Source organism: Zingiber officinale, chromosome 8A (assembly GCF_018446385.1).
Source record: "Zingiber officinale cultivar Zhangliang chromosome 8A, Zo_v1.1, whole genome shotgun sequence".
Taxonomy (NCBI): Eukaryota; Viridiplantae; Streptophyta; class Magnoliopsida; order Zingiberales; family Zingiberaceae; genus Zingiber; species Zingiber officinale.
In genome coordinates this window covers 65,180,340-65,244,243 of record NC_056000.1, presented here as the reverse complement: position 1 = coordinate 65,244,243, position 63,904 = coordinate 65,180,340, and the positions used below count along the sequence as shown (strand labels likewise).

General features: G+C 38.6%; 3 protein-coding genes and 1 long non-coding RNA gene across 7 annotated transcripts; 2 read left to right on the top strand and 2 right to left on the bottom strand.

Moving 5' to 3' along the window:
- Window positions 1–3,178: 3,178 nt before the first annotated feature.
- Window positions 3,179–13,064, bottom strand: LOC122009332. Its single transcript, XR_006119532.1, has 2 exons — window positions 12,389–13,064; window positions 3,179–3,633 (listed from the first exon to the last, which is right to left on the bottom strand). It is a non-coding gene; the product is annotated as an uncharacterized LOC122009332 (long non-coding RNA).
- Window positions 13,065–13,203: 139 nt separating this feature from the next.
- On the top strand, window positions 13,204–28,509 carry LOC122009330 (ATP-dependent helicase BRM-like). Of its 3 annotated transcripts, XM_042565447.1 has the most exons (15): window positions 13,209–13,727; window positions 14,733–14,855; window positions 14,931–16,079; window positions 16,240–17,562; window positions 17,642–17,751; window positions 17,886–17,973; window positions 18,054–18,140; window positions 18,401–18,493; window positions 18,586–18,669; window positions 21,595–21,798; window positions 23,074–23,313; window positions 23,389–24,936; window positions 25,018–25,533; window positions 26,494–26,748; window positions 27,584–28,509. In XM_042565447.1, the coding sequence occupies exons 1-15, from the start codon at window positions 13,542–13,544 to the stop codon at window positions 28,298–28,300; spliced, it is 6,723 nt and encodes a 2,240-aa protein (XP_042421381.1). In that variant the 5' UTR covers window positions 13,209–13,541; the 3' UTR covers window positions 28,301–28,509. The 3 variants fall into 3 exon arrangements, with proteins under 3 accessions (XP_042421382.1, XP_042421380.1, XP_042421381.1); XM_042565446.1 differs by having other exon boundaries at window positions 13,208–13,727; window positions 14,733–16,079; XM_042565448.1 differs by lacking the exons at window positions 26,494–26,748; window positions 27,584–28,509 and adding an exon at window positions 26,144–26,479 and having other exon boundaries at window positions 13,204–13,727; window positions 14,733–16,079.
- A 681-nt stretch (window positions 28,510–29,190) lies between these two features.
- Window positions 29,191–33,823, top strand: LOC122009329 (ethylene receptor 2-like). 2 transcript variants are annotated; one of them, XM_042565445.1, is made up of 5 exons: window positions 29,191–29,464; window positions 29,909–31,717; window positions 32,034–32,559; window positions 32,672–32,788; window positions 33,527–33,823. In XM_042565445.1, the coding sequence occupies exons 2-4, from the start codon at window positions 29,975–29,977 to the stop codon at window positions 32,740–32,742; spliced, it is 2,340 nt and encodes a 779-aa protein (XP_042421379.1). In that variant the 5' UTR covers window positions 29,191–29,464; window positions 29,909–29,974; the 3' UTR covers window positions 32,743–32,788; window positions 33,527–33,823. The 2 variants fall into 2 exon arrangements, with proteins under 2 accessions (XP_042421379.1, XP_042421378.1); XM_042565444.1 differs by having other exon boundaries at window positions 29,205–29,464; window positions 29,913–31,717.
- Window positions 33,824–37,132: 3,309 nt separating this feature from the next.
- On the bottom strand, window positions 37,133–38,247 carry LOC122011619 (RING-H2 finger protein ATL16-like). Its single transcript, XM_042568001.1, has one exon. It carries the CDS (start codon window positions 38,154–38,156, stop codon window positions 37,239–37,241), a length of 918 nt encoding a protein of 305 aa, XP_042423935.1. The 5' UTR covers window positions 38,157–38,247; the 3' UTR covers window positions 37,133–37,238.
- Between the last annotated feature and the right edge of the window lie 25,657 nt (window positions 38,248–63,904).

The following is a 63,904-nucleotide window of genomic DNA, read 5'->3' as shown; positions in this document are numbered from 1 at the left end:
AAAAGTTAAATTGATGAATGTTATGTTGATAATAAACTGTTATTGATGCCATGTCGGCTTAAGACGTAGGCCTTGGGACGCTCCAATTTGATTGGAGCCCTTAATTTATGATGTTTTAATATCAATTATATTAGATTTTTTTTATAAAAAAGTTCATTTTTAATTTGAAATTATCTTTAAAAATATTTATTTTAATTTTATTTATTGTAATTTTTTTAATCATATACTTACTTTCTAAAATCTAATTGATTTTTTCTTTTCTGCATTTATTTAAAAAATATCTGCCTTCACGACGATCGTTGATGATCTCGTGTCTTTTTTTTTTTTTTTTCTCTTTGATTGGTGTTTTGTATCCTTTTCCTCTTTTGCACAATAATTTGTCTTCTTTTTTTTTTCTTAGTTGATGATACACTCAAAGGACACAGTAACCCTTTGTATGGATCAGTGCCCCACACTTCATTTCACACATATTAGAAATCGACCGACCTATTATAACAACATTGCATGTAAGTGTCAATACATTGGATCAGTTTTAATGATTATAAAAATATGTATTGACATTTGTTGTGATTTCTAATTAAAGAAAATACAAATGAAATGAGTATAAAACTAAATTTTGTGAAAAATATATAATTAAAAAAATATTTGATGAGAATGAAATTAATAGCATAAATTTTATTTATTTATTTATTTATAAATTAATTATTGCAGTTATATTATTGATTGTGTCATTTCTCCATTTTCAAAGGTTTGAATATTTTATGATATAAAAAATAATTTTGATTTTTTTTATGATATAGAAATTTTAAATTATTTGATGATGATTTTCTAAAAAGGAATGTTTAAACTTGATTTTTTTTTAAAACATGACATATTAGCTGATATTTTTTAACAGAATTGAAGTTGTGGTGGAGATTTTTCTCCCATTTACTCAAATAATAAACTTAAATACTAAAGTATATATATATATATATATATATATATTTTCAAAACATAGATAACTTTTAAAAATACTACTTACAATACAATTTTCAAGATTAATATAGTTTCATGAAAAAAAGTTTTTAAAATTTAAACTAATAAAATCTTATTTACCCATGTTTTAAAAAATATTAAATAATTTAATAATTTTATCTATCAAAAAAATTATTATCCAAATTTGAATATAAAATTTTAATAAATAAATTTACATTTAAAAAAAATAGAAAACTAAATTTTATTAAAAAACTAAATTTATATTTTTAAAAATAAAAGTTTTAATGACTTTTTACCTAGGGTCTCGACGACATTCATGCGGTATGAATTCAAGTAAGTTCACAAACAGATGGAGTGTTTGGAAAAACTCACATAAAAGTTTTTCATTAAGCCAGCGCAACATCAGTGAATGAATTGTTACAACTTAGGGTTAGAAAGACCCTTAAGAAGTCATTCGTGAGTTATTTGGGTCTCAGTTTTAAAAAAAAAAATAATTTGAGTTCATTCAATTAAGTTAACAAGCCTGATTTCAAATTTGAAAATATTATTAAGTCGAGTTCGAATTTAATAATATTTAGTTCGTGAACTCACGAATAAATTTATATAGAAGCTCACGAACATATTTATTAAGAGGCTCATTTATTTATTTATTTATTTATAAAATTAAATATTACATAAATAATAAATATAATAATTTATTATTAATTATTATAATTAATTATCTTAAACGAGTTGAACTAAACTCATTTAATTTTTAAATAATTTCTTTTCAAATTGAATTTGAGCTATTTAATTTTTTTTTACGAGCTGAACTTAAACTTAAAAACTAAAGTTTGAATCGAGCTCGAATTTAGAGATAACGAATCGAATTCTAGCTTCTTATTGTTCGGCTCAACTCGACTTATTTACAACCGTAATAGTAAACAGTTAGATCAAACTATAAAGCTACCACTTCCACTAATTCAAGATCAACTCGGTAAAAAACAGAATTGAGCAGTTATAAAGTGTTGTTTTGTTCATTACGGCTGAAGTCCATGGAATTGGAATATTATATAGAATCAACTGTACAAATCACTTTTACAACGATAACCCTGCAAGTTAATATAATTTTATGAAAGCTAAAAAATGAAGAAAAGTAATATAATTTTGGATTTCAATTTTTTGCTATAAAAAGCAAAGTCAACTTAAGGTTTGATTCACCAAGTAGTGCTCGAGAATTACTTAATTTGAAGAGCTGTCATTTTATTGATCGTAATTCCAATCAAAGATAAATTTATTTTTCTTATGTTGAAAAAGTATATTTATCACTTACATTGAAATGTATTCAGCTTCTTTGTCTTGTCTATTTCTGGCACTGTTTATAATACTGACTACCAACTATCCTTTCTTTTGACTCCCATATGATAATATCTATTTAGATTTGACCTCGTACCCTACTCTCTTATTTTTTTTATTTTTTTTTTAATTCATGATCTTTTTCATTATTACTAATATTCAATTTTAATTATATTCCTAAGAATCCTCTCCAAATGAATGATCATTATTATAAATTTTAATTATATTCATAAGAATACTTCTTCATAAGCATCCGATCACTCTTAATATACTCCAGGCCTCCTCATAAACATTTGGTCACCCTAACTTGTTTCGGATATCTCCGAAGCATCTGATCACTTTTGACCTGATTCGAACTTTCATGCAAGTATTCAGCCACCCTGAATTATTCCGAATTTCTCCATAAACATTTAATCAATCTTGACTTGCTCCGAACCTCCCGTAAATATCTGATCACCTGACTTGCTACAAACTTCCCCTCAACATCGTTCAAAACCATCCCATATAAGATCCGATTTGCACCATGATTCTAATATCATTTATTAAAATAAAAAAATTCATATATCTCTATAATAATATAATATTATTTACTTTATACTTAAGCTCTCAATTTTATTTTTAGACACTATACAAAAATCTCATACCAACCAAAATATTTTTCTCTTTTAAAATTATGATTTTTTTATTATTTTCAATATAGAACTTTATTGTATTTCCAACCAAAACTAGAAAAAATACAAAACAAATAACATTATAAATAACAACATAATTTGTGTTATGATTTTTCTTGAGTTATTTAACCCATTATCCTCTTTGACATGCATCAAAACACAAAATACAAATAAACAAGTAGCAAACAATCAATAGATATCCAAAAGCAAAAATATTATCAGATAGATATAATCCAAAAGTGCTGGTAATCAAGTCAAATGGATCCAACAAATACAATAAAAAGAGCACAAGCATATCCAAAAATATAATTCAAAAATAGCTTGTAAGCTAAAGCTCGTCAGCTGGTGATGATGGTGGTGGTGGTGGTGGTGGTTGAGTCAAGCACAAATTTCACTGAAATCCAACAATAACCTCCTCATGAAGACTAAAAATTGAATGCTCGTTACGAGAGAAGCCTGTAGAAGAGATGATGACTCCTCTAGCCTAGTAACTCTCTCCTCTAATGGCTGGGCAATTGGAGGTGGGATAGATGCAAATATATCTGGGAAGGTGAAGTCCAGCATCTCCTTTTCGCTGCCTCAGCTGACGGGACACCCTCTCTTCAGGTCAGACACCCCCTCTTCGTCAAATTCAAACATCCACGATCTTTACCTGCCATCAAACGTCGTTGAATTCAAGCTGAGTTGAACTAATAAGAAGAAAGCAGCTACTACCGCACAAGGTTAATGCTTATGCCGAGACTAATTAGCTGAACAAAAGATATGAAACTAAGTCTTAGATCATCAAACACTTATCTTTTATCTTTCTTTCACACAATTACCATACAAAAGATCAATCAAACGATGTGTACAACTGAAATGGCTCCACTAAAAAGGGTGAATAATCTATAAGTTGAAAATTATTATTATTATTTAAATATTACATTATTAAAATTCTTATGTTTATTTTTTAAAAAATCAAATATATGAAGCTGAAGTCAAAATAAACGAATGTTACAAAAAGAATTTTAAACAAGTCAGATTTTTGATTCTACAACACATCCTACTGATTTTATAAACACTTAATAAGAATGCCCAAGAACACAAATTGTTAAACACAGATCTTTAATAAATTTTTTGAAAGAAAAATAAGAATGGACTAGCAAAAGACCTCGAGAAGCCAACAAACTCAGAGATCCTAATAGAATGCTAAAAACTTAAATTATCAATTTATTAGACCACAACAAGAGTTTCTTCCAACTCAATGGAACAAGATAAGAACATACATTTCTATAAAAACTTGTACAAGCCATATATCTAAGATAATAATTCTGTTTTAACTCTGGGGAAATCTAACAAGAGTTGTAGTTGGATTATCAACTTATTGAAACACCATCCATACAATTGACTTAGTGAAGATATCAATAATTATTTTGCAATCTATTGGCTCTTAGTAAGATCAATGTATTACAAGATGAAGCAATTTGAGTCTATATTTGATCGTAGTTAATTAGATCAATATCCTCTGGTTTGAAGCGGAGAGCTCTTTGGTGCATACAATGAGGGATCTAAGATTAATGTCCATGGCTCTTTGTCACCGGTGTCAATACATTTAAACAAAAAGATCTTTTTTTTTTTTATAGAGCCTGGGTGATCAATCCGACCCCACGAAAGTTTTCCATTGGTCATCAGGGTAAATTGGGAAGCGTTCGCAACGGGCAGCCCAAGACCCCAACATCCTTTAGTTGCGTGCCCCATTTGAAGGAAAAATTCCTACAAATTCACCATAACTGGGGCTCGAACCACAAGTACCTGGGTGACAACCTGAATACCCTGCCGCTGGACCATAGCCCCGGGGGCAACAAAAAGGAGATCTTTGAAGCATATAGTGTTGAAATTTGAAGCTTCTTCTCTACTTATTTACTTGTCCATCTTGCTAACTTTTGCTTCAAGACGCTCTGAAGACAAAGCAGGTGGCATGATCTCTAGTGTGTCGGGTGCGAGATCACTAGGGAAGAGCATGTTTAGCTCAATAACAACATATCAGCATTAACCTTGGGCAGTTGCTTTCTTTTTTCTAACATTTAATGTGTAACTAGAGATAAGGACATATGGATGCTATTGATGTCAAAGAGAAGGCTATGGAGCCTTCAGAATGTGGCAATGAGATTGCTTTTGATATTCCATATAATGGTATCGATGTAGAATTTCATGATTGCTTTCCATTTTCGATTTGATTGAATATCCTTCTTGAAGTTGAAAGCTATGGAGTTGTCGTCAAAATCTTTACGTAGAAGAAAAGTATTTCTTTTCCTTGAAGTATCCAGCAATAATACATAACATTATATAGTGATACAATGTGATATGCTAATTATAGTAAAAAATTGAATGCTGCCTATCCTACCGTAATTTAGAGATAATATTCCTAACAAGTGATAAAATACCGGCAACTAAATGATTATCTTTCCAAACTCACTCCAATACCTGCCAGACAGGGAGTGGTTCCTCCTCGGCAATCTTCCATTTGCACCGAGCAATTTGTTGTTTCTCTTGGGCAAGTAGTCATGCCCGGATAGCTCGGTTGTTTGCTTGAGTCAAAAAGTGGAATGCTCGCTTCATTTAGTTGGTCATACAACAACCACATAGTCCCTTCTAATACCGCCGTCTCCCCCTAAAAGGAAGTAGTGGGGGAGTAAAATAACGCAGATTCCATGAAGATAACATCCAGAGTAACATATATACGACGAGCCGACGGATCATAACATCGATACCCCTTCTAGTGAGTTCCATATCCCATAAAAACACAGCAGATGGCACGAGGATCAAACTTGGTCCGTTGGGTTTTAGGATGATGGACAAAGGTCACACACCCAAAAATACGAGGTGGAAGCATTAGAATGATAGGTAATGAGACTGAGGTTGCTAGAACTTGTAGAGGAGTTTAGAACCCCAAGACTTTGGAAGACATTTGATTAAAAAAGATATACGACGACACAGACGTCAGCCCAGAGGTGCGACGGGGCATGGACCCCAAGAAGGAGGGCTCGAGTAGTCTCCAGACTACGTCAATTTTACGTTCTGCAATACCATTCTGTTGGAGAGTATAGGAGCATGAGACCATGTGAACTGAAAAATTAACAGAAGGATTGATTAACATGCCCCCATTGCCAGAGCGAAGTGTCTTGATTTTAGCCTAAATTGTCTGAATACAGAGATCCTTTGGTCCAAATTTTGCGGACCAGAGGATGGTCCCTTTGCATACATTGGTGGAAATTGATGGCCCCTACCTGTAAAATATGTGGAGACCATCAATTTCCACCAATACATGTAAAACGAACCATTTGCGGACCAGAGGATCGGGCCTCGTTTGAATAAGTCTAAAAAGACTGAAATCTAATGAACACTTTCTTAATATAGCGTAGTAGGTAAACCCAAATCATGCAGGTACAATCATCAATAAAGGTTACAAACCGTCGATAACCAGACGTGGGATTTGGAGCAGGACCCCAAACATCAAAATAGACTAATGTAAAAGGAATGTCACATTTATTATGTTGTAACAGATAAGAGACTATGAAGCTTTTTGCTAACAAACAAATTTCACATTTAAAATCCATAAGACATCCAAAAATAACGCTAGAAACATATGTTGCAAATAATTGAAAGAAGGGTAGCCCAGTCGACGACGCTATAGAACCACCTGTTATGCTTGACAATCACTAGATGTGTGGTGAGCACTACCGCTGATGAAGTCATCTATGTAATAAAGTCCCCCCTCTTAGTACCATGCCCAATGATCTCCTTTGTGAGAATATCTTGAATGACACAAAACATGAGATAAATCAATACAGTGCAAGTCTTTACTAAGTTGGCCAACATATCTGTGGGACAAGGAAGGCACTAGTAGGATATTAGATAATGATAGGGTAGGGGACGATTGCACAGTCCCAACCCTCAATTACCGAAGATCTGTCGCCATTAGCATTTTGTCAATTATGATTTGCCTGGGAGGAGTGCGCTGAGTAAAATCAATCACATTAAAAGTCGTGATCCGTCGCACCAAAATCAAGTATCCAGGAATGATATGCTATCCCCTGAGTTGAACTAAGAAGAGCATTACTTGAGGAAGTAGGTAGACCATCAGATGGAAGGATGGACAGTTGCTGCTTGACAACCCAACTTGGGATATCTTGTCCAATAGTCTAACATTCTGCCTTGATATTTGGGCAACTGCTCCAGCTATTGCAACTTGGCCTGGCTTAATCATAGGGCCAGACAAATTGTCCTCCTGTCCAACATCCCGCCCGTCAACGAGTGATGCCTTGCTAAGTCCGCCTTCCTGGCTTGGCCAAAAGCCCTGTCCACTGCTATCTTTTCTCTCGTGGCCCTGGAGGTAATGCCACCAATTTAAAATTGTCCTCCTGGAGGTATCTATGAAGTTTAAAATAGTTGTCATGAGAGTGCTTAACGCTGCCACAATGCGAGCAAGGAGCGGTCTTGGCGGTAGGACTTATTCTCCCACCAGGGCGAGGTGGAAGCATCAGAATGGTAGGTAATAAGACTGAGGTCGTTAGAACTTGTAGAGGAGTTTGGAACCCCAAGACTTTGGAAGACATTTGATTAATAAGATATACGACGTCCCAGATGATATCAGCCCAGAGGTGCGATGAGGCATGAATCCCAAGTAAGAGGGCTCGAACAGTCTCTAGAATATGTTAATTTTTACATTCTGTAATGTCATTCAGTTGGGAATATGGGGGCAGGAGGTCTCATGAATGAGACCATGTGAACTGAAATATTGACAGGACTGATTAACATAGTTGCCCCCATTGTCGGAGTAAAGCATCTTGATTTTAGCCTAAACTGTGTCTGAATAAGCGTCTAAAAAGATTGAAATCTAGTGAACACTTCCTTTTTATAGCACAATAGATAAACCCAAGTTACGCGAGTACAATCATCAATAAAGGTTACAAACCATGGATAACCAGACGTCGAATTTAGAGCAGAACCCCAAACATCAGAATGGACTAATACAAAAGGAATGTCACATTTATTATGTTGTAACGAATAAGAGACTATGTGGCTTTTTGCTAACAAACAAGTTTCACATTTAAAATCCATAGGATATATACCCAAAAATAAAACTAAAAACATATGTTGCAAGTAACTGAAAGAAGGGTAGCCTAGTCGATGACGCTATAGAACCACCTGTTATGCTTGACAATCACTAGATGTGTGGTGAGCACTCCCTCCCTCCCTCTTTCTTAGTACTACGCCTAATGATCTCCTTTGTCAGAATATCCTAAATGACACAACATGGATAAATCAATACAGTGCAAGTCTTTAGTATGTTGGCAACAGATAGTAGTCTGTGGGACAAGGAAGGCACTAGTAGGATATTAGATAAGGATAGGATAGGGGACAATTGCACAGTCCCAACCCTAGTTACCAAAGATATCCAGCTGTTATCATTGACAATTGTGGTTCACCTGGGAGGAGAGTGCTAAGTAAAATCTATCCCATCAAAAGTCATGTAATCCGTCACACCAAAATCAAGTATCCAAGAATAATATGTTATCCCCTGAGTCGAACCAAGAAGAGTTTTACCCGAGGAAGTAGGTAGACGTCAGGTGGAAGGATGGGCAGCTACTGCTCGACTTGAGCTATCTTGTCCAATGGTCTGACCTAGATCAACGTTTTGCCTTGTTGGCTGCTCCTGCCACTACAACTTGGCTTGGCTTGACCATAGGGCCTGACAAATTGTCCTCCTATCCAACATCCTGCCGATTAACAAGAGATGCCTTGTTAAGTCCACCTGCTTGCTATCTTTTCTCTTGCGGGCTTGGATGTCATGCCAATAGTCAGGGTATCCACGAAGTTTAAAACAATTGTCACGGGAGTGCTTAACGCTACCACAATGCGAGAAAGGAATGATCTTGGTGGTAGGACCTATTCTCCCACCAGGACAAGGTGGAAGCATTAGAATGGTAGGTAATGAGACTGAGGCCGCTAGAATTTGTAGAGGAGTTTAGAACCCCAAGACTTTAGAGGGCATTTGATTAATAAGATATACGACGACCCAGACGACGTTAGCCGAGAGGTGCGACGGGACATGGGCCCTAAGCATGAGGGCTCGAGCAGTTTCCCGAATATGTTGATTTTTACGCTCCGCAATGCCATTCTGTTGGAGAGTATAGGGGCAGGACGTCTAATGAATGAAACCATGTGAACTGAAATATTGACAAGACTGATTAACATAGTCGCCCCCATTGTCGGAGCGAAGCATCTTGATTTTAGCCTAAATTGTGTCTGAATAAGTCTAAAAAGACTGAAATCCTGTGAACACTTAATTTTTATAGCGCAGTAAATACACCCAAGTCATGTGGGTACAATCATCAATAAATGTTACAAACCATCGGTAACTAGACGTGGGATTTGGAGCAGGACCCCAAACATTAGAATGGATTAATGCAAAAGGAATGTCACATTTATTATGTTGTAACAAATACGAGACTATGTGGCTTTTTGCTAACAAACAAGTTTCATATTTAAAATCCATAGGAGATGAACCTAAAAATAAAGCTAAAAACATATGGTGCAAATAACTGAAAGAAGGGTAGCCCAGTTGATGACGCTTTAGAAGAACCTGTTATGCTTGACAATCACTGGATGTGTGGTGAGCACTTCCTCCCTCTTAGTACTACGTCCAATGATCTCCTTTGTCAGAATGACACAAAACATGGATAAATCAGTACAGTGCAAGTCTTTAGTAAGTTGGCCAACAGATAGTAGTCTGTGCGCCAAGGAAAGCACTAGTAGGATATTAGATAAGAATAGGATAGGGGACAATTGTACAGTCCCAACCCCAGTTACCAAAGATTTGCCACTATTAACATTGGCAATTGTGGTTCGCTTGGGAGGAGAGCGCTAAGTAAAATCAGTCACATTAAAAGTCATGTGATATGTTGCACCAAAATCAAGTGTCCAGGAATGATATGCTATCCCTTGAGCCGAACCAAGAAGAGTACCTGAGGAAGTAGGTAGACCATCAGGTGGAAGGATGGACATCTGCTGCTCGACTGCCCGACTTGGACTATCTTGTCCAATGGTCTGGCCTAGATCAACGTTCTGCCCTGTTGTTTGGGCAGGTGCTCTTGCCACTGCAACTTGGCTTGGCTTGACCATCAGGCTAGACAAACGGTCCTGTCCAACATCTTGCTCGTCAACCAGAGATGCCTTGCTAAGTCTACCTGCCTGGCTTGGCCAAAAGCCCTGCCCACTGCTATCTTTTCTCTTGCCGGCTTGGAGGTCATGCCACCAGTTAGGGTATCCATAAAGTTTAAAACAGTTGTCACGGGAGTGAATAACGCTACCACAATGCGAGCAAAGAGCGGGCTTAGCGGTTGGACCTGTTCTCCCACCAGGACTCGACCGAGAACCAACGTGTGGTGGAACCCGCGAGCTTGACCGAGAACCTCAAGTTGCTAAGGTTGCTCCATGTAGATCATTCATAGGGTGGTTGGTCATTACTAATTGCCGAGTAGCCTCTCGACGAACATGGATAAAAGCTTGCTATAGTGTGGCGAGCAGCTAGAGTTATAGGATATCGCTATGCATATTATCAAGGCCATCCAAAAATAGGTAGACGCAGTCTTCTTGAACCAAGGAATTGTACCGCTGAATATCAACTGGGTAGTCCATCAGATTTAGTCGTCAGAAATCAATTTCCCGCCAAAGTCCTTGATGATCTAAATAGAACTTCTCTAGAAAACCACCGACTTGTTTAAGTCATGTCAAACGATAAAGATCGTACACTTGAGAGGTGTTGTGGCTAGGCGTCCCACACCGATTTCGCGGTTGGGAAACGAATAAAATTCAAAATAAGGAAGGCATCCATAGAGTTGATTAACTAACCTTTGACAATAACATTATTAGTATGCCATCGTCGAAAGGCCGGATCGGTCAGGGCTGGCTGAGGGAAATCTCCATTGATATATCCCAATTTATCTTTGTCCGGAATATACATTTCAACCACCTGGACTATAAAGAATAGTTGGAGCCATCCAACTTTACGCCAATCGGGGCTATAGCTATGTCAGATCCAGAGGTTGTGTGACTGCCGAGTTGATTACATTGAGTGGTTAGGTCGGTTGAAGGAATTTCAACGGCCATGATAGGGTGGTGGAAGAATTAGAATGTAGAGGTTGTAACTAGCTCTAATACCATGTCAAAACCTTTAGGTAGAAGAAAAGTATTTCTTTTCCTTGAATTATCCAACGATAATACATACATTATATAGTGATACAATGTGATATGATAATTACAGTAAAGAATTGAATGATGCCTATAACAACAACAACAACCAAGCCTTTTCCCACTAGTTGAATGCTGCTTATCCTACTGTAATTTAGAGATTATATTCCTAACAAGTGATACGCTAATTATAGTAAGAATTGAATGCTGTCAACTCAGTAATTATCATTCCTAACTCACTCCAACAGGAGTGGGAAGGAAGCTCGTCAACAACCAACGGCCGAGATCTCGAAGCATTGGAGTGTGGAATCGCTTCAACACTTCATGATGTCAATTGCCTACAAGCATCCAATCCACTACTTCACATTTTTCAATTTCAAGAACATTATTCGGCGAAACCCAAAACTAAAGGCAATCATGAAGTCCTACATAGATACCATTATACCGTGCATCAGGAGCAACCTTGCCGCTACCGTCCTAAGCTCTGCATTCTCTCAAGCATTGACATTATTTACCGCACATTTATCTATAATTACCCTAAAATATGAAGCACAAAAACAGCAGCTGCACAATATTAACGCAGAGGCCATTGCTGAGCTAAACAAGATCGTGTGTGGCGACTCAGTCCAGTTTGACGGACTCCTCAAAAGCAGAACGGTTTTAGCTTTACTGTCTTAAGCTGTTGCATACATCTGGTCTATTAAAAAGAATTACACCAATAGGAACAGCAACGAGCTAGCAATGATCCCTTAAAAGAAAATTTTCCATATTGTTAAAGTAAAATCATTTCCCGCACAAATACAGAACAAACTACGGTAAAGCTGAACAAAATAGGTAAAAGAGACAATTAGATTATGATAATCACACAAGCGGAAGGGAAAACGCCGAAAACCGAATCCTTGTCAAACTTCTCGATCGTCTCCACGGGACTACCCGTTTCGGCTGAGAGACCCATCACATGATAAAAAAAAAAACTTAGATCAACTCCCAAGCATCAGAACCAGGAGGAAGAATCAAATCCAAGAAGTAAGGAAACAACAAAAAAAGGCAAAAGCTTCAAACTACGGATAACCCTGATCTAACAACATCAGAATCATACACCACGACAAATCCGCAGTTGGTGGTGGGGAATAAGAATGCACAGACCGTTAAACGAAGATGATCTTGTTACGTACCTCAGACGGTTGCGATCGGGAAGGGATCAGGCGATCGCCTTCTGGAAGACAAGAGAATCACCGAGTGGAGGCGAGGGGGCAGGGAGGAGCTACACATGGGAGAGTGAGGAAACCCCTTGGTCACGCCGTTTCCACGTGATTAACTACCTCGAAATATCTTGTATCCTTACTGCACAGCACTTGACTCCGCTTCGAATAAATCCGCTTCTTAGTCCAAACAGCCAACACACTGTTACACAGAGCCTTTCCATATAGGACAACACAACGTGGCGCGACCATCTGGCATTGTTGCATTCGCTCACAAGAGAAGTTCCTGTCGTGATCACTTGCGAAGCCCAACAAATTACTTTATTAAAGAAGTAGGGCGCACCTAGACTCCAGCTGTAATTTACTCACATATTTTTTTTTGTAAATAATTAAATTATTTAAGGAAGAGGCTTAAGCGGGGCCCGCCCCAAAACAGCCTTTGGTCAGGCGCCGAACTGCCACGTCATAAAACCACTTGGTCAACCCGGTCAAGACTACTTTAGACAATTACTAGATTGTTATTTGACAAAATTGCCCTCATTCGGTGACTTTACAACTAAGTGAAAGTATGTCTATGAATGGAAATTCAAGTATGAAGATGGAAAAAGCGGTTTTCTTACATTTCTAAAACCTGGGGTATCCGTCGTAATTTAATAGAATGTGGGGGGCTATTAACCAAATTATTTAACCTTGGTTATGGGAGCCAACTCAGGTAGGATCCGATGGACGTCTGAAAAGAGATCGTGGAAAAATGAGCAAAAAGCGAGAATAAATGAGGAAAAAAGAACCAGATGAGGTGAGTTGTTTTAGGGTTAGGGTTTGACCGAAGCTGGCACGTAATCGAGACTTTTTTTTTCGTTTTTAAAATTCTGAGATCAATCGCCGGCGCTCCGGCGGGATCGCAGTATTCCGAGGCGAGTTTGATGGTTCACCTGCCATCTGGCGTCTTCAAAGCAGCTATTATTTTGGGTAGGTGGCCGGCAAACTGACTGGCGTGAGCGGTATACTTCAGTCCACTCGGTTGCGTCGCGATCGGAAGTGTTGGCGGTCGGCTTTGACGCGGCTGCAGTTTTGGAGGGTTTCAAATCCGTAAAGATCGATCTTTGAAGGTGGTGGCGGATTGGGCATGCAATCTGGCAGCGGCCCCAGCCCGGCGCCGGCTCATCAGCCGCCGCCGGGGCGGTCGTCACCGTCTTCCGCCGCGTCTCCGTCCTCCTCGTCCTCCGCCGTCTCCGCTCCCAACCACCTTGGTCTCGAGTCGATGCAGCAGCGGCAACAGCAGCAGCGGCAGCTGCAGCTGGCTCATAGGAAGGTCAGTAGTGGACACCCGTTATTGTTTGTCTTCGTACCCTGACATGTGTGACAGTTGCGGCCGTTGCGTGGGGATCTGAGAAAAAGATGGTCGTCAATGTTTGTTTCCATATTTCGGGAAAAGTGGGGACAGAGTGTGTTCTGTAATTCTAAATAATCGGTTTTCGGAGAATTCGCACTGGACGTAGCGGCCTAGATTCGCTGTATCCTGTGCTTTTCTCACCAGTATGCTGTGTTTTTCTAACCAGGCTCCTTGTTCGATTTTGGTCATATGTTCTTTTCGTTCAAGTGCTTTTCTCTGCCATCTATCGGCGATTAGCTGACTCCCAGGTCGGCAGGGATGAACCTCTTTCTCTCCTCTTCCTATATCTCAATCTATGACAGATTTATTCAGCTTAATCTTCCATTTATTCTCTCTATCTATCTCTAGGGCTTGCAACTTCTTCTATTTGTATTTCGTTTTTGCGGCGTCAATCGATTCAGAGCTAAAATTATCGACTTGCATCCCAATTTTTGTTGTCTCCGAGCTTGACTTCTTCCATTCATTTCTTTTACATTTATGATTTCAAATGGATTGGTTTTCTCATGTTTGAATCCGGATTTCTTTTCATTCTTTTGAAATGTCGGAACTTGACTATATTTTCAATTTTCAGTCTTTGTGAAGTCTGGCACATCGATATAATAGTTTCTATACAAGGTTTTGTTTGGTTGTATGTTTCTGCAAATGTTTTACTGGAGCACTGAGCCTTCATCAGTGGTTAGGTTCGGACATCTTCTTCCAGTTGCTTCTTTTGGATTCCCTTTTTCTGATTATTTAGATGTTCATGATCATACTACTTGCCGGACTTTCTGTCTATTTTGTTTTGCAACGCTTGGATTCGACTCCGTCTTATATAGTTCATACATCAGTCTATGTATTGGCCAGAGCTAATGATATGTACAATTGTCATAAGAAACAAAGTTTTGGTTTTTTTGTTGTACGTGACTAGTTTTGCTTGTATTTTAGGCATTACTAGCACAACAACAAAATCATCATCATCAGCAGCAGCTAAGTAAAGCTGAAACCGATCAATCTCATCTTCCCTATCAAGCTGGTGGTACATTTGGAGTCTCTGGAGCTGGATTTCTGGCAAACTCTGCCCCAAATTTGTCTCAATCGTCCAAAAAATATGGCAATATTCCTTATCAACCAAGTGTGTTGCAGCTTCGCGAAGAAAATCAAAGTAAAGGGCTTGGCACTGGACAACAACTGCAGAATCCAATTCATCAAGCTTACCTCCAATTTGCTTTGCAGTCTGCTCAGCAGAAATCTGATGGTAATTTCGCTATGCAGCAGCAAGTTAAAACCAGTATGGTTAGTCAATCTGGAAGAGATCAAGACATGATCATGAACAAATTAAAGATGCAGGAACTTATGTCACAGACTGCTAATAAGTCACAGATGCCCATGTTTAAGAGAACAGTTGAACAATTCGCAAATGCTGAGAAGCAGATGGAGCAAGGTCGGACAAATCATGATCAAAGAAATGATCTGAAGCCTTTCCCAACAGATGCTCATTTGGCTTCTGTTAACATGATAAGACCAGTGCAATCACTGCTGCCACCATCTAATGTGCAAAATTTTGCAAACAACCAATTAGAGATGGCACAGATGCAAGCAATTCAGGCATGGGCTAAGGAACATAACATTGATCTGTCTGTTCCTGCAAATTTAAATTTGATTGCCCAAATTCTGCCACTTATGCAGTCGAATGGAGTTCCTGCTGGGCAAAAGCCAACTGAAACTAGTACGATGATACATCAATCTTTACCGACTTCTAAACAGCAGGCAATGCAGTCACCAGCTGGTAGTGAAAGTTCAGCTCATGGAAATTCAACAAGTGACTTGTCCGTTGGGCAGCATATGAAGCGTCGCCAAATGCTTCCACTGTGTTCTAATAGTGCTGGAGATACCCCTAGCATCAATAATAGTATTTTGCATATGAAACAGCAGCAGTTTGCTGAGAATAGCCAGGTCGGTCAGAATGAAACGGTTATTCGACTTCCAACAGTGCGCTGCAGTGGTGCACAAGATACACATTTGGCAAATTCATCTGGTTCCATGAATCATACCCTAGAAAAATCTAATTATAATAGTACTTCAATGGTGAATAAAATGCAAACGCAAAGTTTTAGGCCCTTGCAGCAAGCGAATCAGCCCATCCCATTACTTGCAACTCCATCCAATAATATTACAGGTGCTCATAATCCAACTGATACTGGATCTTCTCAGACACCAAAACAACATTTTGGGTTCACCAAGAAACAACTTCATGTTCTCAAGGCTCAAATCCTAGCTTTCAGGCGTTTGAAGGTACTTGAAAATTTTCCTGCTTTTTTTCATTGAAAACTGTCACTTCATTTTTGTTTTCCTTGGTGCATTTGCCATGAAATTCTCTATAATTCATAAGGTGATACTGTTTTCCTTTCAAGATTTTAACTAAGACTTTTTTTTTTCGTGTCGTCCACAATAGCGTGGTGAACGAAGTCTACCACCTGAAGTTCTTCAAGCAATCTCAGATTCTGCTTCAGATTATCAACCATCTCATGGCCCCAGTCAACCTGAAAACGTAAACCATGATTCGACAAAGACTGCTATCACCAGCAACAACGAGCATAGGAGAATCATAGAATCTAATAGCCAGACTGAACAATCTACCTTTGCGACCAAAAGGCATACTCAGATGAAGGAGGAGCCTTTTTATGGAGAGGAGAAAATTGCATTTGCCAGTCAAATGCAAGTTTCTGTTGATTTAGAAAAGGAGCCTGCGCACATGGGTTCTATTGGTAAGTTGGAAGAAAGTAGCTCCAATGTCAAATCCGAGCAAGAGAGTGAAAAGGGAAGTCAAAACTCATCCTCCAAAGGCGATTGTCATGTTGTCAAGGAAAAAGTTAGTCCTGCAGATGGTGGCAGTATGGTTCCTGGATGTGTGAAAATGCCTGCACCAACAAATACCACAGAATCTTCAAGAGATGGTGTTTTGAAAAAGTACCATGGCCCAATTTTTGATTTCTCATCATTTACTAGGAGACCTGACACCTTGGCATCAACGGCTACCAATTACTCCAGTAATCTAACTTTGGCTTATGATGTCAAAGATTTGCTGTATGAGGAAGCTAAATCTGTGCTTACCAAGAATAGAACAGAGAACTTAAAGAAGATTAGTTGGTTACTTGCATTTAATCTCGAAAGGAAAATAATTAAGCCAGATCTTGTGGTACAGTTGCAAATTGAAGAGAAAAAACTCAAACTATTCAATCTTCAGGCACGTTTAAGGGATGAAATTGAACATCAACAAGAGGAGATAATGGCAATGTCTGACAGGCAATACCGCAAATTTGTTAGACAATGTGAACAACAACGCGTTGAGCTAGCAAGGCAAGTTCAACAGCTGCAAAGGGCATCGAGAGAGAAGTTACTGAAATCCGTATTTCAGTGGCGTAAGAAACTCTTAGAGTCACATTGGGCCATTCGCGATGCTCGGACTACACGAAATAGAGGAATTGCTAAATATCATGAGAGGATGTTGAGAGAGTTTTCTAAGAGGGAGGATGAAGACAGAAATAAAAGAATGGAGGCATTGAAGAATAATGATGTAGATAGGTACCGTGAAATGTTACTGGAGCAGCAGACAAGCATCCAAGGAGATGCTGCTCAGCGTTATGCTGTTCTTTCTTCCTTTTTAACCCAGACAGAGGAGTATCTTCTCAGGCTTGGGGGGAAAATCACAGATGCAAAGGGTAATCAAGAGGTTGAAGAAGCAGCAAATGCTGCAGCTTCTGCTGCACGTGCACAGGTTTAATAATACTGAATGATTTTTGCTCTTCTATCTCTTTTCCACTGCTTAATTATAGTACTATCATTACTGCTGACAGGGTCTTTCATCAGAAGAAATCAGAGCTGCAGCAGCATGCGCAGGGGAGGAAGTAATGATACGAAACCGGTTCTCTGAAATGAATGCCCCAAAGGACAGTTCTGTTAACAAGTAAGCTTGTCTTAATTTTTTGGCTATATATTTGATTGAAATGTTATCCTCTTCCTTGGAACGATATCTCCATCTCTCCTTTATTGTTTCTTATCTCACCTTTATTGTCTCATTGTCTCTATATTTTGTGTTAGGTATTATAATTTGGCTCATGCTGTGACAGAAAGAGTCACGAGGCAACCTTCGATGTTGCGGGCTGGAACCTTGAGAGACTATCAACTTGTAGGTTCAATTTCATAAATTTTTTTTGCATATGACTATAGGTTTGTAGATGAAGTGATTTTATTTAGTTATATTTCCAGGTTGGATTGCAGTGGATGCTTTCCTTGTACAATAACAAGTTGAATGGAATTTTGGCAGATGAGATGGGTCTCGGCAAGACTGTGCAGGTTGCTAATTTCTAAATCTTCATGCTATTTAATATTGCTGATACCCACTTATATTTTCCCTTCTGGATAACAAATTATACTACATTAGTATATTATGTGCAATTATGTTTATTTTTGGACTCTGGACTTGTTCTTTAATATTTGCTTCTTTGGAACATTTTTTGTCGATTTCAACTGAGTGCTTGTAACATGAATGTTTGTAACATGAATGTTTGACATATTAAATTGATGAAGCATCATTTGATTTGTGAGCTCTACAGGTAATGGCACTGATTGCTTACCTGATGGAGTTCAAAGGAAATTATGGCCCACATTTGATCATCGTCCCTAATGCTGTTTTAGTAAATTGGAAGGTAATGCCTTTGGTTCAGTGTTATTCTTCAATATGCTCATGTTCTTGAAAAAAGAATTTGGAGAATGGGCTGACACTGCAAAATGTATTCAGAGTGAGCTGCTAAATTGGCTGCCATCTATATCATGCATTTTTTATGTTGGTAGCAAGGAAGAAAGGTCAAAGCTTTTCTCTCAGGTTGGTTGGTGTATACCTGTTTCTTTTATGATAATGTGATTTTCCACTTTTCTACTTTATGCACACGCCACTGATACATGAATTTCTCTACAAGTTCATGTTACAAACAATGAAAATCTGACAGGTGTCTACATTTAGTGGGCTATTTATTTACACGTAATTTTGCATGGTTATTGATGGATATCAACATGCTGAATGATTTGAGTGGTGCACATAAACTGTGACAATGTAACTGCCCATGCATGGATGATAACTTCTGTAGAAATCATAAGGAAACACCTAGAGCGCTAATATGAGAGTTTAGAGGAGTGGTGTAATTGAATTATACCAGGCCCACCTTTTATGCTCCAGTCCAACACAACATAAGACAAGCAAATATGCAATGTGAGACTGAAAAGACTAGTTATTTTGATAGCACTTCACTAAGAGGGTTGGTGTATATTTCAATAATATATTCATGAAAAGAGTCGTGTAGCTATGCTATGCTGATTCTTTGGACATAATAGTTTCTCATCATTAACAATCAAATGTAATGTGTTTAGTCTAATTATCACAATGCATGTAGTTCAAAGCTTGTGAAGCCAAGATGTTAGTGTTAGGTCACATCATCTCAAAATCTATGTTTGTAGCACAAAAGCAAGCTACAATAGTCTGGTTCTTTCTACCCAAAACAACATCTAACATAAGTGCATATTCTAATGTAGAGTTGCTGTTGATAGAAAGCACACATTATTTTGCTTATGAGAATGTTTCAATACTCAGTTGTACATGCTTCGTACAATTAAACTTTTCTTCTTGGATGCTCTTTTACACTATGTAGACCATTCAACACTTCTATCCTATGGCAATGACACACTTCAGATTTTTGTTTGCATGAATTGACTTGCTGCACCAATAACGAAAGAGATCAGGTCTTTTAACTGCACAGTACATAATGTTTTCCCACAAGTCTCCAATATCATAGGCAGTCTTCGAAATCTTTGCCTGGTATTATTTGGAACAGTTGGAGTGTATACTGATTTGCATCCAAGGGTCTCACATAGATCCGTAGAACATATCCTCTGAGACAAGACTCTTTCCGCACTGTTAGCAAGCTCAAACTCCAAAGCTTTACTTTCACTGATTTGTGTCAAATTCTTTCTTCAAATACTTTATACACTCTATGACACCATGCATTTCACTGTGACTTGTGAGTCAGTCGTGACATTGCAACCAAAATAAACTGCCAAGAGTGCTATGCGCATGACTTTGTTTCAACTTAAAAAAATGCATGGTCAACTGCACTTTAGACTTTAAAGGTGAGAGGGGTTGTGAAGAAAGGTGTAACTGAATTGATTTGGGTAGTACAATACTACAATTTCATCTCATTTTCAAGTTTCAAATAAAATATTGTATAAGCAATGTGGGACTGAAAACTATATATTCTAACACTCAAGTAATTTGTTTCTATGAAACTTCACTTTGACCTTACATATGAAATTTTACAACTGAAAGTTCTCATTCCTATGTCACTTTAACCTTTACAACTTGAACACATGTTTCAGCAACTTTGAGTATCAAGATTTTAATACTTTTTTATGATGTCTACCTAAGATTTTTGTCGGATCATTATGTATGGCACTTTGGCATAAGATTTTTGTTGGATTATTATGTATGACACGTTGACATGGTTGAAATACCATTGCAAAAATGCTAAAGTTATTTGATTGTCATCTGTCATGGTGGAAGTGGCATATTGATCAATTAGAGTGTTAATCAATTTCTTGGAAGCACATGTAATGCCTTTGTTGATATTTGGTACTTTATTGGGTTTTTTCTTTCTGAATTTATGAAAGCAAAATACATGAATTTTAGTAGTGTACTTTTTTTAACCTAACTCATTAGTATATATTACTAGAGAGTAGAGATCCAAAACCAACCAGACCTAATTTAACGTTATTTGACTCAAATGGTCCAATTCACTCAACTAATAATGCAAACATAGCATGAGGGTTCATTTACTATCACAAGGTTGAGTGCCTTGTGCACCTGGAAATTTTAGGTTAGATCGGGAGCAAAGCTGGACTTGACCCAATATACACTAATGGTAAGGAATGGAAAGGTGTGATCAACTTACCATGATAATATGTCAAGCCTCTCAATCCATGACTGACATTTTTGTTCTTGCTGAAGCTAATGTTTCTGTCATATCCTCATATCCTTTCTTTCTCCACATCCTTATTTTATATCCTTATTACTACTAAAATACATTTCATAAGAGCACAGTATCAAGATAATAGTTGCTATGCTAGATGAGTGTTAACTTATAATTTATCTACAGTTCTTTTTGAAAGAAATGCTTTATCTTTCTTGTTTTCTAAGTGGAGTATCTGTTCTTATCAGTTTAATATCAATCTTGTTTTCTTTACAGTGGTTTATGATTTGTGATTCACTTTAAATTATAACAATTGCTGACCACAGAATAGATATTATTTCATGCCCCATTTTAATCTACAAACTGATAGATTTTTGTTCTGTAGAATATAAATGATGGTTAATGTTGATGTAATTTTAGGGAAAAGTCCATAAAGTAAATGACATAAATATAATGACCCTTAGAAAAATAAGTTCCATAAGGCAAATGAGTTAAATACTCCTTTTTGCTCAAAAATAAAGTCCCTCAGAAGCCTTGTGTTAACAGAAACAAAATAAACGACCAACTATACCAACATATAATCCACCCTTAAAAGCTGCATTAAGTTTTTTTCTTTTATGATATTTACAAGAATAGAAGGTCTAATCGGTTAGCTGAGGATGCATGAAATTTTTGGTTAAATTGATGATTGAAACTTTTTGGTTAATTAAGACTTCTAATGAATTGGAAGTTGGCATGTACTTCAACACCATATTGCATCCGTGCTCAGTTTCTTCTTTGTTTCTTTGCAGGAAGTATGTGCTGTTAAATTTAATGTGCTGGTAACAACTTATGAATTCATTATGTACGATCGCTCTAAGCTATCAAAAATTGATTGGAAGTACATCGTCATTGATGAAGCTCAAAGAATGAAAGATAGAGAATCTGTTTTGGCACGTGACCTTGATAGATACCGTTGCCAAAGGCGATTGCTACTCACTGGAACCCCTTTGCAGGTTTGATCTATCTACCTTTTATATTGGTAAACAACTAGAAGTGCTTGTGACATATTTATGCCACATAAATGTTTTGCAGTATGATAGTTTTAAATATTTTTTTTTCACAAAGTTCTATGCTTAGCTTGTTTGGTTGCATGCTTTATTATGGTTTCAAAAAGTGTAAGCAGGTGGTATGTGATTGACTCGCTTCATAGTGCATATGCAACTTACATAGCCATATGTTGGAACATATGCAGTCAAGTATTACAGTATTTAAAAAAATATTTTTTTTGATATCTAAAGTATTTATCACTTCCAAAAGTGTTTAAGCTAACACTTACTAGTCACAAACTACTAAGGTAATTCAAAATTTCAAGTAAAATTTGGTCGAGCTTAACATGGTTCAAATGAACCAAGATAAATTTTTTAACTGCATGTGCCAATTTAAAGATCTGTCTAGATGACTTCATATGAGGCCCAAGTGGTGGCTTTTAGAAACCATGTTTTATAAACCAAAATATCATAAGATATTACATGGTTTATGTTTTTTTTTAATTAGTCTTTAAAAATCTTACATCTAATAAAATTTTGGTTTATGAAACATGGTTTTTAATATTAACATGATGTGTGAGGATGAAACATAGTTTGCTTCCCTTCCATGTCTTCAACACATAATCGTCACTTGTGACGAAGTTACATCCCTCCCATGAAAGGTTTGGGGTTTTTCTTGATAACAATATACTTCATGCATCATTTTTCACAGGCGATCTTTCCTGTATGTAGTAGCCAATACCAGGTTCATCCTAGGTCATCTTATAGTCTTTAGAGGCTCGAGTGGGGCCCGTGTCAACTCAGATCTCATCTTTATCATTTTCTCTTTAATGACAAGAAAGCTATAAAAAAAATTGTGTATTAATTCTGTTGGTGAGTATGGTTTTCTTGTAAATTTGATTCTGCTTGGCATTTATCAAGATGTAGGGAACTAGGGATGAGTTGGTAGAAACCAAAATTTTAAGCTTCAGTTGATAAGATGATTAGTCTAGATTAATTTCAATTTGGAACTCAGACGTAGCCTCTTTTGGTGTCACGCCTTTGTATGTTAACATTATTTCCTTTCTTATAAATTAGATTTTTTTCTACATGGATTTAACTAATGATGTGGGTTTAAATAGAGCTAGTGAATTGAATTTTCCCAGCTTATAGGGTATGGGGATGATAGTTAGATCATATTTAGACAAGGTAACTCCGATTTCAGATATGTGTTAAATATGTTGGTTGAAAATCTATTTGCAGAATGACCTCAAGGAGCTGTGGTCCCTCTTAAATCTACTTCTTCCAGAAGTTTTCGATAATTGCAAGGCATTTCATGATTGGTTTTCGAAGCCCTTTCAGAAAGATGGTCCTCATAATGAAGAGGATGAGTGGCTTGAGACTGAAAAAAAGGTGATCATAATCCACAGACTGCACCAGATTCTGGAGCCTTTCATGCTGCGAAGACGTCTTGAGGATGTTGAAGGTTCACTTCCTCGGAAGGTAATTGTAGTGTGAACCAAAATGCAAATTATACGAGAGTTTCCATGAAGCTTTTTTGTTACTTTATTTTTGCAGATTCCAATTGTGGTTAGGTGTAGAATGTCAGCTATCCAAGGTGCCATTTATGACTGGATTAAACCTACTGGTACTATTAGGGTTGATCCTGAAGATGAGATCCGCCGTGTGCAAAAGAATCCACTGTACCAGGTTAAAACATATAAGAATCTTAACAATAAATGTATGGAGTTGAGGAAAGTTTGTAATCATCCTTTGCTTAACTATCCTTACTTGAGTAACTATTCGAAGGATTTCATTGTTAGATCGTGTGGGAAGCTTTGGGTTCTTGACAGAATTCTCATAAAACTTCACAGAGCTGGTCATCGAGTTCTCCTCTTTAGTACAATGACTAAACTTCTTGATATTTTAGAGGAGTACTTGCAGTGGCGAAGACTTGTCTATAGACGTATAGATGGTTCAACGTGCTTGGAGGATCGGGAATTGGCAATTGTAGATTTCAACAACCCTGATTCTGAGTGTTTTATCTTTTTGCTTAGCATTCGTGCTGCTGGAAGAGGTTTAAATCTCCAGACAGCAGATACAGTTGTTATATATGATCCTGATCCAAATCCCCAAAATGAAGAGCAAGCAGTTGCAAGGGCTCATCGGATTGGACAGAAACGAGAGGTGAAAGTCATATACATGGAAGCTGTTGTTGACAAAATCTCAAGCTATCTGAAAGAAGATGAGTTAAGGAGTGGAATAGCTGGGGATTCAGATGATGATCTTGCTGGCAGAGATAGGTACATGGGGTCAATTGAGAGCCTTATTAGAAGCAACATACAACAATATAAGCTAGATATGGCTGATGAAGTAATTAATGCTGGTCGTTTTGATCAAAGAACAACTCATGAGGAAAGACGAATGACGCTGGAGATGCTGCTGCATGATGAAGAGAGATATCAGGAAAATGTACATGACGTTCCTTCTATGCAAGAAGTAAATCGCATGATTGCTCGTAGTGAGGAGGAGGTTGTACTATTTGATCAAATGGATGAGGATCTAGATTGGACTGCTGACATGATTAAACACAGTGAAGTCCCTAAGTGGCTTCGAGTTAGTTCTAGTGAGCTAGATGCCGTTACTGCTAGTTTATCCAAGAAACCTTTAAAAAACATATTGTCTGGCAATGTTGTAACTGAACCCAATGCACTTATGTGTGATCCTTCCTCTAGTAAAATGGAAAGGAGACGGGGCCGCCCTAGAAAAAATTATCAAGTTTATCTGGAATTGGATGATGAATATGGTGAAGATTCAGATATTGATTCAGAGGAGAGGAATGCTTCTGAAGAAGAGGTGGAAGTTGGGGGTTTCAATGATGAAGGGTTCAATGATGAAGAATTCATTGATGATGATGTTTTACGCAGCCATAAGATTCAAGTAACTCAGGGGATGGGTCATGATAAAAGGGGCCATGTGTCCTCTCAAACAATGGTTCGACGTTCTACAAACACATCTTCTGGAAGTGGTAGACTGTCACAACCTCAAACTCCTGTGTTGTCCTCACAAAAGTTTGGATCTCTTTCTTTATTAGAAGCCAGGCCTGGTCTTCCTTTGAAAAAGATGGTTGGTTAAACCATATCGTACCTTTTTATGTTCTTTTCTATTTGATACTCGATTGACTTTAGTTATCTATTGATTTTTCAGTCTGAGGAACTAGAGGAAGGTGAAATTGCAGTCTCTGGTGATTCTCACTTGGATCTGCAACAATCAGGTAGCCAGCTTCATGACCATGAGGATGGAGAGGAAGATCAACAGGTTTTGCAACCAAAAATAAAGAGAAAGAGGAGTATAAGGATTCACCCAAGATATAATGTAGAAAAAGATGATAAACAATCAGATATTGCAAAAATTGCTGCACGTAGTTCAAAACTGCTAAAGGTTGGTAACGAATATGATAGTCCGTCAAGGACTGGAAAACTTGAGTCATTTTCTGATGCTGGTTTAGGGAAGCATGGCACAACTAATTCGTTGTTGAAGCACAAGCATAACACACCAGCAAAAAAGATTTCACCTATGCCAATCTCTGACAGAATAAGTTACTTTTCTGGTACAACCGAAGATGGTAATGGACATTCTAGAGAAAGTTGGAATAACAAGGCCAACAATTCTGGTGGGTCTACGCACATGGGTGAAAAAATGTCTGACATTACACAAAGAAAGGTAAGCCCCATTGTCTTTTAGCTGTTTTAGAATTATACCATTTTTGGCAGTGAAGAATTTTTTTGTTCAGCATTTGCAATATTGGGGGGCACAAAACAGAAGAATCGAATTACAACCAGTTAGCACAATTATTTTAGGAGAATGAATTGGGGTGGGGTGGCAAGAGTTGCAAAGGTGGGAATATTGAGATGGATGTGCAGGATAATTATGAGATTACCACAAAAAAATGTAATTGTTGTGTTGGCATGATCATGATAAAGTGAGAAAAATAAAAGACACGGAAGCATCTTCAAAAATAACCAATAGATTCTATAATTAAACAATCAACACGGTGTGTCTGGATGAAGTTCAAAGAAAGATCCAAATGATTTGGTTTACTGAAAATATGACTTCTCTTGGAGTTCAATTATGCACAGTATGATGACATTTAAACAGACTATCGTAGATATTGTTTACTGATCATGTTAACAACTTATGTTTTTTGTTCACATTTCTATTTGATGTTTTGTATTTTATCTTCATGTCTAGCGAACTATTCAGGGCTTTTAGCTTCGACAGCTGACAAATAGAATGGAGTTAATAGTTATTTGTTTATTGTTCTTTTACTAAGGGTTAAATGCGAAGGGGAAGCTTGGTGCAACGGTAAAGTTGCTGCCATGTGACTTAAAGGACATGGGCTCAAGTCTCGGAAACTGTCTCTTGCAAAGCAAGGTAAGACTACGTATAGATCCTTCCCTAGAACTCCGCATTGGTGGGAGTTTCGTGTATCTGGCTGCCTTTTTTACCAAGGGTTAAATGCAGTTTAGCATTTGAGTTTCACGTGTCTTAATAGTCCTTAGTGCTTATTACTCATCTTGCTGTCATCGAAAGTGATCTAAACAACACGGCGTTGTTTTAAGTTCCTGATATGCGCTATCACCGTGCTGTTGAATTCAAGATTACTTACTTTCATACTTGTAGTGCAAGAATGTCATTAGCAAGCTGCAGATGAGAATACATAAAGATGGTAATCAAATTGTGCCAATTTTTTATGATTGGTGGAGGAGAAAAGAGAAACCAACATTTGCTATTAGTGCTGCAAGTGGCAATGTCCTGGATCTTCAGAGAATCGAACAGCGCGTGGACAATTTGGAGTACAGTGGTGTAACAGACTTCATAGCAGATGTGCAATCGATGCTAAAAAGTATAGTTCAGCATTGCAACTATACATACGAGGTATAGTCTGCTTCCTTCGTTTCCAAGTTAAAGTACTTTAGAGTAGCAACCGATAAATCTGTTGTGCAAAATTATTGCATAATTTGTTTTCCATTTACTCTTCTTTTTCTTATGATGCATGATTTGTTACAAGTGCTGATCTTGCCAATGGCTGCATGATACTTCTTTGTTAACACAGTCGATCTATACAGCAAAGTGCTTTCTTCTCTATGTTGCTGTGTGAGTATAATTATTTGGAAAACCAAGGAAAACTGAACCAACCTGAGTCTGAATTGGGTTTCTAGTCGTGAAACACGCTCTAGTTTGGTCAGGTTTACAGTTTTTTTTTAATATATATATCTAAAACCTAAAACATCCAACCTGAACTGATTGGATACATAGGAATATGAAATTATACACAATCTAATAATTATTGGAAAAGTAGCATAAAAGTTCAAAACAATAATAAATGCCCAAATGTTGATTGTATTCCGCTCACAAAAAACTTGAAAGAACCCAAAATTCAAAAAAAAAAAAAAAAAAAAAGAAGCAAGACTGCTCTCTTGTTACTTTTCTCTGCAGTTAATTTGTTCTACTGTGACATTCAACAAAATATTTTTTATGATTGATCATCGTGTGATAAATTTTTTGTAATATCTGATTAGTGCGTAACTTTTCATATTCAGTTTGGTTAACCTTTCTATATGTAATTTTGTGAGCCTTCCCTCTTCCCCACTAATACCTTCCATCCAAGTAATGGCCATTTGCTTGTGAACATTATAAACTTTCAAGAATGTTTGGTATTACGAACCATTATGGGTTATATTATCCTGATCGTGTTCCTCTTTTATTGCAGGTGAAGTGCGAAGCCGACAAGCTCCAAGCTTTGTTCTTTAATATAATGAAGATTGCATTTCCAGATTCAGATTTCCGGCAAGCTAGGAATGCAGTTACATTTTCTAACCCTAGGAAGCCTGCAACAACGCCAGCTGGTTCATCGCATAAACTAATCGCCAACAAAATCAAGCGGCACACACTCATTAACAAGTTGGAGAAATCCTCGCCTCCACCAAGAACCTCACCTCATATGGCCACTCCTATGGACGATGAATCCAGGACCAAGTTGACATCTTCCAAGCAGCCAAAAGATTCGAGGCCGGTTTCCGGGAGCTGGACAGAGAAGGCACTTGAACCTTCACAATACCCGCCGCACCCCGGTGATCTTGTCATCTGCAAGAAGAAGAGGAAAGAAAGGGACAAATCCTCTATCAAGCAAAGAATTGGTCCTGCATCACCATTGAACCCCAGTCGCTTCGGACCCCTCTCCCCAACCAGTTCAGGAGGCATGAGCTCCGGGCCATCTTCCTCAATCAACCGAAACTCCACCCTTTCAATTCCAAGAAATTCCAATTCATCTCTCCAGGCAAAGCACACATCCAGCTTGCCACATCGCGAGATGCAACGGCCCAATGATCGCAACAGGGTTTCGTGCAGTATAGCAGATATACAATGGGCCAAACCTGTAAAAAGGATGAGAACAGATAGCGGTAAAAGGAGGCCGAGCCAGATGTGAGTCGAAATTCGATGTATATATATTCCTGTATTATTGTATCCTTTCGATATGGTAGTAGCCATTCTACAAGAGAAAGTCGCTTTTGTTCCTTTTTGATTCCCCATCTCTCCTTTGAACACTCATAGGCAAGGTAGTGGTGGTGGTAATGGTTGTAAGATCTCAAGACCACATTGATGAATGAGAATTAACCTCCACAAAATTTATTCGTACCCCCCGGCCGCGACTCTTTTCAGTGGTCGATTGCTTTCTGATATCTTGCAGTGTGAAGCCATCAAGTGTAGGTATCTTCAAGAAGATACATTGTTGTTAAATTGGTGGATTTGTGAATTGAATATGGATTCATAGTTTGTTTCATGTTTTGTTGATCATGGAAAATGACGGTGGGTAAGTTTGTAAATGATGTTTTTCTTTTACATTTTCATCTTTTATCCGTCTAACTTTTGCGTGCACTTTTATATTTATCAAAAGATATATTTATTTTTTTAAATACTTTTTTCTTAAAAAATAAAATAATAAAAATGATTAGTAGGTGCAACTTGGACATTTTTTATTACTTTATTTTTTCAATGGGAAGATATTTTGAAAAATAAATGCATCTTTTGGTTAATAAAAAAACATAAATTGGAAAACATTGGGCGCGCTTTTAGGAAATTTTGAAAATGAAGTGTGCTCTGTGATAAATTATCGTCAATTTGTTTTGGAAATTTGCAGATCTGTAAAACCAAGAAAACGCTCCTCGTGGTTGGAAAAAATCGATAATAGTAGAATAATTGGTCTGTTATGGAAAAAAGGGCAGGGACTTTAGATGTAATTTCCCAAAATTTATGTGGTGCCTTCTGATTAAAGCATAGAAGCTCAATATTTTGGTGATTAAATATATCGATGGAGAAGCGCGAGCGAGGAGGCGAGCTTCGGGCCTTCGGCGTCTGGCGAATGGGATTTTTAAATCCCCCAATGCTTCTGCATCCTCCGATTGGCAATCGACGGGCGAGGCAATCCTTGCCTGGAACGCAGCGGAGTCCACGTTCAGTGTCTCCCCCGATTAGGCATCGGAGACAATGCGGCGTGACGCGATGTGATGTGGGCATGGATTCCTAGAACTCCACGAGAGTAGCGACCGCGCACTCCCGTTCCCGGTGACCGAGTGCTCTGATTTAGTACAAGGTAGAGTCAGAAGTTTCAGATTTTGGAGGATCGAGCGTGGGAGCGTGCGAAAGTTAGGCTTTTGAAGGGATTTGTTTTCTCGGCGATGCTTTTTTTCCTCCTTCACCGTTCTAACGGTGGTTCTGTGCGGGTGATGGTTCTTGATTCTTCTGTTTCTCGTGGCTCTACTTAGATTTGTCGCTTAGCTACAGGCAAAAAACTGCATTTTTGGTTTTGATCGGCTTAATCAACTTCGCTAAAAGGGGTTCGAGCTAGTTCATGCTTCCATTCTTTAAAAAAGGCATTTTGAACAATGATAGCCAGTAGATAATTCTTGAAGAATATCTCCTCTCAAAGTCAGATTGCTGGTTTATATTCTGCCAAAAACTCTACCAATCTTCATTCTTTTCCTTTTTTTTTTTTGTTTTCTTTTTGAAGAATTTGTTAAGTATTTACGTTCTTCAGGCAGGCAACGAGCTGAAGCAATTCCATCCAAGTTTCTGAATGGTCATTTTTTAGTATGTTGATGCGATGAAGTTTCTTATCCAAACATCAAGAGCATTCTACCATGGGCTGTTGCTTCTGCCTTTACTCTCATTTGGTTCTGCTACAGAGCTTGAGTTTCCCCTCTGTGATTGCGATGGTGACAGACTGTGGAGCATTGAGGGAATCCGAAACTGCCAGAAAGCGAGCGACTTGTTGATTGCAGCTGCATATTTCTCCATTCCACTTGAACTATTGTACTTTGTTACATGCTCAAAGCTGTTCCCCTTCAAATGGATCCTTTTTCAGTTCAGCGCATTCATAGTTCTTTGCGGAATGACCCACTTGCTCAATGTGTTCACATACAAGCCCCATTCCTTCCTCTTAGTGTTGGCTCTCACCATTTCCAAATTCCTCACAGCACTTGTCTCCTTCTTGACTGCAATAACCCTCTTGACTTTGATCCCTCAGCTTCTAAAAGTCAAATTGAGGGAGAATTTTCTGAGGCTAAAAGCTCATGAACTGGACCAGAAAGTAGGGCTGATGAAAAGGCAGGAAGAAGTGAGCTGGCACGTGCGAATGCTTACTCAAGAAATCCGAAAATCACTAGATAGGCACACCATTTTGTACACTACCCTGGTTGAACTCTCAAAGACTCTACAGCTGCAAAATTGTGCTGTGTGGATGCCAAATGAGAGTAAGTTGGAGATGGTTCTTACTCACGAGCTGAATAGGAGCTCTTCTGACTTTTGTATATGTTCGATTCCTATGCACGATCCAGATGTGTTTGAAGTCGAGAAGTATGATGGAGTCAAGATACTGAAGCCTGATTCTACACTAGGTTCTGCAAGCAGCGGCGCAGCTGGTGAATCAGGGGTTGTTGCTGCAATTAGGATGCCTATGTTGAAAGTTTCTAATTTTGAAGGTGGAACACCTGAGGTTTTTCAAGCACACTATGCTATATTGGTTTTGGTTCTCCCTAAGAATGATACTAGAATTTGGAGCCACCATGAGCTAGAGCTGATTGAAGTTGTTTCTGATCAGGTTGCTGTTGCCCTGTCCCATGCTGCAGTTTTAGAGGAATCACATGTGATCAGAGACAAATTGGTAGAGCAAAACAAGGCTTTGTTACAGGCAAAGCAAAATGTAATGATGGCAAGCCAGGCATGGAACTTATTCCAGAAGGTCATGAGCCAAGGAATCAGGAGGCCTATCCATTCGATCGTGGGTCTCCTGTCACTCATGCAACAAGCAAATTTGTCTCTTGAACAGAGGCTGACAGTGAATGCTATGGCAAAAACGGGTAATGTGGTTTCCACTTTGATCAATGATGTCATGGTGATTAACAGGGAACACTTTACATTGGAAATGAAGCCATTCCAGCTACAGTCACTGATCAAGGAAACTGCTTGTGTTGCTAGGTGTCTTTGTGATAGTAGGGGATTTGGTTTTGAATTTCTGGCTGAGAATATGGTGCTTGGTCAGGCTATTGGTGACGAGAGGCGGATTCTTCATGTTTTGTTGCATATAATTGATGGTTTGCTGAATGAATTCAATGGTGGATGTTTGACTTTTTGTGTAAGGAGTGATTCAGAACTAGCAGATTGGGAAGATGCAAGAGGGATTTGGAAATCAAGAGTACCAAATGTGTATACCTTCCTGAAGTTTGAGATTACAATCACACAATCATTTGGCCTGTATTCAAACACATTAGTTCAGTTCAACAGAAAGCCTTGCAGGGAGGGGTTTAACACGGGTTTCAGCTTCAGCATGTGTAAAAAAATTGTGCAGGTAAATCAACTTAAATCCAACTATATGATGTGCTCATGGATAATTTTTCAAAATGACAGATTGATACAGACTTTCTGATATCGTATAAGCTCTTTCAAGACCTCTACTTCTTTATGTAATTTCTTTATCTTGGTGTTTTTTTACTCAACTCTTGTTTTTGTGATCTTCATTTTTGTCGTATTGACTTCATATGACTTGAAACATCAATTTGTTTAAACCTAGAATCCAAATTTGCTGCTACTGAAGTTAAGCTTCTTCCAAATAAGATGACATTCTGTAGCTTCTCATAATATTTGTTCGTGTGCATCTGCTGCAGCTGATGCAAGGAGAAATCTTCATAGTTCCGAGTTCGGATGGGCTACAGGAATGTGTAACATTGATTCTCCGCTTACAGAAGCAACTTTCCATGCTAATTTCTGAATCAGGAGGTTCTTCAGAGAGTCATCATTCATATTCCTCTCTTTTAGAAGGCCTCAAAGTTTTAATTGTTGATGACAGTGCTATCAATAGAGTTGTAACGCAAAAGCTTCTGAAGAAGCTTGGCTGCTGTGCCTTTTCTGTATCATCTGGTACTGAATGCCTGATCTATCTCGATTCCTTTGACCAACAATTGCAGCTGGTTATTTTGGACCTCAGCATGCCAAATATGAATGGTTATGAAGTTGCCATGAAAATTCGGAGTTCAAGAGATGGGTGTTGGCCTTTGATTATTGCTTTCACAGCAAGTACTGATGATCATGTTTGGACGAAATGCATGCAGTCAGGGATGAACGGTCTGATCCGGAAACCTGTTCTTCTACCAGAACTAGAGAAGGAGATCCTGAGAGTGTTTGAAATAAACTGTCAGTTTCATTCACAATAAATTTTTGTTGAAGGCAGCAGCATGTTGACATTACAACTATTTTGATTAATCGATTCTATATGATATATGTCTTATCAAAGGATACTTCTCAGTGCCAGGTATTTCAGCAATTTATTTTATCAGCCTCACTTCTTGTCCACTAACTGAGGTTTATCCAAGATGATGCTTCAATCATTCGACAAAACTTACATCACCCTGGCTCATTATAGGTAGGTACATGATCTTCTTTCTTTAATACTCTTAAATTTGATTACCCTAAGATTCTTCACTTTCAAACTTTAGAACACATACCAAAATAGTTTTAGTACATCTTCTTAACTTTCTTAGTTCGAAAATTTTTCACAGCTTAAAATGCTGCAAATCTAGCAGAGTTTTTTTTTTTTTTTTTTTTTTTTTTTATTTTTTTTTTTGCTTTAAGTAACATCTTTGTTGCGATAGCTTTTTCAAAACTTATGGTTGTGTAATTTTTTTATTAGCTGATGGAAGACTTCCATATTAAGACTATAATCACTATGAACTTAGTCATTAAACTATTAGATAATGTTTGATCACATGCATTGTGTATCTAGAACTTGATGCAGTGTATGCACTTTGTATCTGTTTTGGACTTTGTGAATTAAATACTCATTCAACATGATCTGTTGTGATTATGATGGCAGTCTTTAACACAAATCTCAAATATTTTAAGTGCCATTTAGAGTCAACTCAATTACACAACTCCTCACTTCGAGGCATAGCACACCAAACTAGAGATTTGTAATCTTCTTGTTCCTGCAAACCTTTTGTTATTTGGCCATATTGTTCTTATCCTTTTCTTCTAATACTAAGTTTTATATGCTTTAATCAATAATCTATGATATTCTTATTTTCTTTCAAACTTTGAATGATTTTATCGATATTCCCCCAATCTTGTTTTTGTCAAGTTATCGATGATAATATTGTTGTAGGTGGGAAAAAAACTGAGAAGCAAACTCGATCGATTGAGAGTGGGGCAAAGAACGGCATGGATTCTTCATCGAAAAATGAAAGATTTTGTCAAGCTTTAACATGTGGTGCTGTCTAAAGGTAATGTAGTTTGTAGAGAAAATTGCTAGTATTCGTTGACTAATAAACCAATTCCTTTTATAGGGGAATCAACACATATAGATCCAAAGGGGTGGTAGTAAAAAACCTCTCTTGGTGTCAAAAAATTTGGAAAGTCCTTTTCTATACTATTTCTTAAAGAGTAATTTTGGTTGTTAAAATTTGTTGCTTTATCGTTCCCCTGCAAGATGGATGAGGTATCAACAACCTTAGTTTTGGGATGATGTTCTTCATGTTGTCCATGACTAAGAGGCCTAGTGCGAGAGTTACAAGAGAGTGAATACTAATGATGATGTGCTTCATGTGTTGTTGATGACCTAGCGAGAGTCATAAGAGAGCGGATACTAATTCACAGTATTATAACATCATGAATTCAAAAACCCTCTTCTTTACAAAGTCTCATAGTTTCTCATAGACTTTACACACTCTCTATGGCATTTTCTAGGCATTGAAACACTCCACCTGTGACCTGTGGGATTTCACATCCTTAACTATTACCACACGAAACTATACCGAAAACTATCTAAAATAGAATTTCTTTGGCACTTCGGCCATAACTAAGTATGTTGCTGAACCCAACGTAAGCTGGGATCAAGTCTATCCGTAAGTTTGAATTCTCAATCTTGAAATTCTTTCATTAAGTAGGTGAATACTTCTATCACTTGCACATCATTTGTTTTCAATCTTAGCACATCAAATTTATCTTCGCTTATTTTGGATCGTGTCTCTCTTGCAAGATCAGTTTAGTTTTCTCCCATTTGGTTTCGGAAGTTGTTCATTCGCTTCTCCAGTTATACTTACATGAACATGCTTCGTGAATGAGTGTGATGTAAGAACATCGACTTTGAAGTGTGCTAGAGAAGACCGAAGATGTATGCATAATGCCTTAACCTATCAATTAGTCGTGCTTTATCGTCACTTTGAAAGAAGAGTATAGGATTTCTTCGAATCATATTTGCATGCATGGGCATTATGTTTCTTTATTCTTAACTCTCTTTGTCTACATTACTTATCATTTCTCACATTATATTTTTCTTAACCAATATCACTTGACTTCATGGAAAATAGGATCAATAGGATTAAGATATGTGCCCATTAGTTTACATGATTTTCGATATTAGTTGTACAAGCTTAATGTACTCTTTTTTCAATTTTTTTGCTTCTTGTCTAGGAATGAAATTGACAATTTTATGTACAACTTTGCGATCATGAAGCTCTTAACTATCCGCGTGCCATCAATCTACGAAAAATGCAACGAATGAAGCTACTATTACCATACGGCTCCGTTCGATGTTTCCACACATAGACGATTCAATTTTTCCCTAACTATCAACATGCCACTTAATTAGTCCTTCACAAAGACATAAAACTAAGTTATTGAAACCCTCCCTAATGTCCATTGAAGCATAATAATTCACAATCATAGCAAAGCTAAATTGTTAGTTTAATTCAAAATGGCATTCAAATAATTTATAAATACAAGAAATATATTTAATACTCTCAAACATGAACACAGAGAAACAAAAAAAAACAACAAAATATTCAATTTATATTACTTGTGTTTTTATTAGTCAACCAACCAACTCAACTTTTTTGTCTTCTCAAGGGAACTTCCAAGATGACTTCAATTAATTACCACGAATTTGCGCCATCCATTTAATTCATCATAACATGTTTTCTTTAAAATGGTTAAACACAATTTAAAACATCATTAGAGGATAATAATTTCATCCAGGTGATATTTTAAAATTTTCAAATTTCAAATGGGACGGATATTTTGAAAGTCTACTTGTAAATATACATAAGAATTTGCTTGGTAGATTAATAATCATCCATGAAACCAGACACTTAATTATTAAATAAAATTTTTCTTTTTTTTTTGGTCAATTTAAGTCCTATTTGGGGGTATAAATGAACCAAACCGCTCGTGAGCTATTCTAAACTCGATTCGATAAAAGTTTGTTTGAGCTCGTTTAGTGAAGCTCTCGTTAAGATAAACAAACCAAACTCAAACTTCACAATACTCGGCTCGTTAGCTCGTGAACACGTTCGTTAAGCTCATGAATCAACTTTTAAATTAAAAAAATAATAATTTTGATATTAAATTTATAGATTTTACACTCTACTTATAAAAAATATAGACAAATATATTAAGTTTATTTATTAAAATATTATAAATTTTAATAAGAATATTATAATTTTCTCTAAATATATAATTTAATTTTTTAATGAATATTTAAATTTATAATTTATACTTATTAAGTTCGTTTAGGCTTGATAAAAACTCGAATAAGCTCGTGAACCATGAATATATTCGTTAAATAAAGCTCGAGCTCAGTTCGATTATAAACGAGCCAAGCTCAAACATTCAATAGTTCAACTCGACTCTGCTCGATTACACCCCTAACTCTATTATGACAATTTTAACCGTTAATTTTTGGTCAAACCCATCCTCAACAATTTCCATTTAATTATTTTGCTATCGTGATCACTGACAAGTCAATCCACTTCATGATCAAAGTCAACTCTCAGCTCTCTTCACAATGTCATTTTAAAAGGTAGACTTTTCTTCGTTGCCATCATTTTCATTTTTTTATTTTTATTTTTGGAAAAGTTTTATTTTGCGACTCAAAATTCAGCTTTGAAATGTTGTCATTTTGTTATTGACTTTTGAATGTAATGAGATGATGCTATCCCACAAATGAAATGCCAATATAATTGTATATTAGAATGAAAAAGAGTTTCATTTCCATCCTATGTAAAACGGGTTTAAAGAGTTTAATCTTAGGATTAATTGGTTTAAAGAGTCCTAACAAAAAAAATTAATTAAAAGAAATTCAGTATTATATGTACTTAATTTTTATAATTTTAAAAACACATACTTATGAAGGTTTATGTCTTTAAATTTTGTATTTTATTTATTCAAAAATTTAATAATCTCAATTTATATTATCAAATTTAAATTTAAGGGCATATATCTTACTATTTTATTAAAAATCTCCCCCCTTTACTAACTAACTTTTGGTGAAGCATAAAATGAATTTACGTTACTGTCCTTTTTTCTATTCACACTAAAAATAATTCCAAGATTTATTAGTAATTTTCTTTGGTTGTTTTATATAAAAATATAGTTCTCTTTAGTCCCACATCTTAGAATTGACAACACTACGATCAAAGAAACTTCTATAAATATTTTAGGTCGACGATGTTAAAAAATATACTTTTCTTAGTTTCTTTTATTAAGATAAGTATTAAGATAAATATAATATTAAATTAAAATAATTTTTTGCGTAGGGAAGCCCATTACAATAGTTTATTGCTGGGATTCTCTAATGTGACACTAGAAAATTCAAACAATTCGGATTTCCAAAGACCCAAATAATTTATATTAAAATAATTTAGAGTTTTTATATTAGTGAATTTTTTAAAACTTGTAAAAGTTTGTGAAAATTTTTTGATATTATTGTATAATATAAAAAAAATTATATTATCTAAATTTACTAACAACATTAATTCCACTCTCCTCGATTTTACTTTTTTTTTTCTTTTTTCTTTTTATTTTAAAAAATTAAACCATTAGGAGAAGGCCGCTGCGCTGCTCGATCGCCGGTGAAATGGAAACAACCCCCACCGGATTCTGCCGGTGCCGCTGCTCCCTTCTCCGCCTCTTCCAATGGATGTCGCCGCTTCCCGAAAGTGAGGATTCTGCCACGCGATCTTCTGCACCTCCCCGTAGAGCCGGCGGTCCGCCGCCGCCGTGTCAACCGAGAAGGACCGCCGCATGGGTGGCGCGGCTGGAGGCGGCCGCCTTGCGCCGGTGCTCCCGTGGCGCCGCAGTTGCCTCCGCCAGTCCACCTCTGGCTCATCGTCCCTTACGTCGATCGTCACGTCGCCGGAACGAGTCCCCTGAGGTCCCCTGCTTCGGAGGAAAGCAGGGAGCTTGTCGACGGGGACGGCGGCGGCATCCGGCGTGATTCTCGCCCGGCAAAGAGGGCAGTTAGCGTTGGATTGGAGCCACGTGTCGATGCAGTCGACGTGGAAGACGTGGAAGCAATCCGGCAGCAGCCGTACGGTCTCCTCCTCTTGGAACTCTCCGAGGCAGACCGCGCAGTCGTCCCCGCCTGCGGCGGAGGCGTCGGTTTCCTTACGGTACCGGAAGGTCGGGATCTGCCGTATCTCCGACTGGCCGAGGCCGCGGCTCTCGACCGCGAACATCATGAGGTCGTCGTGGAGGCGGCGCTGGGAGCGGTCGAGGGCGTCGGACCTCCTGCGCCAGAAGCAGCACCGAGCGGCGAAGAAGTAGTAGCCGAGGACGAGGATGGCGGCGATGAGGACACCGAGGATGGTTACGACCAGGGTGGGGATGTTACCAGACGACGACGGGGGCGGAGGCGGCGACCGCGGCCACGGACGCGGAGTATATGTAGTCGGGTTCAATGGTCCACGGAAGTCTGGTGGAAGAACCCTCGCCGGCGGGACGTCGGCCGGAAACATGATATATATTAGGAAGTAAAAACAGAGGAGAAGGAGCAGAGAGAAACAGAGTGTCAGAGAGGAATCAGGGGGAGGAGAGGCAGGCTTAGGTGCATCATTAAAAGGACTCTTAATGGAAAAAAAAAATTGATTTGGCTCACAGCCCTTAACCTAGGCCCCACAGTAAATAAAGGAAGGGTGTCTAATTATCATTTAAATATTACGGTTCGATTATCAACTAGTATAGATTTTTTACAATCTATTTTAAAAAAAATCCTTTTAATGAGATTCACAATTAAAGAATATTAGATTTCTATGTCGTTTATCATGAACACTTCTCGATTTACCTTGACAATTAATGAAAAATGAAAATAGTAACAAATTCAATGTTTGCTGACCTAAGTTAATCTTTCACAGTATAATGTCAAATGTTCTCTTAGGTATCTGTCACTTGAGAAGAAAACTATCTCATTCATTTATGATTTATCCTTCAAAAGTAAACAATGGATAATGAAAGAAGCCGCTAATCTATTAGACTGGATCAGATCGACTATGATTTACTATGAACAAGTTGATTTGAGATAGAAATAAAATTTTAAATGGACCACATTTATAATAAATTAAAAAATTAAGCTTTTACTACTAGCAAGATTAGATTGATTCGATACCTTTTTTTTTAGTAAACCTTAATTGTAAATTTATTTTTAACTTTTATTTAAATATATATAAAAATATAGTAATTTATAAATCTTATAATTTTTTTTAAAAAAAATAAAAATAGGATAAGTTTCCTGTTAAATTAATTTTATATATTTTTATTAATAAAGTATTAATTTCTAATTTAACCGGTCGAACCAATCGAAGCATTGAAGATAAATGGACGGAGGGATGGATGGATGGCGATGTGTGTGAATGGTGGAAGATGCTGGATATGGAGTCCTGACCTCAAGTGCACATAGTCAAGACGGAAAGCGAGTGACAAATGGTGCGGTTGGACTTTTTCTCGTTGCTCTTCGTCTTTATTCGTTCAGAATGTTAAAATTCAAAAGGTGGATCAGTGGTGATAGCGACCACAATCTTTTCGCTTATTATTATTTTTTAATTTTTTATTTGAATTATTATAAAATTTTAGTAGTGTTTTTAAAATAATAATAATAATAAATTTTTTTTTGATAGCTTTGTCCTCTTTAAAGAATTTGATCGCGTCAACTTGCAATCCGCGTTTGAAATTGGTAAATTTTAAGGGGTTCAGTGAAATTAAATATAAATTTTATACTCAATTGAAATTACAATAGCAGTGTTAAAATAAATACACTAAAATACACTAAAATATTAGTGAAATTAAAATAAATTAAACTAAAATATTAAACTACATTATTAATTGAAACCTTCACATAAATAAGTGAAATTAAAATATTAAACTAGATTAGTCATGTACTGTGCACGGAGCATATCAATAAATTTTATGTGAAAATAATACATTAAAATATTAAACTAGATTATTCATTCAAATAAATAAATTTTTATTACATTATTTAGTTTCTAAGGTGTAGCACAGACGGTGGACGCATGATATATCTGACTTAATGACCAGAGGTCGATTCTTAGGAACAGACGATTTTAGATTTACCCGACGTCAATTCTTAGGAATAGACGATTTGAGATTTACCCGACCATACGCTTGTGTACTTATATTTTTTTTATTGTATTATTTAAGTTGAACCAAATAATATTTGATTATGTTTTATTTTTTAAAATTTTAGTTATATGATTACCTGATAATTACATAATCAAAATTATATATATGATAACTTGAATCAAATACACATAAAAATTAGGGAGATGTTTTGACAACAACACATCGGGGTAAAATGAAATTCTGTTATAAAAAATGACTTATTCAAAGTTTCTTGTTTGCTAGAAAGTTGACCCATCGAAGTCCGTCGATTCAGTGTTTTGGGTCTCTTTGATTCCCTCCAATTGACAAATCTAATGCTCAAATGGAAATAAAGAAGAATTTTAGTGTAGAAACCGGGGAGAACAAAAGATTGATTAAACTGTTCTCAATTCAGAAATTTGATTGGTTAATTCTGAAATTCATCTTTTTAAAAAATATTATTTTTTAAAAAATTTATTTGATTTTAAATATCATAAATCAGTTAAATGGGTTAAATTAAAATCAGCCGACTGTTATATTTTAAACAATGGACGAAAATATTTAAATGTGACAACCACACAATTTAATTATGAATCACACTCATTCGACTAATGATTTCACTAGTTGATTGATAAAAAATTCAATCAGTTAGATTTATCCAAAAAAAAAAAAAAATTATCAAATTTTGATTGGTTCAATTTTGAATCAATTTCTCACCCTTATATAAAAAGCTTGTGGGCGACACTCGCGGTATTTTGATGACCTTCTATGCTACCGCAAAAAAACAAATACTTAGAATGGAAATCTACGAATCCTATTGACCACAAAAGAGTCCTTATGCAAGTTCACATACAGACCCCTTTCTCTAAGTTCCACTAGGAAACAAAGGTGAAGTCCAAAGACCCTCAAGATTCAAACCTTCCTCTTCCTTCTCTTCACTTGTGTTAAGTGATGCAGGCCTTCATGAAGGAAGACCAAAAGGAATCATATAGCCGTGACCTTTGAAGGAGAAGAAAATAGAAGATGAAGAAAATAACTACTTAGGGTAAAATCCTAGCTATGGCGTGTTCTTAGAAAGTTTAACAACTATCAAACTTGGAATCTTCGACTAACTAATCCAGATACGGATTTAGATAACTATATTATTTGTCTATAAAGGGTTATCGAATATTACAAACTCTTCATCAATCACACTTTGAATTGATTTCCTTTGGATCATACACTTGATCATCATTTTAAATTGCTGAATATCAAAACAAAATGGAATCAGAAAATGGAGATGAAGAGGTTTTACAATAACTTCTTCACGAGGAGTGTTCCTGTCTAAAAATGGAGAAGACGAAAAGTTAGGATATGACTAGAAAGTTGACGGGGCAGAGATTTTACGAAGTCCTGTAACATAGAAGTATTGGCGTCGGGTAAAGAAAGGGTTTCCGACGTTGGCCCTCCGACGCTCAAGCCAGTTTTCGATGATGTAGGGAATAGCAGAAAATTACAGTTAAAGCATGTAAAATAATCCTTATCCTATAGATGGAAACTCTCTTTCATAGTGCCAGTGTAGTATCTGTGCATGCATCTCAAAGCATGTGCACATTTTTCCAAGTGTCTTATAAAAAGACAAGTCAAAAAATATCTCTAACACCTTTTATTAAGCGAGCATGCATATTTTTGATGTAACAACCTGGAAACTTTTATCGTACGATTTATCTACGGAACATGCTCTGTTGTTAGCGGCACAAACCTCCAAAAGAGTAAGAGAAGATATATGGGCGGGTCCCGTTGTAGGTCGATTGGTGGTCGCTCGGTCGGGACATGTCTTGCTCGGCTGTGCTACACCGAGCAATCTCCCTTAATTTTTTCGTTGTTGGAGGGCTGCCTCTCATCCGGACGGACACGTCACCCACTAGACCTTGACTTGCTTACCTGTTCGGACATGCCATCCGCCCGACCATAACTGGCCCGTTCAGCCGATCTATGGCTAGTGCCTCTCTGACTTAGGCCAAAGACATCCACGTCAGTCGGTCTTCCTTGCTTTGGCCTAACTCTGGTGAGACCCCTCTTTATTACCGCATCATAAGTCTTCCCCTTAAGTCTAGTCGAAAGAGACTGCAAGTCTGACTGACTAGATGATTAGTGTGCCCTAGCATTCTTTCTCCCCGACAGAGTGTCCTACGGTTGAGAGTCGTCATTCGGCTATGATGTTTACTGATCCAGAGTTTATAGTTGCTGCTCAGCTGTAATCTTTTTTGCCCAAGGGTTTATAGTCACCGTTAAACTGTGGTCGTTGCTGCTGCAAGAGTTTATAGTCATTGCTCTCTTGTAATCTTCAATGCTCAAGGGTTCATTGTCGTCGATCGACTGTGATCTTCAATGCTCAATTGTCGCTCGACGATATCATGGCCGACACTTAGTTGTTTTTTACCTTCCTTCTGATCTCTGCTCCAACCACTCAACCCATATAATGTCTTTTAATTGTCACTGACGTCACCATAATTTCTCAAAAGTTGTTCAAATCCCAATTAATGGGAAGCATGCTTGATCACGCCTTGTAATCATGCTTTCTGTTTCCTCATTAATGTCACCTGTAACTGAATGTCACGTGTCGCCCCTGCATACCACAGCATGCGTGATGTAATAGGCAGCTATTTGAGTTTGATATGATGGTTACCTTTTTAAATTCAATGGTCACGATGAAACCTCATTTTCTAAAACCCTGGATCAGACGGCCCGGGTCGACAGCATGCATGGTTTTTAAACCCTTAGTTTTTTTTCCCTTCTCCCCTCTACATTCTTCGTCTTCATCTCCGTTGTCTCTCTGCTCTCTTTTCTATTCGTCGTCGACGATCTTCTTCTCACCTATAAGTTTCTTCTCTTTTCTCCCTTTTGACCTTCAATTCCCATCCTTTGTTCCATGGTCGTCTCCTATTTCCCACCCCTGGCTCCCCCCAGGCTGTGATACACTTCTACTGAGTCCAAATTTAATGGTGATGAGATTGACCAAATGAAACTCATCTACCACTTTCCCGACAGGTATCAAATCGTCATTCCCTCTGCTTATAACCACCCTCACTTGCCTCAGACGACTTCTTGCCCTTCTTTAAAGATCAATTCTTTGTCGGCCTTCGCTTTCCCGTCCACCTTTTTTTTTTTTTTTTTGAAATTTATAGATATTTTCATATTCCCATGCATCAGTTAGTGTCCAATTCCTTCATACTGTTGTGGCGTAGTCGTACTATTTCATCTATACATAATCCCTCTAGTGCCTCGTATTTTTCATTACTTTCATGATCTCAAACTCTCTGAGCTAGACACCTTCCGTTTCTAAACCCAAGTGGATTGTATATTTTGATAAAATGTCCTCCCCGAATAAGCATTGGAATGAGAGCTATTTCTACATTCGTTTGCCTGCTCGGCCTGACTTTCCAACTAGCTAACAGATCGAACTGGCAACTCCCCCCCCCCCCCTGCTCGGAAAGTACCATGGCTCGGCAACCTACCTCCAAGCAACTTCCAGTTTGGCCGGTTAGAAGTATAACAAACATCAGCTTCTCTTAGAGTGTGTTTTGTATATATTCGAGCTAAGTCCGATCCAAACATGGTTGTTCGTCCCTCTAGGTATGCCCTTTTTCTTCTTGTCTTCTTTGAATCTAATTGATTTCTCTTTCTCTTTTACAGATCGAATCATAAACCGTGTGTTGTTGAGAGGCAAATGTAGGCTTTCTGATAGGGCTGTGCAAAAAAATCGAGAAACCAAAAATCAGACCGGAACCGGTAGCTTACCGGTTCCGGTTAACCGGTTAACCGGTTTTAATCGGTTCCGGTTAACCGGTCCGATTTTCGGTTTAATTTTTTTTAAAACCGGTTAAACCGGTAAACCGATTAATCTGGGCTAACAAGTAATAAATTAGTTTTATGAACACTAGTTTTATAAGAAATCTTATTATTGGAGACGCAACCCTTTTAATAATCCATCAAAAATAAACACTTGAAGCAGTCGTCGCCTTGCAATTTCTGTAACTTCGCGACGTAGATATTTGCTTCTCTTTTCAACTTTTGCATACTTCATTCGTAGCTATGGAAGTAGCTTTGGTATCTGCTGTGGGTCACTTCATGGTCGATAAGGTGGCCATTCTTGTCGAACTCGATGAGAAACTCAAGGCAATGATTCGTACCAAAAGAAAGATGGAGAAGCTCAAGGAATTGTCGACGATTATTGACGCAGTGATCGAAGATGTTGAATCCCACCATTCTATTGTTGATTCTGTGAAGGACTTGCTCAAATACTTGGCTTACGATCTTGAGGATATTGTGGATTACTACAGTCTTCCAGAAGAAGCAAAGATCAAAAACATTTTCAAGGCCGGTGAGTGATTTCTTTTCTGTTGATAATCAAATTGTGTTTAAGAGTAGGGTAGGGGGCATGATAAAAGCTATAATAGAAAGTCTGGATTCTATTTTGCTGCAAAAGTCCTTCTCAATTTGCCACAAAGCAGTATTCGCATGTCGAAAACAAGTCTAGAGACCCACTCCCGCAATAATTTGATTATAAGGAGAGAAACGGAGAAGAAAATGGTTGTCAATATGTTGACAAATGATGATGATGAAAGCAACCATCAGAAATAGATTTAGTGAAGTAGAAGCTGGAAAATTCAAGATTTCTAAATTCTAAAGGATTGCAAAATGATAGCTGGGCTTTCATCCACTTAGTTGGACCGGGCTTTAGTCCACTTAGTGGTGCTTACCAGGCCTACCGGTTCTCGGTTGGAACCGGTTAACCAACCGGAACTGGTTCAACCGAACCCGGTAGAACCGGTAATACTACCGGTTGGTTAACCGGTTGTCTATAAAATGTGATTAACCGGAATTAACCGGAACCGATAAACCGGTAAACCGATTAACCGACCGGTTGAACAGGCCTACTTTCTGATGCAGACATTAATGCCAAAGGAGTGGCTGAGCTGCAGAGCTATAGTCTCTTGCCGGTCAAACACTCCGAAGAGACAACCAGTGAGGTAGGGGGAAGTCAGGTGGCGACAAGTGACGCAGCGGCTACTATTGGCGAGTTGTTGCCCGAGCACCCCTCCATGGTGTCAATCGCTATTCCTTCCAAATCAGCCATGTAGAGCCAGCCGTTGATCCAACGCCACAAGCGACACCGAGCAAAATCCTCTTCCTGCTCGGCAACTTCAGCTTTGCAGGCTCGTGCTCCAACGACTACCTCCCAACCTCCTTCCGAGTGGGGGGAATCCTCTACCTCTACGATTCTTGAGAGGGAGGTTGTGCTACCGACCCGCCTTCATCTGACTAGACCCTCTCATTGTTCGCATTACCGTCCGAGACAACAATCACACCCCCGGTCGCCTATCTTCCATCTCCACCAACCGGCGTCGAAGTGCCCTCTCATTGTTGGATATTGGGGCCTTAAATGGACCAAAACGATTTAGAGGAAGGAAGTCATCAATTGTTGAAAGTCGTAATTGACTTCAAAATTGAAATCTACGATTCGCGTAGATAGATTTAGACTATTAATTTGCTCAAAACCGATTAAGGGTGAATGAGAAATTAATGTTTAAAGTCAGCCCAAAAATAACATTTATTATTCATTAATAAAGTGCATGGGAGAATAGTCCCACATCGGAAATTCTCGATGTGTATTCTCTACTTATTAATGAAGATGTGTTAATGGAGTTAACACAAAAATAAAAGGACAGGTTACCCCTTAGCCCAGGGCGAGCAGGTGCTCGCACCTGTGAGCCCGCCACCCGCCACGTGCGCAATGGGCTCTTTGTAGGCGCACTTTGCACTTTGCACTTTGCACTTCGCACGTACGCATACTCGCGAGGAGCTTAAATTTATGCTCCAGGTGACATTGCAGTGCCTACGTGGCACTCGGGTGACGTGTCAGGCTCGTACCTGACGTGGCAGCACCTATGCGGCATCCTCGTGGGCAAAGGGAGATGACTGGACAGTTGACTTAGGGAATGGATGGCTACCGTTGATCAACGTTGATCAAATAGGTATGATGAATCACTTGTGATGCGATCTAGAGCGTTGGATCGCAAAGAGTAATGATCTGACGGCCTGGGATGAGACTTGATCTGAAGCATCGAATCAATGGATCCAGATCCGATGGTCGATGACAATAGGCGGGATCTGAGGGTCACAACTCCTCAGATCCGATGGATGAGATTGAAGTGAGCTTGGTGAAGGGTTACAACCCTTCAGAATGGATGATCTAGATCGATCCAGCCCAAGGAACACATCCACTCACCCAAAGGACAATCAACCTCTTCATTCAGTATAAATAGAACCCTCCAGATGATGGAAAACTCACTCAATTCACTCAATCCTCTCTTCTCTTCCTCAAGCATTCATATCATCTTGTGCATTCAAGAGTCCAAGAAGTCTACTAGAAGGTTCGCTGGTCTCGGAAGTCGGAGTGCTACGATTCCGAGACGTTAGTCGTCGTTGTATATTGGGAACTAATTGCAACAATCCGTTAAGCACCGTAGCGGAGTAATATCGTTTACGGAGATAGTGTCGAACACTAGCCTCGACGATCAGTTTGCATACTCCAGAAGCTACCCGGGATTCAACAGTCGTAAACGATATTCCGTGCAAACTGATATGGATACCAACGACATTCCGACGGCCATTCCGACCGTCGTTCCGACCGCCATTCCGACAACCATTCCGCACGGAGAAAAGCCGGAGAAATTCACCGGAACCGACTTCAAAAGATGGCAGCAGAAGATGCTATTTTATTTAACAACGCTAAACCTTGTACGGTTTTTGCACGAAGACACGCCAGCCGCTACGGAAGGTAGTAAGGCTGCTAGCGATGCGTGGTCTCACGGAGATTTTCTGTGCCGCAATTATATACTCAACGCCTTGGACAACACGTTATATAACGTATATTGTTCTCTGGAGATACAAAATCTTTGTGGGAATCCCTTGAGAAGAAATACAAGACCGAAAATGCTGGATTGAAGAAATTCATCGTCGGTCGATTTTTGGATTTCAAGATGGTGGACTCAAAAAGCGTCTCATCTCAAGTCCAAGATATGTAATTAATACTGCATGATCTGGACGCCGAAGGCATGAAGCTGAACGAGACATTCGCAGTTGCTGCGGTAATTGAGAAGCTCCCTCCGTCATGGAAGGATTTCAAGAATTACCTAAAGCACAAGCAAAAGGAGATAGGGCTGCAAGACCTGATCCTGAGGCTACGAATAGAGGAGGATAATCGAAAGTTATCCGACTCCAGAGGAACCAAACGGACTATAGATGAAATGTCCAACCTGGTCAAGCCGAACGCCAAAAAGCCGAAGCAGTTCAAAAAGAAGGCTCAAGCAAAGAAGTTTCAAGGCTCCTGCTACAACTGTGGAAAGGCAGGACACCTATCCAAGGACTGCAGACGCCCAAAGAAGCCAACCAAGGGGCCAAAGGATGTTGCGAATCATGTCGCAACCTCTCTTGAGGACTTGGATCTCACTGCGGTTGTATTTGAAGCCAACTTGGTGGATACCAACCCGAAGCAGTGGTTCATTGATACTGGAGCAACTCGTCATATCTGTTCCGATAAAGCGATGTTCTCCAAGTATACTCCAATAAATGGCAGGAAACTCTATATGGGTAATTCCACGACGTCGCCAATTGTTGGACTCGGAAAGGTTGTTCTGAAGATGACGTCCGGAAAGGAGCTAACACTCATTGATGTACTCCATGTTCCCGACATCAGTAAGAACCTAGTTTCTGGAGCGGCATTGGTCAAGGCCGGATTTAGGCTAGTGTTCCAATCAGACAACTTTGTACTTACGAAGAATGGTGTCTTCGTAGGAAAGGGGTACCTAGAAAAGGGTCTATTCAAAATGGTTGTAATGCCTGTACTCCGAAATTTTGATGGTAATAAAATAAATGCTTTCAGCTATGTTGTTGAGTGTTTTAATTTATGGCATGATCGACTCGGACATGTGAATAATAATACTCTCAAACGTCTCGTCAAATTAAATTTATTACCAAACGTCAATGTTGACGGAACACACAAATGTGAAGTGTGCGTGGAAGCGAAAATGACGAAACTACCTTTTCATTCGGTGGAAAGGACAACAACTCCTCTAGAGTTAATACATAGTGATCTATGTGACTTGAAATTTGTGCAAACTAGAGGAGGTAAAAAATATTTTATTACTTTTATCGATGATTGCATAAAGTTCTGTTATGTCTTTCTTTTAAGAAGTAAAGACGAAACCCTAGAGGCGTTCAGAACCTATAAAACAGAAGTTGAAAACCAACTTGACAAACGAATTAAAATAATTCGAAGCGATAGAGGTGGAGAATATGATGCACCGTTTGATGAATTTTGTACAGAATCTGGCATTATCCATCAAACAACGGCGCCTTACTCACCTCAATCAAACGGTGTTGCCGAACGTAAAAATCGGACACTAAAAGAAATGATAAATGCCTTGTTGATAAATTCAGGCTTACCTCAAAACTTGTGGGGGGAAGCAATATTATCGGCAAATCACATTCTCAACAGAATCCCTCATAAGAAAAATGATAAAACTCCATATGAACTATGGAAATGCCGCGAGCCATCGTACAAATACCTGAAAGTGTGGGGGTGCTTGGCAAAGGTCGAAGTACCTAAACCAAAGCAAGTAAAGATCGGACCTAAAACGTTCGATGCGATATTTGTCGGATATGCCCATAATAGTAGTGCATATCGTTTCCTAGTTCACAAATCAGACATTCCTGATATACATGTGGGAACAACCATAGAATCTCGGAATGCGATATTCTTTGAAAACGTATTCCCAAATAAAAAGGAAAACGTTGAAAGTGATAACAACGGAAGTTCAAACAAAAATGACTTTACCAAACTTAGCTGTTATAAAAGGACTATTGACGATCAAAGTGAAGAGCCACGTCGTAGCAAACGGGCTAGAGTTGAGAAATCGTTCGGGCCAGATTTCATGACTTTGATGTCAGAAATGGAACCAAGAACATTAAGTGAAGCTCTCTCTAGACCCGATGCTCCAATGTGGAAAGAAGCTGTCAATAGTGAAATTGAGTCTATCATGAATAATCATACTTGGGAATTAGTAGACCTTCCTTCTGGTAATAAATCATTAGGTTGTAAGTGGATACTAAAACGTAAGTATAAAGCTGATGGATCAATTGACAAGTATAAGGTCAGACTTGTAGCCAAGGGGTACAAGCAAGAGGAAGGCCTTAATTACTTCGATACATACTCACCGGTGACAAGGATTACGTCCATACGAGTGCTAATAGCCATTGCAGCACTGTATGACCTTGAAATACATCAAATGGATGTTAAGACTGCGTTCTTAAATGGTGAGTTGGAAGAAGAAATTTATTTGGAGCAACCCGAAGGGTTCATGACTCCTGGAAATGAGAAAAAGGTGTGCCGACTTGTTAAGTCGTTGTACGGACTTAAGCAAGCGCCTAAACAATGGCACGAAAAATTTGACAAAGTAATGCTGTCAAACGAATTCAGAATAAATGAATGTGACAAATGCATTTATGTCAAAAACACACCTGAAGACTATGTAATTGTCTGTCTATACGTAGACGACATGCTAATAATGGGCAGTAATCATGATGTAATCATGACTACAAAGAAAATGTTGACCAGAAATTTTGATATGAAAGATATGGGTCAAGCATATGTTATATTGGGAATTAAAATTCTCAGGACATCAGAAGGGATAGTTTTAACACAATCCCATTATGTAGAATTTGTATTGAAAAAATTCAATGCGTACGATCTCTCTACAGTGAAAACACCTATGGATCTAAGTCAACACTTAGCGAAAAACCATGGTGAGACCATATCGCAGTTGGAATATTCTCGGATAATAGGCAGTTTGATGTATCTCACAAACTGCACACGTCCGAATATTGCCTGTACGGTCAACAAACTGAGTCGTTTTACGAGTAATCCAAATGACATCCATTGGAAAGCATTGATGCGAGTTCTCAGATATTTGAAATATACTATGAACTATGGATTACATTATGGAAAATATCCCGCTGTATTGGAAGGATATTGTGATGCTAATTGGATATCAGATACAAAAGACTCCAAATCCACTAGTGGATACGTATTCACGATCGGTGGGGGAGCAGTATCTTGGAAATCCACTAAGCAGACTTGCATTGCTCGGTCAACTATGGAATCCGAGTTTATAGCACTAGACAAAGTAGCTGAGGAAGCTGAACGGCTGCGGAATTTCTTGGAAGATATTCCTAGCTGGGTGAAACCTGTGCCTGCCGTACTAATCCACTGTGATAGTCAATCGGCGATTGGAAGGGCACAGAGTAATATGTATAATGGGAAGTCACGACATATACGTCGTAGACATAATACCATTAGGCAGTTGATCTCGAATGGAGTGATTGCAATCGACTATGTTAAGTCCAAAGATAATTTGGCAGATCCTCTAACGAAGGGGTTGAGTCGAGATCAAGTATACTGCTCATCAAGAGTAATGGGATTAAAAAATCTACAACTAAAAATGACTGTAGCGGTAACCCAACCTTGTTGACTGGAGATCCCAAGATCTTGGTTCAATGGGACAACGAAGTTACAGAAGTTGTGGTCCAGCACATTAGATAGTTTATCTCTATCCCAATCCTAGGATGAATTTGTGCTGTCCTACCTCATGTAGTGAGGTTAAGCTTATGCTTTTAGTGACTTCTATACCTGATAAGGTGGAGTATGGTAGGATACTCTTGATAGAAGTGTCACCTATGTGAGTGTGAAGACAGACCGCTTCAATGAAACACTCATGAATCCAAGATGGTATCCATGGCCGAAACGGAACCAACCATGAGAACCTAAAGTAGGTGAGATAGATCTCTGTGTGGGTGTTATTGTCTCAGTATACACCATCCTCGTGGGCAAAGGGAGATGACTGGACAGTTGACTTAGGGAATGGATGGCTACCGTTGATCAACGTTGATCAAATAGGTATGATGGATCGCTTGTGATGCGATCTAGAGCGTTGGATCGCAAAGAGTAACGATCTGACGGCTTGGGATGAGACTTGATCTGAAACATCGAATCAATGGATCAAGATCCGATGGCCGATGACAATAGGCGGGATCTGAGGGTCACAACTCCTCAGATCTGATGGATGAGAATGAAGTAGGGCTTGGTGAAGGGTTACAACCCTTCAGAATGGATGATCTAGATCGATCCAACCCAAGGAACACATCCACTCACCCAAAGGACAATCAGCCTCTTCATTAAGTATAAATAGAACCCTCCAGATGATGGAAAATTCACTCAATCCTCTCTTCTCTTCCTCAAGCATTCATCTCATCTTGTGCATTCAAGAGTCCAAGAAGTCTACTAGAAGGTTCGCTGGTCTCAGAAGTCGGAGTGCTATGATTCCGAGACGTTCGTCGTCGTTGTATCTTGGGAACGAATTGCAACAATCCGTTAAGCACCGTAGCGGAGCAATATCGTTTACAGAGATAGTGTCGAACACTAGCCTTGACGATCAGTTTACATACTCCAGAAGCTACCCGAGGATCACCAGTCAACACATCTGGGTAATCATCTGTGTCAAAACACATTATTCAGCAGGGGGAGACCCACCAATAATTAATCTGTATTCTAATAATTGCCATCATAGCAGATTGATATTTTGTGATGCATAAGACCCATGCAACTCGGACCATTATTCATAGAAACAACTAAGAGGCCCCATCGATTTGTCCTCCCATAAATCACAAAACAATATATTGATAAGAGAAATCATGTGTACTTATCTTCAATTTATAGTCATAAACTCCAAAATCAAATCTGAAACTCGTGTTTGCTTAAGCGAAGTAGCAACAATAAGAAATGTTCATATAACAGCAAATTTTGAAAGATGAAAGTGGTACTTTGCTGCAGCAGAGGCAGGAGTCAAAGGAATCATGCAGCACAGCAGATAATAGAAGAAGAAGAAGAAGAAGAAGAAGAAAAGATTAGGGTTACCTGCCCCTGCCTGAGTCCTGTCCTCGCGGCGAGGGTAGGCGTCGACGCCGTGGAGTGCGAGTGGTTTCGTCGGACGGAGCATGCTGCGTAAGGAGCAACGGCGCACACAGACGAGAAACCTAAAATAGATGAGCGCATTTGGGAATTAATATCTTAAAAATTTGGATAAAATTAAAGCAAAATATTTTTTTGGTTCTCCTTCTTTACACCCCAAATTGGAGTGTAAGGAATTTTGCCTCTTTTCCGGATCGCAAGGTTCAAGCTTAATCTTCCGTCCCCTTCACCTCCTTAACTCACTCCTTAGGTTAAAAAAGTTCTCCTTCCCCTTATTTACCCTGCCCTCCCCTTCCCTCACCTCCTCCCAAACAGACTGCTCAAACAAGGCCTTAATTTCCTCAAACAAGGTACTCTCTTGGTCTTTTATCTTTACAAACAAATTTAAATCAATTAGTCATGTGGCATTTGGCGGCTGCTCTTCACTAACTGATCACCCTAATCTTTCCCTATTCAGTTGTTCTCCCATACTACAGGATTCTGAGTCTTATGAAATCAAACAAGGATCAAAATGCCAAAATGGTTGTTTAGTTCGGTATTAATAGATCAGGTAAATATTCATTGAAAACTTGCAAAACCCATTTCTCATCCAATTAGGAATCCTCATTTTGGTCAACCAGAATGCACAATCAAAGAATCAGATCAAACTACGGTTCATAACAACGAATCTGAAGAAACAATTGAACATAAAAACTCACATAAGTCGGAATCAAGGAAGGGAAGAGCATCGAAAGGAAAACTACCGGAAGAATAGAACGATGGCCGGATGCTGCAAGTTGATGTGCCACAGCGACGATCCAATAGAACTGCTCCTCATCGGCGAGAGGATCGCGCGGGGCGGAAGCAGGCGGCTCGTTCTCTTCCCTCCCTCGCCTCTACAGCGCCACCTCCTCCCTCCGCACTCCACGAGGCGGTCCCTCTGGCCTTTTAGTTGAGTCGCTTCGTCGAGTTTGAGTTCAACCCATTTCGATGTATTTTGGGTCATTGGACCGTTTAACCGGTTCGAATCGCACCAATTTGAAACATTAGTCATTCGGCAAATTGCCAAAGGGAAGCCTTTCAAGATTGAGGGGGTGTTTGGTTTAGGGGAATAGGAGTGGAGAATGGGAATGAGAATCATTGATTGTCATTGTTAATGTTTGGATTATAGGAATAGGAATGCCAATAAGAAAATGAATTCTTATAATTGGGTAATAACTCATTCCCATGTACCTCCCCTTCAAATCTTCAATTAGTCATTACCATATTTTCATCAATCAAAATATTCCCTTATTCCAAAAATACTCTTGACCTAAAACTAAAATTTTCTCCCTTAATATCAAATATCAAAATATATTTATTATTTTTTTTTTCATATCACTTCTCTCTCCTTGTTCTCTCTCATCATTTTATCACACACTTTCCCTCTCCTTAATCTCTTTTATCACACTCTCTTTCCTCTTTTTTTCTCATTACACTTTATCTCTCATCATACTTTCTCTCTCCTCAATCTCTTCCATCTCACTCGCTTCCTTCTTTTTTTCTCATCATAATTTTTTTCTCATCATACTTTCTCTCTCAATCTCTCTCATCACACTCTCTTTTCTCTTTTTTTCTCATCATATTTTCGCTTTTATCACACTTTCTCTCTCCTCAATCTCTCTTGTCACACTCCCTCCTTTTTTTTCCTCAACACACTTTCTTTCTCATCATATTTTCTTAAATTTTCTTGCATAAATTTTTGGGCTTAGAAAGATTTATTTTTTGTGAAAACTTAAAAATTTTTCAAAAGTCATTCTTTGACTTAGACATTTTTTTCTTTAACTTGGAAATATTTTTTCTCCGAAAAACATTGAAATAGATTTCTATAATTTTTCTAAGTGTCAAACCCTTAGATTGTTTTTCTTGAAACCCCATTTTTATTGTGATCAAAGGGGGAGAAGGGAAAGTATAAGTCTAGGGGGAGGTTGAAAATTGAAAAATAAAATTTAAAATCTTTGAAATTCAATTTTTTCTATCATGTTGCATGTTATTGCAATAAATTGTCTTTATTCTATGTCTATTTGTAACCCTAGCTTAACTTGGGTTGATCACACTAAAAAAGGGGAGATTGTTGAAACCCCAAGGTTGTTTTGGTGTGATCAACAAATTAAGTTAGGTCCTACATTGTTTTAACCTTGTGTCTAAGTGTGCAGGAGTTTAGGAGCACAGGTACTCGAGCGGAAGACGCAGCTAGCGAGAAGGACAGCACGCGGTGCGTCTGAGGGACGAGGCACTGCGGAAGAGTACCCCGGTGGATGAGAAGGAAGCGTGCGGTGGTTCTGAGGGACGAAAGCCGGAGCGAAAGATTGCTCGGGGAGCAAGAGACGCAGCTAGCTAGAAGGTCGGCACGCGGTGCGACCGAGGGACGAAGACTGCGGATGAGTACGCTGGTGGACGAGAAGGAAATACGCAGCGATTCCGAGGGACAAGAAGCTGGAGCGGAAGGCTGCTCGAGAAGACCGGAAGTTGGGTTCGGGTGAGCCCTTTTCCAGATGGCAGAGATCACCCAAGCGAGCGAATCCGAAGGAGAAGAACCGGACCGAGGCGGGACTGAACCAGAAAAGAAGTCTCAGACGAAAAAGTCAACAACTGTTGACTTTGGGCTCCGGGGCGCCCGGAGCAGTCCGGGGCGCCCGGAACCCTCCGGGGCGCCCTGAGCAGTAAAATTGACCAGATCGAGTTTTGACTCGATCTGAACGTTGGGGGATAAGTTTTATCCCCCCAGGGCGCCCGGAACCCTTCCAGGCGCCCCGACCAAGGCTATAAATATATCCTTAGTCCAGAAGCTTTTTATTAAACTCTAAATTGTAATTCCAAACACTTGTGCACTTCAGTTCTAGTTTAGCTTCTGTTTTCTGCACTACATTGCTGTACGAGGCTTCTCCGCCTGAAGGAGTTTTTAGTGAGCTTAATTTTCCTTGGATTAACAACCACATCGGTTGTAACCAAGTAAGCCTTTTGTGCCTAATTTTTTCTTTATGCTTTTAATTTATCAGCTTACTTTATATATGCAAGTGTTAGTTAAAAGAGTTCGAGAAAGGGTTGTTTTCTTTTTGTATTTACAGGACTATCCAATAACCCCCTCCTAGTCAGCCCAACGGTCCTACATACACACTTAATCAAATAAGCTCAATATCTCATATTGACTCATTTGCACATGGTCATACTTTCTTGTGTCCTATTAATCAAGGGGCCCACAGATATCGCTTCCGTCATATGGAAGGGATAGATCTCATCTACATCATTCATATCCCTCCGCATAATTCATTGCATACCCAGTGATCGACTTTATTGTCCACCTTATTACAAGTGACGTTTGCCGATACCAAAGTACACAACTCCTTATGTAGGGAACCGTAGTGACTTCAGGTCTAAGGACTATTCATACCAATAGTCACATGAGAATGTTTATGACACTCATATAACAATCCATGAAATATTCTCATGGCGGGTCATTCAGTATATATTCTCTAATATATATCCATATGTTAACCTGATATCTCATATCCATGACTTGTGAGATTAAGTTATCCGTTGACCTACATGCTAGTCTCAACACATTAATATTGTCCTTGTATATTAATACTTAACTAGGAATAGTTAAGAGTAGTGTTCTATGTATATCTACAATATTTCACTATCAATTCAACCAATTGATATACTGTAGATAAGAACCTACTACCCAAGGACATTATTATACTTATTCAATCGGCACTGAATTGAAACAAATATAATAACCAACTTTGTCTTTTATTAATAATGAAATATGATACAACAAGAGCCATTTACAATCATCTCATAATTGGTACTAGGGCTAATACTAACAAGTGAACGTGCGGTGGCGCCTTCAATTCACTTTGAAAGCGCCTCCAGCAGTAATTCTAGCCTCCTTTCGCTCTTTTGCTACTCTGATTGCTTGGGTGATCATGGACATCCGAAATAGGACTCACCCGGACCCATTTTTCGGCCTTCTCCTAGAGCAGGCTTCCACTCCGACTTCTCGTCCCTCGGAACGTCGTGCATGTCTTTCTCATCCACCGGTGTACTCTTCCACAGCACCTCATTCCTCGGATGTACCAAGCCCGTCAGCTCCCTTCCCATGTCATCCTTCTTATTAGTTGCGCCTTCCGCTCGACTTCTTGTGTTCCTAAGCTCCTGCACACTTAGACACAAGGGTCAAACACAACAAGACCTAACTTAACTTGGTTGATCACATCAAAACTACCACGGGATTCCAACAATCTCCCCCTTCTTGATGTGCATCAACCCATGTTCAAGTTAGGATAAAAACAATGCAATAAAAATATTGTAAAGAAATTACAATAATAACATCTTAGGAACATTAAGTATAATGTTGCAAAATTTAAAAATTTGTAAAATTCAAAAAATTTTAAAATCTCCCCCTAAAATCTCCAACTTATACCTATTCTTCCCCCTTTGATCACATCAAAAAAAATAGGAAAATAATATAAAAAGTTAGAAAGTTTTGAAGTTAATTTTAAGGGGTACTTAATAAAATAGTAAATAGAATGGTTAACAAATTTCATAGTCATACTTTGTATTTTAAAAAAAAATTAACGAAAAAATATTTTGTAAAAAAAGTCTAACTTTGTTAATAGAGTGGTGTCGGCCTTTTTGCATGTCACGAGGCACCCCAAATTGATAAAGATTGGAACTCAATTAAATAAAGAAAAGTGTTGTAGTAATGAGTCCCAAGTCATATTTTTCCAAGGATAACTAATAAGTGTGTGTGCATTCTTGAATTAGTTCCAATTTAACTTGAGTGCATCTAATCCTCAAAAGTGCTCTAGAACAATTTAAAATGGCTCAAAGAAATGTGTTTCTTATTCCAACATTTTCCACTTCATCTCAACTCATTATGATCAATTCTGTATCATTGAATCGAATTCTTCCTCTAACAAATTATCTAATCACTTCACAATCAACCACATATCACATAGGTTAACAATGCAAAGCTCACGAGGTACATTCAACATTCAGTAATGAACACATTCACAAAACGTCAAATGCATAAAACAAAGGGTTACTGATTTCATTAATTTAAACTAAACTAAAGCTAACATTTAACAAATGCAAATTGAGCTTATGAATGGAATTGTGCGTATTTCAGATTTTATTTAGTTTCGACAATGCAATGAATACACAACTAATGCATGCTTTAGCTGTCAAGACCCTAAATCAGATTGCTAACATATTAAACAGCTGAATGGGGTTTGGATTACTGAAATCTAAAGAAATCAAAGATGCAAATAATGAAATCAAAAATGGAATTGCAAAGCTAGGAAATCAGATCTGGTGATCTGAGCATGTTCATAAGAATTCAAACTAATTGTAAGAAAAGTAAAACATTCACAAACACAGATCCTAAATCCAATCCTTTCTCCTTGCTGATCTGTAAAGGAGCCTCAGAGAACGCCCTTATGGCTCTCAACAACTGCTTCAGGAACCTTCAGCCAATGGATACAAGCATCGTTGAGCCGCAGAGAACGCCCTTATGGCTCGCGATCTCGTTGCGTGAAGAACAGAGGAAGAAATGAAAATCACAGCTCAAAACCGAATGATCAGTTCGGTCTCAGAGCTGTGAGCTTATGTGGGAGTAGAACGATTACGAAAGCTTCAAGAGAACTCCAACTAGCCTTCGTAAACGCCAGAAAGCCTCAGATCTAGAGAACGCCCATGAATTTGAGGAAATGGATTGCGGAAGAATGTTGTCGTGGATCTAGAGAACGCCCATGGATCGCGATCTAAACTTCATTCGCTGATTGCCGAGAGACCACGAATTCGCTGTTGAAGACGGGATCGAGATCTGGATCTAGAGAGGTGAATGGGAGCTTCAGCCGTCGCACGAAGAAGATGAAGAAACAGTGTTGTATCGCGAGGAACCGAGCTCGAGCAACACTGTAGCTTCTCAACAGATTTAAATCTCTCCCTAATCTGATCGGATGACCGAGACTCATCGGAGCTTGATCAACGGTGGAAAATAGCCTAAAATCCGATCCAACATTACTGATCTTCATCTACGGTCCAGATCTACTTCTCATTAGGTTGGATGAGCCAGATCTTCAATGGATGGTGTAGATCTGCTCCAATCTTCAACGGATGGTCCAAAACACTCCAAGGCTTGATTGCTTTGTTTAGCCCTAGATTTAAGCCCAAGTGTGACCTGATCTGATCGGGTCCATGACCCTTTTGATGCCTATAAAATAATAATAAAATATTAACATCAAATACCATGAAAATAAGCTAATTTATAATTAGATCCAAAATCAAATGCAATTTGTAAAATGTAGAGTAATCATGAGTTTAAGCTATGAATAGACTAATAAAAACATGCATTATGAGTCAAAATGATATAACAAAATCATGGTTATCACAGAGTAAATCATTTTAACAATTAGTTAATTAAATATTTATTTCGATAATTGGTTTACAGGCTATGGCGAGGCACTAGACCTTCTTGGATATTGGAGCAACAACTACTTTCTTAGACAAAATCTTTTAAAGAAATTAATATTCAATTTAACTCTTTTATAAAATAATTTTAGTCTAGGTATAATCTTGGAACCCAATATAAGTTTATTCCTACTGGATTAATCAGAAATTTTGGAGATACATAATTTTTAGGAATATTCCTAATTTGTCTCTGGTGATGTCTAATATACCAATTCAAATCATTATATCTCCTAATATTTTAATTTTTTAAGCATGTACAATTTTTCAAGTATTCTATTTCTGTTTTCAGTTTATCATTTTATATTTTTAAATTATCAAACAAATCTAATGGACATGCTTTTGTTAATTGTTTCTTCCAATCATTGTTTTATTTTTCTAGTTTTACTAAATCCTTAGAAAGAACTTTAATGAACTGAAAAGATTCTTTGGGTGAAAGAGTGCGTACCTCACTTATCTTAAGTTTTGATGCTTCCCCTTCATTGCAGTTTTCCTCTGATGATCCTCCCCCTTTGTCGATGCTCATCTCTAAGCTGGTTTCGTCTTCCTTTTGATAGTCTGCTATTAGGGCTAGTCTGGCGTAAGCTTTGATTTCAGAGTCGAAGGACGACAATTCATCCTATGTGGCTTTTAGATTATGTTTGAGTCGAGCTGGCTTCTTATTCTTCAGTTTTGGGCAGTCATCCTTGATGTGTCCTTCGTTGTAGTTGTAGCATTGGGCCGTCCTTTTATTTGAATAATGCTTTCACGTCTGCGATTTAAATTTATTAAATTTTCTTACTAGTAGCGCCGCTTCATCTTCGTCGATCGATGCTTCGAAGTCAGGACCTTCCTTCTTGGCTCTCAAGGCAAGATTGTTGTTCGACCTTTTGATTTCTTTAGAATCTGCACATCGAGTTTCGTGAAGTTCAAAAGTGGAAAACAAATTCTCTTGTGCACTTACTTCGAAATCCTTAGAGATGTAGTATGCATCTGCTAAGGATGACCATTCTAGAGTTCTTGGGAAGGCGTTGAGCGCATACCGGATTGAATCTCGGTTCGTTACTGATTCTCCGAGATTGTTGAACTGAGTGATGAGTTCTTTGATTCGTGCTTGGAGTTGCGCTACCTTTTCTTCATTGTTTATCTGCAGGTTTGTTAGTTGGGTTCGGAGGATGTCTCGCCTTCCTAACTTTGCTTCTGAAGTGCCTTCATGGAGTTATAGGAACTTCTCCCAGAGCTCTTTAGCGGAGTTGTAGCTGCCGATTCGATTGACTTTCTGGGGCGAAAGGACTCTGAGCAAATGGAATTCTGCTTTACCATTTGCCACGAAATCGGCTTGCTCCTTCTTCGTCCACTAGTATTCTTCTTTGTCCTTCGGAACTACAAAATCATATTTTATAATTAACATAATCTCAAAATCTGTTTTAAAGAATACCTCCATCCGACGTTTCCATTGCGCGAAGTTGTTGGTGCAATATCCCTCAGGTCAAGGTTGACCTTGGTAACCAAGCTGAGTCTTGGTTTGGGTTTAGATGTTTGACAATAAGATATTGATTGAAGAAGAGTCAAGTAGGTCAAGGTTGACTGGATACTTGACTGGGAAGTCCTAACTGGGATGTTAGGCAAAATGAAAGTCCTGGTGAGTGAAGCCAGGCAGTAGGAAAGTCCTGGTGAGTGAAGCCAGGCAGAAGGAAGTCCTAGTGAGTGAAGCTAGGCAGATGGAAATCCTGGTGAGTGAAGCCAGGTGAAAGTCCTAGTGAGTGAAGCTAGGCAGATGGAAATCCTGGTGAGTGAAGCCAGGTGAAAGTCCTAGTGAGTGAAGCTAGGCAGATGGAAAACCCTAGTGAGTGAAGCTAGGTGAAAGTCCTTGTGAGTGAAGCCAGGCAAGGGAAAATCCAGATGGATCAAGGATGATCGGACATCTGGTGCTGGGAAGTCCAAGTAGGTCAAAGGATTGACTGGATACTTGGCATGAAAGAAAAGTCCAAGTAGGTCAAAGGGATTGACCGGATACTTGGCACAGAGAAAAGTCCAAGTGGGTCAAAGGGTTGACCGGACACTTGGTAAGGGAGTCCTAGCAGGTCAAGGGAGTGACTAGATGCTAGGCATGACATACCAACAGGTCAAGGTTGACCGGATGTTGGTTTGGGAGGTTTGGGACTTGGTTTTGGACAAAAATCAAGTGTTGGATCGATCAGTGGATCGATCCAGACCTGTCCCAGCGAACAGAGAGCCTCTGGATCGATCCGTGGATCGATCCAGATGTCCCAATCGATCAGTGGATCGATTGGGACGCGGCTGCTTCGCGCGATAAGCGCTGGATCGATCCGTGGATCGATCCAGGCGTTTTTCCAGAGCACAGAGGCGCTCTGGATCGATCCGTGGATCGATCCAAAGCCTCCCCGATCGATTGGGAACATTCGAATCGATCGGGATCCGACCGTTGACATCGTTTATAGCTGCAGGCGTTCGATGGCTGCGGCAAGCTTCTCCGATTCACTCCAGAGCTCTCGCCAACTCCTCCACAAAGCTCAGATCGCCAGTTCTTGAAGGATCTTGGAAGCTCTCCAAGTCAAGAGGCGGATCAAAGCCAAGAAGAGAAGCTAGGGTTAGGGTTTTGTACTCATTGTAAGCTTGTAAGCTTGTATTTCTTGTATCCTTTCCCTCTCTTCTTGTATTGAGTCTTGTAGGGCTTCTCCGCCTTTGGTAGTTACCATAAAGGAGAGTTTTATTTAGTGGAGGGTGTGTGTGTTGGTGTGGATCCTTGGATTAGTCACCTCTTGTGAGGTGGATACCAAGTAAAACCAACCGTGTTAGCGTTGTGTGTTTGTTTCTGTATTTTCCGCTGCACATCTTTGAAGGAACAAGCAACGCCGAGCACCGAGCGAACGCGACGAGCTATTCACCCCCCTCTAGCTACTTTTGGTCCTAACAAGTGGTATCAGAGCAAGGCCGCTCTTCACCGGAATCATCGCCGGAAGGGTCAAGCATAACAAGAAAAGCTAGAGGGTGAAGAAGTTGGAGCAAATTCTTCAAGTTCAAGATTCTATCAAGCTCAACTTCAAGATGCAATTCCAAGATGGACTTGGATTTGACACAAGGGTGGCTCCACCATACACATCGGCAAGCTTCGATTCTTGGAGATCAAGAATCGAAAACTTTCTTATGACGGAGATAGAGCAATGGTTTGCTCTAATGGAAGGTTTTGAAGCTCCCACAAATTCCAAGGGCAAAGTACTCAAAAGGAGCAAGTGGAGCAAAGACCAAATCCAAAGATGTGAGGCCAATGACAAAGTGACCAAGCTTTTGGTCAATTTATTGCCAAGCAACATCTTGGAACAAATTGGAGAGTTTGAAGATGCCAAGGAGCTTTGGAGCAAATTGGCAAGAATTCATGAGATCCCCTCCACTGTATCAAATCAAGGAGAATCCAAAGAGGGCGACTCATTGGATCAAGACCAAGAGGAGGACTCCGAGGTTGAGAGATGCTCAACCTCCGAAGAAGAGGAAATCCAAGAAGCTTCATCCTCAAGGGAATGCACCGAAGGGAACAAGGAGGGAGCATACTCCTTGTTTCACATTCAAAATGATGAAGCCTCCACCTCTAGGATTGAGGGGGAGCAATTCTTGGTGACGCCAGATCAAGAAGAAGGAGAAGCTTCTACATCCGGGTCAAGAGACGAAGAGGAGGAAGTAGATTCTACCTCCACTAGTCAAGAAAAATCAAATGGAGGAGAATCAAGGTCCGATCAAGAGGAAGCTTCTACCTCCGGATCCAAAGAAAAAGATGCCACCCCTACAAGCAAAGGTATAAATATTTCAATTAATAATAAAAATCATATAATATGTTTTGAGTGTAGGGAACATGGGCACTATAAGAGCAAGTGTCCCAACTTGGCCAAGAAGAAGGGCCAAGTGGCACAAAAGGACAAGGAGAAGCCCAAGGAGACCACCCCCGGGACAAAGAAGAGCAAGGAGCACATTGTGTGCTTCTTGTGTCAACAAAAAGGGCATTACTGAAGTCAATGCCCCAAGGGGAAGAAGATGGTCAAGGCTCAAGGAGGCACTAGTCAAGGGGGAGCCTCCAAGGTAAAAAGGAAGGTAACTTTCATTGAGCCTATTCCCTTGCAAAATGGTAAAAAGCATGCTAGGTCAAATTTTTATCATTTTAATGCGATTTACCATAAGAATAGGAAGCATGAGGGCTTTAAGGAAAAGCATGTGGCCCTACATGCCAAAACTACTATCCCTAAGGCTAGGAATGTAGGTAAAAACCTAGGCAAGAACACTAAGGATAATAGATACAAGCCCAAGAATAAAAATGCTCATGGATCAAATGAAAAACCAAAAACTAAGGACTTAGTGATAGAAAATCAAGTCTTGAGATCAAGACTTGATAAAATGGAAAAGACCCTAAAAAGGATGGAAAATATCCTATTAGGGCAAAATGAGCATAACCTAGGTTTAGGGGTACAAAAGTCATCCAATGGCCATAGAGGTTTGGGATACAAACCAAAGGCTAAGAAGGATGTGCCCTCTTACCATAGAGTTCCATATAGTTATGGAACAAACCCTAGGTCTAGTGGTCAAGCCAAAAATGCTAGGGAAGTCATCCCTAAGAGTATTTTTGCAATAAATGTGACTAAGACCTCTAAGAAGTCTAAGAAAGTGACAAACAAGGTCACAAGGGAGGTTATCCCTAGAGTTGACCTAGAAAATGTGACCAAGGCTTCTAAGAAGCCCAACAAGGTCACTAGGAAGGTATCTAGGGAAGTTATCCCTAGTGAGTACCTAGAGCATCCAAGGAGCACCAATAGGTATTGGGTTCCTAGGAGCATCTTCTCTACCCCATAGATGGGTTAGAGAGTGTCAACTCCGATTAGAAGGGTAGTTAACCCAACTTTGAGGAAATTGACACTCAAGGAGAATTTTCAAGATTTTAGTTAACCTTTGAAAATGAAATGGACCTTTTGATTACTCCTTGAAAGAGTAAATGTGCCAAATTGGAGAAGTATTGATTTTATTTTAAAGTGGCACAAATTTGAGAAAACACAAGAACTACCAAGTTGAGATTTTGGTATATTCTTAGGAAATTAAAGGCAAACTAAGCCTTAATTTAAAAGTGCTACTCTTGAGGAAAAATGGAATATGCCAACATTTGAGGACATGTTTACTTTCAATTGGCATACATTAAATCAAGGAAATTAGAAGTGCCAATTTAGGTTTTGGCACTCTCTTGAAGCACTTTAGGGCATTCTAGGTTTAAGTTGTAAGTTTAGCTAAGACTTTAAGGATACTTAGATAGTTAATCTAGGTATATTTTATTTATGCTAAACCTTGCCATGATTGTTTGCCCATCATATGCCATGACATCATGTCTATTTTTGCATTCATGTTTTATTATGAAAAATCCAAAAATACCATGTCATGACATTCATACATCATGTAGTAATAGGATATTTTCTTTTGAAAATTATTTTCTTTTGATGTATGCCATAACATAATCATGCATTTAGTTTAATTCCTTGTAATTAAGGACGAATGGCATTTAACGACACTTATTAACAA

Coding starts and splice junctions, on each gene's coding strand:
- LOC122011619 (XM_042568001.1), bottom strand. CDS start 38,156: ATGTTTCCGGCCGACGTCCCGCCGGCGAGGGTTCTTCCACCAGACTTC.
- LOC122009329 (XM_042565445.1), top strand. CDS start 29,975: ATGAAGTTTCTTATCCAAACATCAAGAGCATTCTACCATGGGCTGTTG. Junction 31,718..32,033: donor TGTGTAAAAAAATTGTGCAG/GTAAATCAACTT, acceptor CATCTGCTGCAG/CTGATGCAAGGAGAAATCTT. Junction 32,560..32,671: donor GAGAGTGTTTGAAATAAACT/GTCAGTTTCATT, acceptor GATACTTCTCAG/TGCCAGGTATTTCAGCAATT.
- LOC122009330 (XM_042565446.1), top strand. CDS start 13,542: ATGCAATCTGGCAGCGGCCCCAGCCCGGCGCCGGCTCATCAGCCGCCG. Junction 18,670..21,594: donor GGTCAAAGCTTTTCTCTCAG/GTTGGTTGGTGT, acceptor GTTTCTTTGCAG/GAAGTATGTGCTGTTAAATT. Junction 26,749..27,583: donor ATTGCAACTATACATACGAG/GTATAGTCTGCT, acceptor CTTTTATTGCAG/GTGAAGTGCGAAGCCGACAA.